General features: G+C 40.1%; 1 long non-coding RNA gene across 1 annotated transcript; it reads right to left on the bottom strand.

The window, feature by feature from the left end:
• Positions 1 to 26,323: 26,323 nt before the first annotated feature.
• On the bottom strand, positions 26,324 to 42,088 carry LOC122707016. Its single transcript, XR_006344552.1, has 3 exons — positions 41,817 to 42,088; positions 41,109 to 41,110; positions 26,324 to 26,334 (listed from the first exon to the last, which is right to left on the bottom strand). It is a non-coding gene; the product is annotated as an uncharacterized LOC122707016 (long non-coding RNA).
• Between the last annotated feature and the right edge of the window lie 30,001 nt (positions 42,089 to 72,089).

Genomic DNA, 72,089 nt, shown 5'->3' with positions numbered 1-72,089 from the left:
CTTTTGCCTTGTTCCAGCTCACCAGCATTTCCTAGAAAGAAGCTTACACACTTATGTGGAGCCCTGACTTTTGTGACCCACACAGCAGACATTTCCAAATCACTTGTGGTGATGAGATCTAATGCTTCAGTTCAGTTCAGTTCAGTTCAGTTCAATTCAGTTGCTCAGTCATGTCCAACTCTTTGCTACCTCATGGACTGTAGCCCTCCAGGCTCCACTGTCCCTGGGATTCTCCAGGCAAGAATACTTGAGTGGGTTCCCATTCCCTTCTCTAGAGGATATTCCTTATCCAGGAATTGAACCCAGGTCTCCTGCATTGTAGGCGGATTCTTTACCACCTGAGCTACCAGGGAAGCCCGATGTGTAAACAGAATAAAATCCATATATTCTTCTCCTACTGATCTTTCTTATGTCCAGACTGTAAGCCAGTGCTACTATATCCCTGGGACACCTGGACCACACAGTCAGCCATGCCAGGACCCAGCCCCACTCACCAAGGGGCCAGCAACGCCACGTGAGGCAGCCACACTGGCATACTCCACTGGCAGCCAAGTGGAATGGAGGTCAGCCCCACCTACCAGTGCACCCACAGGAACCAGTCTTGCCACAAAGGAAGAGCCCACAGAGCCCACACAAGGGGCACACCTAGAGCATATTGCTCTGGTGACCAGAGAGGGGTGTGCTTAAGACATTCCCTACATAAGCTCACTTCTCTAAAATTAGGGAATGTATCCAAACCACATGCTGAATAGAAATAAACACAGAGAGTTAGGCAAAATAAGGAGATGCAGGAATATGTTCCAAAACAAGGAATAAAACAAAACTCCAGAAGAACTGAGTGAAGTGGAAATAATCTACCCAGTAAGGAGTTCAAGGTAATGATCATGAAGATGCTCAATTAGTTACAGAAAAGAATGGATGAACAGAGTGAGACATTTAACAAAAAGTTAAAAAATATGAAGAGGAACCAGAGTTGAAGAGTACAATAACTAAACATTTTTAAAAAATACACCAGAAGGAATCAATAATAGATTAGATTACAGAGAAATGGCTCAGTGAACTGGAAGACAGATTAGTGGAAAGTACCCAAGTTGAACAGAAAAAAAGATGAAATAATTTTAAAAACTGAAGACAGTTTAAGAGACCTCTGGGAAACTATCTAACACATTAATATTCACAGTATAGGGGTCCAAGAAGAAGACAAGAGAGAGAAGGAGGCAAAGAACTTATTTGAAGAAATAGTATCTGAAAGCTTCCTCAACCTGGGGAAGGAAACATACACCTAAGAGTCAAAGGGAGTCCAAACAAAATGAACCCAAAGAGGTCAACTCCAAGACACATTATAATTAAAATGGCAAAGATTAAAGCTAAAGAGAGAATTTTAAAGGCATCAAGTGGAAAACAACTAGTTACATGCAAGAGAACCCTCATAAGATAACCAGCAGATATTTCAACAGAAACTTTGCAGTCTTTAAGGGAGTGGGACAATGTATTCAAATCACTGAAAGAAAATAACTTCCAACTAATAAAACTCTATCAGGCAAAACTATTATTCAGAGTTGAAGGAGAGATAAAAATGTTTCCCAGATAAGAGAAAGCTAAAATAGTTCATCATCACTAAACAGCATTATGAGAAATGTTAAAAGGACTTCATTAAGCTGAAAAGAAGGGGCACTAATTGATAACAAGAAAATATGTGAGAGAACAAATCTCACTGGTAAGTAAATATATAGTATAAGTAAAGGATTAATTATTATAAATCTAATAGGGAGGTTAAAACACAAAAGTAGTAAAAATATCCATGATTACAATAATTATTTAAGGAATACATAAGACATCAAGAACATTAAACATCTTTAATGTTTAATGAGTAATAACATTAATATTTATAATGAGATCAAGTTTAAGTTGTTATCAATTTAAGATTGACTCTTATAATATAGATAAGCCTCATGGTAATCAAAAAGCAAAACCCTGTATACATTTTAAAAAGATGGAGAAAAAAATATAAGCATTTCACTAAAGTCATGAAATCACAAAGAAAGAGAGAAAGAAACAGAGAGGAAATGCCGAAACAACTAGAAAACAGCTAACAAAATGGCAACGGGTAAATACTTCTCAAGAATTTCTTTAACTGTAAATGGACTAAATTCTCCAATAAAAAGATAGTAAGTAACTGAATGGACAGGAAAATAAGATCCAGACACATCCTGTCTACAAGAGACACACTTCAAATGTAAAAACACATCACAGGCTGAAAATGAAGGGACGGAAAAAGTTGCAAATGGAAACCAAAAGAAAGCTAGGGTAGCAAGACTTATATCAGACTCTTTGTGATCCTATGGTTGTAGCTCGCCAGACTCCTTTATCCACGGAATTCTCCAGACAATAATACTGCAGTGGGTAGCCATTCCCTTCTACAGTGTCAGACAAGTAGACTCTAAAACAAGAAATAATTTTTCAACTTTAGGAGATCGTTGAATGCAACCTGGATTCCCTATCTTGTGTTGAAATCTGGAATTTACTCTAGGCAGTAAGCTGGGTATCATTCAGTTCAGTTCAGTTCAGTTGCTCAGTCGTGTCCAACTCCTGGCGACCCCATGAATCGGCACACACCAGGCCTCCCTGTCCATCACCAACTCCCGGAGTTTACTCAAACCCATGTCCATCGAGTCACTGATGCCATCCAGCCATCTCATCCTCTGCCGTCCCCTTCTCCTCCTGCCCCCAATCCCTCCCAGCATCAAGGTTTTTTCAAATGAGTCAACTCTTTGCATGAGGTGGTCAAAGTACTGGAATTTCAGCTTCAGCATCAGTCCTTCCAATGAACACCCAGGACTGATCTCCTTTAGAATGGACTGGTTGGATCTCCTTGCAGTTCAAGGGACTCTCAAGAGTCTTCTCCAACACCACAGTTCAAAAGCATCAATTTTTTGGCACTCAGCTTTCTTCACAGTCCAACTCTCACATCCATACATTACCACTGGAAAAACCATAGCCTTGACCAGAGGGACCTTTGTTGGCAAAGTAATGTCTCTGCTTTTAAATATGCTATCTAGGTTGGTCATAACTTTCCTCCCAAGAAGTAAGCATCTTTTAATTTCATGGCTGCAATCACCATCTGCAGTGATTTCGGAGCCCCCCCAAAATAAAGTCTGACACTGTTTCCACTGTCTCCCTATCTATTCCCCATGAGGTGATGGGACTAGATGCCATGATCTTAGTTTTCTTAATGTTGAGCTTTAAGCCAACTTTTTCAATTTCCTCTTTCACTTTCATCAAGAGGCTTTTTAGTTCCTCTTCACTTTCTGCCATAAGGGTGGTGTCATCTGCGTATCTGAGGTTATTGATATTTCTCCCAGCAATCTTGATTCCAGCTTGTGCTTCGTCCATCCCAGCGTTTCTCATGATGTATTCTGCATATAAGTTAAATAAGCAGGGTGACAATATACAGCCTTGATGTACTCCTTTTCCTATTTGGAACCAGTCTATTGTTCCATGTCCAGTTCTAACTGTTGCTTCTTGACCTGCATACAGGTTTCTCAAGAAGCAGGTCAGGTGGTCTGGTATTCCCACCTGTGTCAGAATTTTCCACAGTTCATCATTAGCTTCTGTGTTTTTTCTTCTCTTTCAGGGATCACTCTACTGCGATGCCTGATGTCCAACATCTGAAAATCATTGTATTATATATTTTAGCTGATTCAGTTGTTTCTGACAGGAAGTTAAATATATAGGCAATATAAATATAGTTGATATATAGTACTGTGTTAGTTTGAAGTGCACAGCAATGTGTTTTAATTATAAGTGTATATATATATCAATTTTTTTTTCAGATTTTTCCCTATATAGGTTATTATAAAATGTTAAGTATAGCTCCCTGTGCTTCACAACCACTTTTTAAGAGTTTATTAGACCACAGCTTACTTGGGGATGGTCTGCATATGAAGATGATGTCATTGCGGGGTGTGCCCCAGGCCCTCCAGAAGCAGCTGAGCTCCAGACAGTCAAGGGGTGAAGGTTTCCACAGCTGCTCCACTTCCCTCACTCACCCCTCGTTGCCACCATACCCCAGACAAGGCCAGTGCTATTGACCTTGGTTTTTAGAAATTCAAGTTCTTTCCTGGGACTTCCAAGGCACACACTGAGAATACTCCCCCTTAGCCACTGATCCCTTCTGATCCAGCTCTGGATTCGTCTCTCACAGTTCCCTGGGCATTAACTCCTCTTTGTCTGGCCAACCAGGCAGAGGGGCCAACTCTTCCAGCAGCTCTCACTTTAAGGGATTTACATCCACTGTTTGTGAAAGCAGAGAGGTCTACCTCCTCATGTTTTCAGAGGGCTTATTTTCAATGGGCTGTTTCCTGCAATGGACTAAATCTACCTTCAAAACCCATGTTTCAGGTTTCTTGAAACTTTCTCAGGGTTCTTATTTTTAAATATGTCTTCCCGAGGTTCTTAATCAATATCAATATCAGCAAATAACCAGATCAATATTAGCAAAGCGTATCAGTGGGGCTACAAGCCCATTATGCTTTGATTATTTCACCGCAAACATAGTATAAGACTTACACTCATAGCATGAGTGTCAGGGATGAAAAATCTATTGGCTCTGTCTGTGGCCCTGAGTTCTGCTGCTTCCTGGTCTTCTGTATTCTTGTTTGTGCTTATTTTCCCACTTATTCTGAAATGATTGCTCCTTAATCTACAGGAAAGAGGAGAAATATTGATATATTGATAATAAACTATAGTACATCTTCTAGGCTGAAAATTGTAATTGTAGGGACAACAATCATTTTCTTGGGAAGTCTTTAAATAGAGAGAATACCTGTGAGGTAGAAAATTCTTTGTGAAATAGATAAAGAATATCAAGAGGGAAGTGTTTCAATGGCTGTTAGTCATCCTGTATAATGACAGAAAAAAAACACTGCACACTTTCTTCTCCTTCTCAAACACAGATTATAGCTGTGCTGCATTGTAGAATCTGTCAATTGCAGAAGAAGCATGATCCAAAAAATTGCAAGCTGTATATCTAAAGGTAAAATTTTTGATGAAGAAAAATAAACATTTTATGGTCTAGCCAAGATTGACCTAGTCAAGTTAAACTCCAAGGAATTGTCATTTCAAGATATTTCAGACAGAAATCTGCTTAATACTAAGAGTTTGGGGTCCTCTTTGTCCAGGGTTGCTTGAAAGATTCCATTTATGAGAAATTTGTAAAATTTCTATAGGAAATATTACATTTTCTGAAGGATTAAAAATGGTTTTTCTAATTACAGTATAGTTGATTTATACTGCTGTGATAATTTCTGCTGTACTGCAGAGTGATTCAGTTATACATACAAATATATATTCCTTTTTCATATTTTTACATTATGATTTATCACAGGATATTAAATATAGTTCCTGTGCTATACAGTAAGACGTTGCTGTTTATCCATTCTATGTATGATAGTTTGCATCTGCTAACCCCAAACTCCCAATCTATCCCACCCCTACCCTACAGCCTGCCCTGGTCACCACAAGTCTGTTCTTTATGTCTGTAAGTCTGTTTCTGTTTTGTAAACAAGTTCATTTGTGTCATAAAAAACGTTTTAAATAGAGACAGACATTGAGATTTTGCTGCTAGCAACTCAGAAATCCCAGGGCTAGGGGTTTGCAAGAAGGTAATTCTCATCTATGGGAAGCTTGAGAGAATCACAGTTTGGCTTTCCTGAAAGAGTTATTGCCTGGAAGAATGTTGGTGTTGTTCAGTCACTAGGCTGTGTCCAACTGTTTGTGACCCCATGAGCTGCAGCATGCCAGGCTTCTCTGTCCTTCACTCTCTCCCAGAGTTTACTCATACTCATGTTCATTGAGTCAATGATGCCATCCAATCATCTCATCCTCTGTCACCCACTTTTCCAGCCTTCAATCTTTCCCAGCATCAGGATATCTTCCAATGAGTTGGCTCTTCGCAGCAGGTGGCCAAAGTATTGGAGCTTCAGCATCAGTCCTTCCAGTGAATATTCAGGACTGATTTCCTTTAGGATTGATTGGTCTCATTTTCTTGCTGTCCAAGGGACTCTCAAGAGTCTTCTGCAGCACCACAATTTAAAGTGTCAAGCCTGAAAGAATAAAGTGGCTTTTTTCTTTTCATTCATCTACCTGCTTATGGTCTTTTTATATGTGGCCTTTCTGAGCCACATCTGTGTAAAGGGCCTAAGGATCAAATGCAGATAAGTGTTCAGAAAACCCCTATTAACAGAACTAACTCCCAGCACATACTTCTAGTGGAGACATCTCCACCTAAGCACAAGTAACAGCAGAACCTCCACTGTCCCCTCTGGTTTGCCAAACGTGTTATCAACAGTGATAATCTGTGAGATGTAAGGAATCTCCCAGAGAGTGGTTCACAAGAGAGGCTGAGGGAGACCCAGAATGCAGAGAGGGTTCTTTGAAAGTGGATGACAGGAGGATCTATATCTGTTTGTTCAATCAACAATCTTAGACACAACCTCTGTTTTGTCCTTTGAAACCCAGTAAACCATTTCTATTCAAATCTCCTTCTGTTTCCTCATATGTAAGAAGAAATTACATTTTCTTACTAAGTTTCCAACAGTTTCCAACTCTCATGTGTATGGATGTGAGAGCTGGACCATAAAGAATGCTGAGCACTGAAGAATTGATGCTTCTGCACTATGGTGTTGGAGAAGACTCTTGAGACTCCCTTGGACTGCAAGGAGATTCAATCAGTCCATCCTAAAGGAAATCGGTCCTGAAGATTCATTGGAGGGACTGATGCTAAAGCTGAAGCTCCAATACTTTGGCCATCTGATGTGAAGAACTGACTCACTGAAAAAGACCCCGATGCTGGGAAAGATGTAAGGCAGGAGGAGAAGGAGACAACAGAGGATGAGATTGGTTGGATGGCATCACTGACTTGAGGGACATGAGTTTGAGCAAGCTCCGGGAGATGGTGGTGGACAGGGAGGCCTGGCATGCTGCAGTCCATGGGGTCGCAAAAAGTCAGATACAACTGAACAGCTGAACTGAACTGAACTTCCAATAGACAGGGTCCAGAATGTGGAAAGGACAAGTAATGATGAAAACCAAGCTTTGGTACATTAAAATGCGTAGCCATGCAGTGACACACACTCAACTACAGGAAGTAGTTATGGAATGTTAGAACATCAGGGTTGGAGGAGCTAAGATGGCGGAGGAATAAGATGGGGAGACCACTTTCTCCCCCACAAATTCATCGAAAGATCATTTGAATGCTGAGCAAACTCCACAAAACAACTTCTGATTGATAGCAGAGGACATCACATACCCAGAAAAGCAGCCCATTGTCTTCAAAAGGAGGTAGGACAAAATATAAAAGATAAAAAGAGAGAGAATAGAGTTAGGGATGGAGATCCATCCTGGGAAGGGAGTCTTAATAGAGGAAGTTTCCAAACACCAGGAAACCCTCTCACTGGCGGGTCTGGGGGAAGTTTTCGAATCTCGGATGGCAACCTAACTGGGAGGAAAAATAAATAAAACCCACAAATTACTTGCCTAAAAACAACTCCCAGCAGAAAAGTGCCCCAGACGCTTGCATCCGCCACCAGCAAGTGGGGGCCGAAAGGTGAGAAGCGGGCGGCATTGCTTAGGGTAAGGACCGGGCCTGAAAGCTCTGAGGGCAATCTGAGTGAGCTAACGTGAGATAGTAACTTAAAGTGTGGGATAGCAAGAGACAGAGAATTAACCTGGGAAAAGCACTAAACTTAGGTACTACCCGACCATTCCCAGAACAAAGGACTGAGTGAATACCAGAGAAGAGCTAGCCTGCTGCAGACTGGCCCATCTCCCGCTGGAGGCAGGAGGCAGCGGGGAGGGGAAAGGGGCAAACTCGGCCTCAGAGATGGCAGTTCAGTTCAGTTCAGTTCAGTCGCTCAATCGTGTCCAACTCTTTGCGACCCCATGAATCGCAGCACGCCAGGCCTCCCTGTCCATCACCAACTCCCGGAGTTTACTCAAATCCATGCCCATCGAGTCAGTGATGCCATCCAGCCACCTCATCCTCTGTCGTCCCCTTCTCCTCCTGCCCCCAATCCCTCCCAACATCAGAGTCTTTTCCAATGAGTCAACTCTTCGCATGAGGTGGCCAAAGTCCTGGAGTTTCAGCTTCAGCATCAGTCCTTCCAATGAACACCCAGGACTGATCTCCTTCAGGGTGGACTGGTTGGATCTCCTTGCAGTCCAAAGAACTCTCAAGAGTCTTCTCCAACACCACAGTTCAAAAGCATCAATTTTTCGGTGCTCAGCTTTCTTCACAGTCCAACTCTCACATCCATACATGACCACTGGCAAAACCATAGCCTTGACCAGACAGACTTTTGTTGGCAAAGTAATGTCTCTGCTTTTTAATATGCTGTCTAGGTTGGTCATAACTTTCCTCCCAAGGAGTAAGCGTCTTTTAATTTCATGGCTGCAATCACCATCTGCAGTGATTTCGGAGCCCCCCAAAATAAAGTCTGACACTGTTTCCACTGTTTCCCCATTTATTTCCCATGAAGTGATGGAACCAGATGCCATGATCTTAGTTTTCTGAATGTTAAGCTTTAAGCCAACTTTTTCAATTTCCTCTTTCACTTTCATCAAGAGGCTTTTTAGTTCCTCTTCACTCTCTGCCATAAGGGTTGTGTCATCTGCCTATCTGAGGTTATTGATATTTCTTCTGGCAATCTTGATTCCAGCTTGTGCTTCTTCCAGCCCAGCGTTTCTCATGATGTACTCTGCGTAGAAGTTAAATAAGCAGGGTGACAATATACAGCCTTGACGTACTCCTTTTCCTATTTGGAACCAGTCTGCCGTTCCATGTCCAGTTCTAACTGTTGCTTCCTGACCTGCATCCAGGTTTCTCAAGAGGCAGGTCAGGTGGTCTGGTATTCCCACCTGTGTCAGAATTTTCCACAGTTTATTGTGATCCACATACTCGAAGGATCTGGCGTAGTCAATAAAGCAGAAATAGATGTTTTTCTGGAACTCTCTTGCTTTTTTGATGATCCAACAGATGTTGGCAATTTGATGTCTGGCTTCTTTGCCTTTTCTAAAACCAGCTTGAACATCTGGAAGTTCTAGGTTCATGTATTGCTGAAACCTGGGTTGGAGAATTTTGAGCATTACTTTACTAGTGTGTGAGATGAGTGCAATTGTGCAGTAGTTTGAGCATTCTTTGGGATTGCATTTCTTAGGGATTGAAATGAAAACGGACCTTTTCCAGTCCTGTGGCCACTGCTGAGTTTTCCAAATTTTCTGGCATATTGAGTGCAGCACTTTCACAGCATCATCTTTCAGGATTTGAAATAACTCAACTGGAACTCCATCACATCCCCTAGCTTTGTTCATAGTGATGCTTTCTAAGGCCCACTTGACTTCACATTCCAGGATGTCTGGCTCTAGATGAGTGGTCACACCATTGTGATTATCTGGGTAGTGAAGGTCTTCTTTGTACAGTTCTTCTGTGTATTCTTGCCACCTCTTCTTAATATCTTCTGCTTCTGTTAGGTCCATACCATTTCTGTCCTTTATCGAACCCATCTTTGCCTGAAATTTTCCCTTGATATCTCTAATTTTCTTGAAGAGCTCTCTAGTCTTTCCCATTCTGTTGTTTTCCTCTATTTCTTTGCATTGATCACTGAGAAAGGCTTTCTTATCTCTCCTGGCTATTCTTTGGTACTCTGCATTCAAATCGGAATCTTTTCTTTTCTCCTTTGCTTTTTGCTTCTCTTCTTTTTACAGCTATTTGTAAGGCCTCCTCAGACAACCATTTTGCCTTTTTGCATTTCTTTTCCATGGGGATTGTCTTGATCCATGTCTCCTGTACAATGTCACGAACCTCTGTCCATAGTTCATCAGGTCTCTGTCTATCATATCTAGTCCCTTAAATTTATTTCTCACTTCCACTGCATAGTCATAAGGGATTTGATTTAGGTCATACCTGAATGGTCTAGTGGTTTTCCCTACTTTCTTCAATTTAAGCCTGAATTTGGCAATAAGGAGTTCATGATCTGAGCCACAGTCAGCTCCTGGTCTTGTTTTTGCTGACTGTATAGAGCTCAGAGATGGCATCCCCTACCAAACAGCAAACAGGCTTCCAGTCTCTAACCAAAGACTTTCTGAGATTCTGGATGGTTGACATCTGCTGGGAAGGTCGCAGCAAGAAATCAGCTTCCCAGAAGAGACAGAAGAGACAGAAGGCGCATCTGACCAGCGCACCCAGAAACTGAGGCTGGGACCGTGGAGGGGATAAAGTGCACTGCACCTGGGGAGAGTGCTCTCATCAAGCTCCTGGTTGCCTGAGTTGCTCGGACAGGGAAGCACAAAAGGCAGGTCCAACCGAGTCTGGGCCTTTGTGCAGTACCTGAAAACCTGAACCTGAGTGGCTTAGGCCTGGCAAGTGCACGGAACTCAGGGCCCGTTCCTGGTAGAGCCACCTGGAGCCTGAGCAGTGTAGACAGGGAAAGCACACGTGCCACGAGCGGGGGCAAACCCAGTGTGACTGGAACACTGAGTGCTCCCCACACAAGCCAGTGACATTTGTCTGCAATGCCCCTCCCTCCCCACAGCACGACTGAACAAGCGAACCTAAACAAGAGACCACCTCTGCCCACTTGTGTCAGGGCAGAAATTAGACACTGAAGAGACCTGCAAACAGAAGCCAAATAAACAAAGGGAACCACTTTAGAAGTGACAGGTAACAAATTAAAATCCCTGTAGTTAACACCGACTACACTGGAAGGGGCCTATAGATATGGAGAAGTGTAAGCTGAAACAAGGAACTATCTGAAACTGAACTGAACCCACACTGCCCGCAACAGCTCCAGAGAAATTCCTAGATGTATTTTTACTATATTATTATTTTTTTTAATAAAAAATCTCTCTCTCTCTTTTTTTTTTAAGTCCTGTATTACTCCTCTATTACTCCTTAATTTTCATTTTCATAACCCACTATAACCTGGCAAAAAAAAAAAAAAAAAGGACCCTATTTTTAAAGCAAACTTCATATATATTTCTTAAATTTTTTGTGTTTTTGTTTTTTTTAAATATTGTATTGTTAAGAGTCTAACCTCTACTCTAGATTTTTAATCTTTGTTTTTCAGTATTTGATATCAATTTTGGACATTTAAGAATCCAACCTTCACTACCCATTTTTACTCAGGAGTGTGATTACTGGTTTGATCATTCTCTCCCCCTTTTGACTCTCCTTTTTCTCCCCTAAATCACCTCTATTTCCTCTCTCCCCTTCTCTTCTCAATCTAATTCTGTGAAGCTCTGTGGGTGTTCTTGGCTGTGGAGAACACAGGGAACAGAGTACTGCCTAGATCTGTTTCTCTTCTCTTGAGCCCCCCTTTTCTCCTCCTTCTCACCTCTATCTCCTTCCTCCCTCTCCTCTTCTACATGTAACTCTGTGAACCTCTCTGTGTGTCCCTCACTGTGGAGAATTCCTCTCACCATTAACCTAGAAGTTTTATTATCAGTGCTGTATGGATGGAGAAGTCTTGAGGCTACTGGAAGAATAAGACTGAAATCCAGAGGCAACAGGCTTAAGCCCCAAACCTAGAACACCAGAGAAGTCCTCACTACATGAACATTAATTAATAAGAGATCATCCAAAAGCCTTCATACCTACACTAAAACCAACCACCACCCAAGAGCCAATAAGTTCCAGAGCAAGACATACCATGCAAATTCTCCAGAAATGCAGGAACATAGCCCTGAGTGTCAATATACAGACTGCCCAAAGTCACACCAAACCCATAGACCCATCTCAAAACTCACTACTGGAGACTCCATTGCACTCCAGAGAGAAGAAATCCAGCTCCATCCACCAGAACACCGACGCAAGCTTCCCTAACCAGCAAACCTCGACAAGCTAAACGTCCAGCCCCACCCACTGGGAGGCACCTCTACAATAAAAAGGAACCACAGACTACCAGAATACAGAAAGGCCACCCCAAACACAGCAATCTAAATAAGATGAAAAAGCAGAGAAATACCCAGCAGATAAAGGAACATGAAAAATGCCCACCAAGACAAACAAAAGAGGAGGAGATAGGGAATCTACTTGAAAAAGAATTTAGAATAATGATAATAAAAATGATCCAAAATCTTGAAAACAAAATACAGCTACAGATAAATAGCCTGGAGACAAGGATTGAGAAGATGCAAGAAATGTTTAACAAGGACCTGGAATAAATAAAAAAGAGCCAATTAAAAATGAATAATGCAATAAATGAGATCAAAAACACTCTGGAGAGAACCAACAGTAGAATAACGGAGGCAGAAGATGGGATAAGTGAGGTAGAAGATAAAATGCTGGAAATAAATGAAGCAGAGAGGAAAAAAGAAAAAAGAGTTAAAAGAAATGAGGACAACCTCAGGGACCTCTAGGACAATGTGAAAGGCCCCAATATTCGAATCATAGGAGTCCCAGAAGAAGAAGACAAAAAGAAAGGCCATGAGAAAATACTAGAGGAGATAATAGCTGAAAACTCCCCAAAATGGGGAAGGAAATAGTGACACAAGTCCAAGAAACCCAGAGAGTCCTAAACAGGATAAACCCAAGGCAAAACACCTCAAGGCACATATTAATCTGATTAACAAAGGTCATACACAAAGAACAAATATTAAAAGCAGCAAGGGAAAAACAACAAATAATGCACAAGGGGATTCCCATAAGGATAACAGCTGATCTATCAATAGAAACTCTTCAGAAGGGAATGGCAGGACATACTTAAAGTAATGAAAGAGAATAACCTACAACCCAGATTACTGTACCCAGCAAGGATCTCATTCAAATATGAAGGAGAATTCAAAAGCTTCACAGACAAGCAAAAGTTGAGAGAATTCAGCACCACCAAACCAGCTCTTCAACAAATGCTAAAGGATCTTCGCTAGACAGGAAACACAGAAAGGCTGTATGAACGTGAACCCAAAACAACAAAGCAAATGGCAACGGGACCATTCTTATCAATAATTACCTTAAATGTAAATGGGTTGAATTCCCCGACCAAAAGACAAAGACTGGCTGAATGGATACAAAAGCAAGACCCCCATATATGCTGTCTACAAGAGACCCACCTTAAAACAAGGGACACATACAGACTGAAAGTGAAGGGCTGGAAAAAAGTATTTCATGCAAACGGAGACCAAAAGAAAGCAGGAGTCGCAATACTCATATCAGATAAAATAGACTTTGAAATAAAGGCTGTGAAAAGAGACAAAGAAGGACACTGCATAATAATCAAAGGATCAATCCAAGAAGAAGATATAACAATTAGAAATATATATGCAGTCAACATAGGAGCACCACAATATGTAAGGCAAATGCTGACAAGAATGAAAGGGGAAATTAACAATAACACAATAATAGTGGGAGACCCCATTCACACCTATGGATAGATCAACTAAACAGAAAATTAACAAGGAAACACAAACTTTAAATGACACAATGGTCCAGCTAGACCAAATCGATATCTATAGGACATTTCACCCCAAAACAATCAATTTCATCTTTTTCTCAAGTGCACACGGAACCTTCTCCAGAATATATCACATCCTGGGCCATGAATCCAGCCTTCGGAAATTCAAAAAAACTGAAATCACTCCAGTCATCTTTTCTGACCACAATGCAGTAAGATTAGATCTCAGTTACAGGGGGGAAGAAAAAACAATTATTAAAAACTCAAACATATGGAGGCTAAATAATATGCTTCTGAATAATCAACAAATCATAGAAGAAATAAAAAAAGAAATCAAAATATGCATAGAAACGAATGAAAATGAAAACACAACAACCCAAAACCTATGGGACACTGTAAAAGCAGTGCTAAGGGGAAGGTTCATAGCAATACAGGCTTACCTCAAGAAACAAGAGAAAAGTCAAATAAATAACCTAATGCTACACCTAAAGCAACTAGAGAAGGAAGAAATGAAGAACCCCAGGGTTAGTAGAAGGAAAGAAATCTTAAAAATTAGGGCAGAAATAAATGCAAAAGAAACTAAAGAGACCATAGCAGAAATCAGCAAAGCTAAAAGCTGGCTTTTTGAAAAGGGAAATAAAACTGACAAACTGTTAGCCAGACTCATCAAGAAACAAAGGGAGAAGAACCAAATCAACAAAATTAGAAATGAAAATGGAGAGATCACAACAGACAACACTGAAATACAAAGGATCATAAGAGACTACTACCAGCAGCTCTATGCCAATAAAATGGACAACTTGGAAGAAATGGACAAATTCTTAGAAAAATATAACTATCCAAAACAGAACCAGGAAGACATAGAAGATCTTAACAGACCCATCACAAGCAAGGAAATCGAAACTGTAATCAGAAATCTTCCAGCAAACAAAAGCCCAGGACCAGATAGCTTCACAGCTGAATTCTACCAAAAATTTAGAGAAGAGCTAACACCTATCTTACTCAAACTCTTCCAGAAAATTTCAGAAGAAGACAAACTTCCAAACTCATTCTATGAGGCCACCATCACCCTAATTCCAAAACCAGACAAAGATGCCACAAAAAAAAGAAAGCTACAGGCCAACATCACTGATGAACATAAATGCAAAAATCCTTAACAAAATTCTAGCAAACAGAATCCAGCAACATATTAAAAAGATCATACATCATGACGAAGTGGGCTTTATCCCAGGAATGCAAGGATTCTTTAATATCTGCAAATCAATCAATGCAATACACCACATTAACAAATTGAAAGATAAAAACCATATGATATCTTAATAGGTGCAGAAGAAGCCTTTGACAAAATTCAACATCCATTTATGATTTAAAAAAAAAAAAAAAAAAAAAAACATCTCCAGAAAGCAGGAATAGAAGGAACGTACCTCAACATAATAAAAGCTATATATGACAAACCCACAGCAAACATTATCCCCAATGGTGAAAAATTGAAAACATTTCCCTTAAAGTCAGGAAGAAGACAAGGGTGCCCACTCTCACTACTACTATTCAACATAGTTTTGGAAATGTTGGCCACAGCAATCAGAGCAGAAAAAGAAATAAAAGGAGTCCAGATAGGAAAAGAAGAAATAAAACTCTCACTGTTGGCAGAAGACATGATCCTCTACATAGAAAACCCTAAAGACTTTACCAGAAAATTACTAGAGCTGATCAATGAATACAGTAATGTTGCAGGATATAAAATTAACACACAGAAATCTCTTGCATTCCTATACACTAACAATGCGAAAACAGAAAGAGAAATTAAGGAAACAATTCCATCCACCATTGCAACAAAAAGAATAAAATACTTAGGAGTATATCTACCTAAAGAAACAAAAGACCTATATATAGAAAACTATAAAACACTGATAAAAGAAATCAAAGAGGACACAAACAGATGGAGAAACATACCGTGTTCATGGATTGGAAGAATCAATATTGTCAAAATGACTATACTACCCAAAGCAATCTATAGATTCAATGCAATCCCTATCAAGCTACCAATGGTATTCTTCACAGAACTAGAACAAATAATTTCACAATTGGTATGGAAATACAAAAAACCTTGAATAGCCAAAGCAATCTTGAGACAGAAGAATGGAACTCGAGGAATCAACCTGCCTGACTTCAGGCTCTACTACAAACCACAGTCATCAAGACAGTATGGTACTGGCACAAAGGTAGAAATATAGATCAATGGAACAAAATAGAAAGCCCAGAGATAAATCCACAAACCTATGGATACCTTATCTTCGACAAAGGAGACAAGGATATACAATAGAAAAAAGACAACCTCTTTACCAAGTGGTGCTGGGAAAACTGGTCAACCATTTGTAAAAGAATGAAACTAGAACACTTTCTAACACCATACACAAAAATAAACTCAAAATGGATTAAAGATCTAAATGTAAGAGCATAAACTATAAAACTCCTAGAGGAGAACATAGGCAAAACAGTATTCGGCATAAATCACAGCAGGATCCTCTATGACCCACCTCCCAGAATATTGGAAATAAAAGCAAAACTAAACAAATGGGACCTAATTAAACTTAAAAGCTTTTGCACAACAAAGGAAACTCTAAGCAAGGTGAAAAGACAGCCCTCAGATTGGGAGAAAATAATAGCAAACGAAGCAACAGACAAAGGATTAATCTCAAAAATATACAAGCAACCCCTGCAGCTCAATTCCAGAAAAATAAATGACCCAATCAAAAAATGGGCCAAAGAACTAAACAGACATTTCTCCAAAAAAGACATACAGATGGCTAACAAACACATGAAAAGGTGCTCAACATCACTCATTATCAGAGAAATGCAAATCAAAACCACAATGAGGTACCATTACACGCCAGTCAGGATGGCTGCTATCCAAAAGCCTACAAGCAATAAATGCTGGAGAGGGTGTGGAGAAAAGGGAACCCTCTTACACTGTTGGTGGGAATGCAAACTAGTACAGCCGCTATGGAAAACAGTGTGGAGATCCCTTAAAAAACTGGACACAGAACTGCCATATGACCCAGCAATCCCACTCCTGGGCATACACACTGAGGAAACCAGAACTGAAAGAGACATGTGTACCCCAATGTTTATCACAGCACTGTTTATAATAGCCAGGACATGGAAGCAACCTAGATGCCCATCAGCAGATGAATGGATAAGGATGCTGTGGTACATATACACCATGGAATATTACTCAGCCATTAAAAAGAATTCATTTGAATCAGTTCTAATGAGATGGATGAAACTGGAGCCCATTATACAGAGTGAAGTAAGCCAGAAAGATAAAGACCAATACAATATACTAACACATATATATGGAATTTAAAAAGATGGTAACGATAACCCTATATGCAAAACAGAAAAAGTGACTCAGATGTACAGAATAGACTTTTGGACTCTGTGGGAGAAGGCAAGGGTGAGATGTTCTGAGAGAATAGCATTGAAACAAGTATACTATCAAGGGTGAAAGAGATCACCAACCAGCCCAGGTTGGATGCATGAGACAAGCACTCAGGGCTGGTGCACTGGGAAGACCCAGAGGGATGGGATGGGGAGGGAGGCAGGAGGGGTGATCGGGATGGGGAACACATTTAAATGCATGGCTGATTCATGTCAATGTATGGCAAAAGCTACTACAATATTTTAAAGTAATTAGCCTCCAACTAATTAAAAAAAAAAAAAAATCAGGGTTTTCACTGCAAAGGAGGGGAAGATCACTCTTACACCTTGAAATTGGTTAGACACATCCACAGCTGCTGATGTGACAGTCATATTTGCTCCAGGTATGACAGACATGAATGGTCCAGCAAATGGTATCTTCCCAACAGCCACTGCTAAGGTCCAAAATTGCTCTTATGCACTCCTGTGATTTCAGTCACAAAATAGTTATTGCTTATTGTGCTTAGAAAATCCTCTTGAAAAAGCCACAATTCTAGGTATGTGCATAACATTGCAGAGATCTGTATTGGTGAATGCAATTTTCATGGTAAACACCTCCTCTGAAACACTGACATTTGAAAGCATGAGAAATATTACACATAATTTTTCATGCTTGTGAATTTCCACGGGTGCCATTCATTGGAGGAAACCAGTATTGGGTTCTTCGGGGCAATAACCATCTCTCACTGGCATTCTATGAGTCTCCCCCTCCATGTGACATGTGGGAAAGGCATAACAAATGTTTATTGAACCAAGTCTGAATATTGGGCAGAAATGTTCTTTCTCTTGACAAGCTTTGTTTTTGAAGCTGTTAAGAATTATCTTATGGTTTAAAAATATCCCTCTTTAGATGGCATTTGTTGTGAATTGTCCTTTACCTTGTCTGATTAGAGGCAAGGTTTAGGAGAGCCTTCAGAACAACAGAAAGGTCCATTGTAAGAGTCAGTGGAGCCCACCAAGACCACCCGACCCATGGGACAATCAATGAAATTATTCAAAATGGTAGATCTATCCTGTGAAATAAGAATTCTGTACTATTTTATATAGTTTAAAAGCTGTTGTAGTCCTTAGTATTTGACAGTGAGGTTTTGATATTGATTTCTATTTTTCTCATTGAAAAAAACAAACAAACAAACAAAAAAAAACAGAAACCAGTCAAGTGTAGCTAGGAGTGGTCTGTCTTCTGGTACCAGGCATATTGCTCTCATCTGCTTCTATAGATAATCTCTGCAAGTCCTTCACATCTTCCAGAATGTTCTCAAACTGCACTGCATGCAGCTCAGTGGGTAGATACTCCAAGTGACTTCTCTACCCATACAGCTTGGTGGTAGAGGCTTCCCAGCTTTTTCTGGATGCTCTCTGTTGGTGGGACCAAGTCCCAAGGTCCAGTTTGGGCTCACAAGCCTTTGTTTCATCAAAGACTCCAGGCTGTCAACAGCTTGGCTGCAGTGGTAAACCTGGACAAAAGGTCAGCACACCCAAAAGAGGCCAGTGTCCGTGGAGCTTTATGTCACCAGGGGCCACATTTTGACGAGCACACTTTCCTTGTCAGAGGTTCATAACCCCCTTGGCACCAGTCACTTCAGCCCACAGTTCCCCTGGGTCACAAAGGATCCCTGAGCACAAGTAAGGGGAAATAAATTCTCTGGAAAAGCAGCACCCTTCTCAGACTTGAAGAAGGTGGTTCTTGGGCAAAGCTTGGATTGTGTGTTCAGCACGGGTTCTACGGACAGGTACAGGGGGGCCTGGGCAGGTGTGGGAGAGAAGTGAATTGAGCGTGGACATGCCCACAGGTTTCTCTTGTTCCCTTCCTGCACGTAGATTATTAGTAAATGAAAGCATCTTAATTTAAAATTTTGAGTCTTTTTTGTCATATTTTGAGAGATTTTGGCAAGGAGTTAAATCTAGAAATGAGAAATTTAAGGGAAACACATTAAGTAAGATTTTTGCAGTAAAGTGACAACATTTTGGATCTTGTGACCTCAAATCCTGTATCCTGAGTGGTGACCTTAGACATCTTGGTTCTGAATTAGCCCGATATATGGATACACTGAGAAACTAAAGTCATGAGCATGTGCCATCAGAATGTGCAATAAAACAAAGCAATTCAGACCAGATTGCTAGCAATGCTGTGAGCACTAACTAGAATCCTGAAAAATGGTGGAATCCACAAAGTTCCTCAGCTCTTGGTGGGGAGACCTTCACAGACCCAGAGGTCCATTTGTCTTATGCAGCAGAGCTGAGGTAACCCAAGCAAATGGCCTTTGTATTTAGTCAACACCAGTCCATCACTGCCTGTGACACTCACTCTGTGGTGAACACCTGGGGTCCTTTCTCTGTACATTTCTGCTTATTTGTCTTGTTGGTTGTGCATGTTTAAACTCCTTGAAGGAAAAAAAAAATCCTTGAAGGAAGGAGTCAACACTTAACACCCCTTTCTAACTCATATTTAATACAGTGACTTTTGCATGCTTTTTTTTTTTTTTTACTATTTCCTCAATCTTTAAAGAGAGAATTGAAACATAGCCCTTCACATATGGAGGACTCACAATGTGACCCAACATGAAGCCATTAAAATGCAAAGACTCAGTCACTGACTTGGGGTGTGACACTGGGTATCCACCTGTGGTCTTACCTGACTCTGAGAGAGACATTTAAAAGTCAAGTTTTTATTTTGGATCTGCTTCTGAAAATGAATAAATAAATAAATAAATAAATAAATAAATAAATAAATAAATAAATAAATAAATAAATAAATAAATAAATAAAACCAACTCTTTCCTTCTGGTCTAATGGATCTGACTAAAGGATAGTTTTATGACCAAAGAAATGTATTTGATGTGAATGTCCTCTATTTTATTTGTTCTTTATTCAATTTTTCCTTTTTATCCAAATTCAGAATCATTAACTCTACTACAGAGGGCAGTGCTACAGGTCATTTGTCAAGACTTTCCAGAAAGTCTTGGAAACCTTTCTGAACAGTCAACAATGGGTGACTTTTGCTGTCCTATCTGAGATACCACTGTGATAGCCATTGTCTAAAATAAACCCAAAGTCTGAAGAAACCTGTCTGTATTCTTGGAGGAAACAAAGCTGTCCCTCACGCAGCCCTTCCTCAGACCTCAGAGTTACTAAACTCCCTTTCTTGAAAAGCCTCCTCAATATCAAACACTCCTTTAGCTCCTAACACCATTAATCAATCTTCAAGGCATATTAGTAATCAGTGTCACTGTGACCCTCATCCCCAGGTACAGATGCCACCACAGTCCCCTTTCCTTCACCACACACAGGAGGCAATGCAAGGGGGATAGTGAAGGAGGGGCTTGATATATGCAGATGTGGAAATAGAGGTCTTATAAAAAGAAAACTCCTGCAGTGCATGTTCTTGTGCCTTCCCTTTGTCACTGTGATGCTTTAGACTTTTAGAAAAGGAAAGAATGGGGACAGAAGATCTTACACTGATCAATGTCACTGGAGCCAATGTCAGGACTCCAGCTGGGACAGAGCCTCTCCAGTCTCACAGGCAGACAGGCAGACACATGCTAGCTGGGGCCAGCACCTGCCCTCAGCCCTGGGACCCCAGCACCACCAGGATAACCCTTTGGGTGCTCTGACAGTTAAGAAATCTGCCTGCAATGCGGGAGACCAGGGTTCGATGCCTGGGTTGGGAAGATCCCCTGGAGGAGGGCCTGGCAACCCACTCCAGTATTCTTGCCTGGAGGATCCCCATAGACAGAAGCCCCATGGGCTACAATCCATGGGGGTCACAAAGAGTCACACACGACTAAGTGACCAAGCATAGCACATCGGGATGATAGGTGAGTGAAGCTGTCTTTGGTAACTCTTTCGCCAGAAATTTTAAGGAAAAATGAATAGATAGGTCTACATTTTCCTTGACCTTTAATTGGTACAAAATTTTTCATGAAGATATTGGCTAATACTTAAGAGTCTTGTTGGAAAATGGACTAGAAATTGTGTGGATTAAAGACAGTTGAAGAGGTTGATGGTATGTAAGCAAAAGACGATATTAAGAGGCACATTCAAGCTGCCTTCAAGTATTTTAAAGCCTGTGTGAAAAAATCAATTAATAGATATAAAAACAGAAGTTTTCAACACTTGACACTTTATAAACTCAATTTGTGTGTATTCATTTAATTCTCTGAACAACCCTGTGAGATTCAAATGGTTATCACCTCACTTTGTAGAGGAGAAAACTGCAGTCACTTGTCCAGTTACTCGGTCAATAGCTGTTGACAATGAACTAAACATAGTTTAACACTAGAAACATCACTTTGAGTTAAAGATCAACAACAAACTTTCAATTGCACCACACTGAGTAAAAAGAAATTGTGTTTGTTTTGCCAGATGCCAGGTGGAGGAGGATGAGGAACAAGAAAGTTCTGAAAGAAAAAACCATCCAGCAATGGGATGGGCTACCGTAAGGAATGGTAAGGAAATTCCCTCCCATCACTGTCAGGAATCCATGGGGAGGTGTGTGAGTTAGCTTCCTGTCATTTCTGTAACAATGACTGCATGTCTAGTGGATATCTTTAGGTGGGTATTACTCTGGCTCCCACAGAAGAGATTTTGAACCCTTATTTTAAATGGATGAATTATTATTAACCAGTAAATGTTTTTTATTCTCTGTTTCTAAAGGCACTGATTTGTGTTTCCTGTCCACCCAAGTAAGATTTTATTTTATTAAGCTATTACTGCTTCTGCAGCACTTTTGTTACATTGGATATGTTAGGCTGCTTGGGCTGCCATAACAAAATATCACACACTGTGGGGCTCAAACAACAGAAAATTTTTCTCTCACAGTTCTGAAGGCTGAAAGTCCAAGACTGAGGTGTCTGCAGGGCTTGTGTCTGCAGAGGCCTCTCTCTCTGTCTTGCCCCTTTCCTGCTGCCTCTGACGTGGTCTACCTTCTGTGGCCCTTCAGTCACATTGGAGTAGAGACACCTTAATATCCTCATTTTAAACGAATCACTTCTCTAAAGGTCCTATCTGTAAATTCAGTCACATTCTCAGGTCCTAGGGGTTAAGACTTCAACATACAGATATGGGGCACATGATTTAGCCTGCCCCACCAACATTCTCAGTATGAAAGACAGAGGACATTTCACTAAAGATGCACACTTCATATTGAAGGCACCTCCTGGCCTGATTCCTGAGTAAACACAGAGGCAGCCTACCTGTGCCAGGGCAAACCCTCTTTACTTTCCCTCCTGGACCTTCTCTGTCTCTGCAGAAGCAAGGGTGTCTCCTCCAAGAAGGACCCTCCACTCGGAAGGCCCCACCGGCTCAGGGGTCCCTGTGATCCACCACACCACCTCTTTACCCTTCCTTCCTACCCAAGGTCCTACTTCACTTGGGAGTGCAGAAATTTTGGAGCAAAATGGAGGAAAAATGCTCCCCATCCCATCAGCTTCCTGGGCAGAAGATATTTCCACCTCTTTCCCAGTAAAATCAAATGAGTTTACCTTTTCCTTAAACTTTTTGTCCCATTTCTAGGTCTGCTTGTGTCCTTCTCTTTGACTCTCTGTCTAATACATAGAGAAAGGCTAAAATTATAGTGTTAGATTTGCCTAGACATTTTGTTTGAGAAAAAGAGCTCCTTTTATATTTCCAGTATCAGAAAAGTGTATGATCTTAGCTTTAACTTCCTCTAAAAGTGATAAGTGTTTATATAATTTGACTTTTAGTTAGTGGATCAATTTGTTTCACATGGCAAAATTTTACATTTATTACATATTTCACTAACCAATGTAATATTTACATTTACATAAAATAGAACTATCTGCACTCTCTTTGAATGTTATTTTATTCTTTGAAGACATTGGAAACCTTTCATTATCTGAGGCAGTAATATATTTTAATTGCCCTAATAATGGCATAAATTGTCTAATTATTGAATGCCAATTTACTCCCAAAGGACAGTTAAGAATATGACAAATCATGTGTTGATATGGCCTGAGACCCACCCAGCTCTGCCTCTACACTAGGGCATAAGCAGATAGTCTGTGAGAGACAGAGCTGTTGGTCAGAATTCTCACTAATTACTATCTCTGTGAGTACTCTCAAGAAGTAATACACAAAAATCATGTCCGAAAGAATCTGTTTTTTATTAATAAGACAATGGTTATATTAGAACATGCCTAAGACAATTTTGTCTAAGCACTGAAGTAACTGCTCTGTATATTTCTGTTGAAAAGGAAGGGAATAGAGTTTGCTTTATAAAGCAGGTCATAAGTTAATGATGCTAGACCCCACAGCATCATTACTGTAATTCTGAAATCTTCAAATCTTTGAAAATTCAAAACTGTGTTAAATTTGACACTGAAGTTCATAGGCTAGCAAAACCTGATCTGAACTAATGGAAAGTTATTTGCAGAGTTTATTTATTCTACTTTTGGATATTTATATATTTTACTGCAGAAACGTTAATGTGTTTGCATGGTGGTCCTAGATCCTGCTAGTGCCTATATACATGGTAAATATGCACCATATTAATTATTAGTTTCAAAGTTTCTAAATTCCAAAACATATCTGGTTGGAAGTTTTGCATAAGGTGCTGCAGACTCAGAGTTAACAATAAGGCTTTATAATATAAGACTTAGATATCTGCACAGTTACATTTGACTACTATTAACATGCTACCAATGAAGTATTCAACATAAAGAACAAATCCATAAAAAAGCTAAAGTAGTTGTGAACTATGTGCAAGAATGAGCACTACCTAACTACATTTTTGTTTCATTTTATAATGCAGCAGGGAAAATTCTGTTTGATCAATTAAAGGAAATACATATATTCATTTAATATGTGCTGAGTACATCTGCTGCTGCAAGGCAGTATGTTAGGTACTGCTGGAAAAGAAAGTTATTGGCTGCATAGACATAAGGAAAAAATTATTGCATTCCTGGAAATGTTTACATAAATCTTAAAGCTGTAACTCTTACACATATTTCTGAATCAACTTAGTTTTCCTTTACCTCAGTTTCCTTTTAGCATTAAACATGTCAATAAACCTCATTAAGGTTTTAATATTTTTACTAATGTTATTACTGTTATTGTTAAGCTTGTCTTTTATTCTATTTCCTGAAGCTTTTGTTATACTTACATAAAAACTTCAAGAACTTCTTTAGAAGTTTAAATTAAGAATTTAGCTTGAACTTGAAACTTATTGCCTCAATGTTTATCTGAATTTCTTTGATGTAACATCAGACTGAATTTGTAAAGAGAAACCTACTGCTTCTCTTTACAAATATTGCTTCTGGTAGGATCAAATGTTCAATGAAAATAGTAGTGTTTTCTCAAGGGATTTAGAAAGAACTTTTTTCCCAGGCTAGGTTGGAAAACCATGTGAAATTCAAAGGAGGAGAAGCATGTTATTTAACCTATGATCTTTTTCTTTGCACTCTTTTATAAGAGGTCATATTTTTAAGCTTACAATGTATATTTTGCTCTATTGAACATTTTCATCTAATACAATATCAAATTTCTTCAACTGTCTAAGAAATATGTTCTACTGTTTTTTGTCCAAATCATGATCCAAATGTATAACTATGGGTTGAACCTGGTGATGACCTTAACATCTCTTTTGCTTTGGTACAGCAAACCTCCCACCCTCCTTCTTTATTTGTGACACCAAGTAATAGAAAAATATTTACAAGCTACTTACCCTAAGAAAAATACTGAACCTTCTGGATTTGTCTGGTTATTCCTGTATAGTCTCTCTCAGTTTAATCCTGTGGCTCCTGTAGTTTCTACACACTGGCAGTTAGATCTGAAAGCTTGATAAATTCATACAAAACATGACTGGTTAACAGTCAATCTCTGATGTTGTGCACTTATTATTGTGTCACAATGAAAGACAAGATATCTGGTTGACCAATAGTGATGGCAAACTGACACCTGAATGAGGGTGATAACAATATAACCTTTCACTGTAGAGTTAAGTCTCCCTATTTCTTGAAACTAGTTTATGTAGGATTGTATTAGCACTATGCAAATACCCTCTTCCCCATGTGGTGCCATAATGATGATTTTTTAATTCTATGATTTCTTTCATTTCTGTCATTATTAGTTTGCTTTTTTGTATAGCATGGTGCTTTCTTCATCACAAAAGGTTATTTGTTCACCTCTTCTAAAGTGAAAGTGAAAGTCACTCAGTCATGTCTGATTCTTTGTGACCCCATGGACTACAGAGTCCATGGAATTCTCCAGGCCAGAATACTGGAGTTGGTAGCCTTTCTGTTCTCCAGGGGATCTTCCCAACCCAGGGATCGAACCCAGGTCTCCCACATTGCAGGAGGGTTCTTTACCAGCTGAACCAGGAGGGAAGCCCAAGAATACTGGAGTGGATAGCCTATCCCTTCTGCAGCAGATCTTCCTGACCCAGAAATTGAACCGGAGTCTCCTGCATTGCAGGCAGATTCTTTACCAACTAAGCTATCAGGGAAGCCCTCATCTAAAGTTACTACTAAAAAATTAAAATCAAGACATCAATTTTCAAATCAATAACATGAATTTTAATTATTTTATCTGGCATTCTCTATTCTGAGTTCCAAGAGTTCGTGTATCCCATCAATCAAATATATTCCCATCTCCTTCAACAGTATGCCTAGGTCCTCTTCTGTCTTTTAATACTACTTTGTTTTATGGAACAAGAACCCAAGTTCACTTTGAACCTTCCTATGTTCCTTCTACCACCGTTTCTCTGAAGAGCCAGTGATTTACTCATCAATAAATGAAGGAGGTTAAAGTTAGACTCTCCAAGGCTTTGGTTAAATGGCAATTTTAACTCTAAATCACTAAAAAGTTAACAGCCATTTCTGTCAATTTCTATTGATTAAAGAGACCTCAAGTTTGAAAGTCTAAACTAGCGTTAGAATAAAAACTGCCTCATTCAGAGTAATTTCTTCATATTTGTATATGGAAAATTCAGGGGAAAAAATCATTCAAGTAAATTAATTTTTTTCAGAATTACAAAAAAAAAAAAAAAAATATGCTTAGGTAAATGTTAGAGATGTAGCCAGCTTTGATTTAAGCTCAGATCCAGACTTCCTTTCACTGAGAAACTGAATTTACACTCCCACAACTACATGTTTGAGCCCATCTGTTACTAACAGCATTCCTGTAATATTTCAGCTGATTTAAAGGCAGTCAACTGGGTGATGGTACAGCCAGATGGACATGGGACATGCAAGAAGAGGAAGGGCATTTTCTACAAGAAGAAATTGAACTAGATAAACAGTTCCTTCTGTGCCACAAGCTCCTCAATCATGGAGCATCAAGAGCAAATTTGAGACATACTAAAAAAAAAAAAAAAAGTGTCATTTATCTGAAATTCAAACTTAACTAGATACCTTATATTTGATCTGGCAACTATACTGTTAAAGCCAGTCTTTCCATGGCTGGTGGGGGAGTCAAATGTTCCCCAGACACTCCCTATCAGCCTGAACGTGAGTGGCCACCTTGCTGGACACTTTGTCTTAGGTTCCTCTCCCTCACCTGCTCTGGCTCCTCTCACAGCCATTGTGCGTGCTGGGTGTGCTCTGTCGCTCAGCTGTGTCCAGCTCTTTGTGGACCCACACACTAGCTCCTCTGCCCTTGGAATTTTCCAGGCAAGAATACTGGAGTGGGTTGCCTTTTCTAACTCCATGGGATCTTCCAGACCCAGGGGACAAACCTGCTTCTCTTGCATCTCCTGAATTGGCAGGAGGATTCTTTTTACTTTTTAATTAATTACTTTACTTATTTTAATTGGAAGCTAATTACTTTACAATATTGTGGTGGTTTTTGCCATAAATTCACTTCCATGTCCTAGCTATTGTATGGACATTGGGGTACATGTGTCTCTTTCAATTCTAGTTTCCTGGGTGTATATGCCCAGCAGTGGGATTTCTGGGTCATATGGCAGTTCTATGTCCAGTTTTTAAAGGAATCTCCACACTGTTCTCTACAGTGACTGTACTAGTTTGCATACCCACCAACAGTGTAAGAGAGTTCCCTTTTCTCCACACTCTCTCCAGCATTTATTGTTTCTAGACTTTTTGATAGCAGCCATTCTAACGAGCATGAGATAGTACCTCATTGTGGTTTTGATTTGCATTTCTCTGATATTGAGTGATGTTGAGCATCTTTTCATGTGTTTGTTAGCCATCTGTATGTCTTCTTTGGAGAAATGTCTGTCTAGTTCTTTGGCCCATATTTTGATTTGGTCATTTATTTTTCTGGAATTGAGATGCATGAGCCGCTTGTATATTTTGGAGATTACTTCTTTGTCAGTTGCTTCATTTGCTATTATTGTCTCCCATTCTGAAGGCTGTCTTTTCACCTTGCATATAGTTTCCTTCATTGTGCAAAAGCTTTTAAGTTTAATTAAGTCCCGTTTGTTTACTTTTGCTTTTATTTCCAATATTCTGGGAGGTGGGTCATAGAGGATCCGGCAGGAGGATTCCTCACCCCTGGCGCCACCTGGGAAGACCATAATAGCTATTACCTGCTATGTATCCACTACTGGCCCACTGAGAGTGGATGAAACTAATTCTGAAGCGGTGAAGAGTTCTCAGTAGGTTTTTGGCATTCTAAGATAAAAGAGATTCTATTATTAATAGGTTGATAAAAGAGCAAGCAAAGGACCATATTCAAGCAAAGTAAAGAATGTTCTAGAAATTAAGGGTAGATTTGTATGTCAAGAGGTACCCTTAGAAAGACAGACATATGCATTTGAGCATGAGATCCTTACATTGGCTTACCAAGCTGCTTCAAACAATTGATGGAATCAACAGTGAAGGCTAAACACCGTTGACTGTAAAAAAGCATTATAATGACCAGGTTCTCCATCAACTAAAATCAAGAATGATAACATAGATCACCTGGATTAGGATGTTAATAAGCATTCAAGATATTTATAAGCACCAGGGCTTCCCTTGTGGGTTAGATGGTTAAGAATCCGCCTGCAATGCGGGAGACTTGGGCTCGATCCCTGGATTGGGAAGATCCCCTGGAGGAGGAGCAGGCTACCCACTCCAGTATAGCCTGGAGAATTCCATGGACAGAGGAGCCTGGCAGGCTGTAGTCAATGGGGTCACAAAGAGTCAGACAAGACTGAGCGACTTTCACTTTCACTTTCAAACATTCAGGAACCAGTACCAAAGGATATGGATGAATCAGTGAAGGATGAGGAAGAAACACGAGCCTGTATGCAGGATGGGTTCAACTGGATATTATGTCCAAATTGGATGGCACTGCCAGTTCCAGCTTCCTGGATAATGTGACTTTAGTGGAAATACTTTCATGCCATTTTGCTTATACATTTGTACAGACAAAATATGCCTTCTCAAATTTGTCTATGCCTCCTAAAAGTATTGCCTCCACAGTTCACGCCAGCCCTCTCTATCTCTGCCTGAAGAATAATTCAGAGATTTTCTCTCAGAATATTTGAAAGAAACCTAAGAACATAGTGATGGATGCTATTGTAACCATTTTTTGTTAATATGTAAGTATAATAAAGAGAGGAAAATCCTTCTGGGAATTTCTTCCCAGAGAGAAATGACTAAAGGTGACTTTAGATCTTTCCTCTATGTATCATTATGATCATCATCCTTAAAAGACTTAAAAACAAGGGAAAAGCTGATAGTTGTTTCCTCTGGAAGGCCTTAATGAAGAGGAGTAGCCTTCTTCCTATACAATGTGGATTTAGATGCCCCATGAAGCCACATTCTTTCAGTCACGGAACAATGATTCCGGATGATCAGTTGATCCACGGTGCTCTCTAGGGATGAGAGTGTGGAGGCAGATGAGGACAGTGAGTGTGTCTCAATTACTGAATTCACAGAGGACAAAGTGCTAGCAAAATGGTAGTAGCAATGTCCCCACTCAGCTTGCCTCCTTCCCTTTAGGCTCACTTTCAGAGATGGTGCCACCACTGCCTACATCACTTGCTGCCTTAGTCAGCCTAGTATAATACAGACCCCATGTTCATTTAGGAACCAAAATCCACATTTGACTTTAGCAATATCTTGAGAAGTGAATTTAAAGCCGCCTTATCCTGGAAACATAAGTAGAGATTTTTCTCCCTATATATTTTCTCCTGGTTATATTTTTGAAAACATGTAGTCCTTCTTCTAGCACTAATCAATCCCTGGTCACCCACCCCAACCATACAGGCATCCTTGAGGGCAGAATGGATCCCTATCATTTATGACTATATCCTCAGTGCAAACCAACATCATGCCTTCCCTAAAGCAAGTGCTCAATAAAATTTCCAATAAATATTGGATAAATGAATGAATGGAACTGAAAAAGAAACCTGACTTTATAAGTAAAAGAAATGGAATTACTTACTCAATATAAAAGTTCATCAAAACAATGATTCAAATGTGAATTCTCTTCAATGGAAAATATTCTGGCTAACAAACCATTTGCTTTGTAAGAAAACTTAAGAAAGATACTTTGTTCCAAGAGGCTTAAAATTCATCCATTCCATAGATGTTAAGATTGATATATCATGTAGCATGAAAAGAGAAAAATAAAGTCAACATTTTAGATGACTGCATTTGCTTCTCTAGAAAAATAAATGAATAAATCCATCTAGTGAAAGGTAGGCACTCTTCACATAATCTGTAACTGCAAAAAAACTGGCTAATGATAATAAAATTAATATATTGCTAGGATTTTTCAAATTCCCACTTGGTTGAATAAACATGTAATTCCTATTTCATGATAAAATAAAAATTATTCATGAAATAAAGAGGTAGAATTGGTATGAGTTGAAACTAGACTTTCTTCTCTTGCATTATACATGAGCAAATTGCCAAATTGCCAACTGTCTAGAGACCCATTTTTTAATATGTGGATGAGCTACTGTAGCCATGCAGATGACATCATGAGGAAACAGCCACCTGAGAGGGATAATCTTGTGTTTTCCCTGAACTTAGAGACCCACTAACAATGAGGTCAAATGATAAAGTAAATGGTATTAAAGGAAATATTTTTAAATTAATTTTCAATGAAAAAATCTTCTTTTTAAATCTTTATAATAAAATGATTGCCTCCTGCCTTTTTCATTATTTTTAATATATTAAAATATATTTTATATATACCTTAATCATTCATTCAGCCATGTTGAATCATTAACAAATAAATAAATACAAGATATGCATTTTAACATGAGACATTCCTGTGCAAGAATCTTAAGCAAATCTGTGCAAATCTGGATAAGGGCCCCAACTTTCCAGAGTCCAGGGTTTTGTATTTATGATGTGGAAATATAAATTCCTACATTATTAGGTAAGAAGCAAATAATGATACTTGCAAGTTTCTGTTGTCAGATTGGCAGCCTATGATGTATAAAGAATGTGTTATGTAATGCAGACATACACAGGAAGCACTCTCCCACCCCTCCAAGAACTCCGGGCCTTGTGGGGAAGTTATATATTAAATTATTCATAGCATCACCCTTGTGTCCAACAACCGAAATGTGTGGAAAACTATGAGATACAGTGGAAGAATTTTCCATCCCAGGTCTATTAATGTCATTTTCAAATATTTGTTTGTTTTTATTTGAAAGTTCCTCTGTAGGAAAGTGTTTGTAATTTCCTTGGAAATTAAATTCCTCTGATTCTCTTTATCTTATGAAGACGATATTTACATCTTTGAATACTGAAGTTTTTGTTAAGCACGTTGTAGAAATCCTCTCAAGGGACTTACACAATATTCAACAGCATGACTGTATAATGAACAAGTCAACCAAAAATTAAAATTTTATGGGACATTCATATCAAATGAATGTCAGGCACTATATCCTACATAAGTAAATATCTGGCCCTGATATTTCATATTTTAAGCTATATCCCTAGGGATTTAGCACTTGCATTGACAATTGATCATGATACTACAATGTATGAGTGATGCATTTGTCAAGACAGGAGATCACACTGAAGTAGCAAACAACTCAAAATCAAGATGGCTTACAAGAAATTTTCTTGCCATTCTTAGTATGCCTCTGCTCATTTCACTGTCACTTGGGCACTCACACTAACAGAAGTTTCATTGCTACCTCAACCCAGAATTCTGAGTATGCTGTGGTTGGGGAAGAGAGTGTGGAAAATTGGTCAGCAATTCTTAACTACACCCCCTGGGAAGGGATACATCTCATCAGATCACATATCATTGATCAAATCAAACCACAGGGCCAAACCTAACGTTGAGGAGTGGGAGATGCCTGGGGAGAGGGGAGTATCATGCGTAAAAGGTACCACAGATAGCTACCAAAGTCCACCTTTTAATTTACTCTCCTTTCCACATACAACTGGTTGACAATCAACTTCTGTTCACAAAAGTACGCAAAGTTCCCTTCAGTACATCATCAGGCTCTCAAGGGGACAAAGTCATGTCTTCAGTGGGTATGAGTAGAGTTCCTTTTGATCCAGAGACCAATGAACTAAAAACCTCAATTTTCTGTCCCAGGTAGCCCCCATACAGTGGTAGAACAAGGACAGAATCTCTGCTGCAAACACTCCTTTGGAGAGGTTAGATACAGTCACTGAGTCAGAGCAACTCTGAAACCCCATTAGACAGACAACAAGAGCCCCCTGAACTGTGAAGGGAGACTGTTTCTTGATTCCTCCCCTTAAGAAGAATTCTCCAGTCCACATTTCAAAAAAGACTCTCCATGTTTCCATATTTCCTGCTTTCAGCTTAAACAGCCTTCTCTTCCATTTTCTTCCTCAACCACATGTAAAGAAGTGCTGGCAAAGGGCTCCTCCAGGAGGGGGAGGAGTGAAAGGCAGGGATGTGAAGATTTCTATAGTCACATCTTGCCTAGATATTTAGGTGCCCACATTACACCTAGCACAATCTCAGCTTCCATCCCCTCATCAGAATTCAGCCAGCTTCTTGCCAGTTTGATTCCAGTGAGTACTGTATGATGGCAGCCACACCCACACTGCTTTTGAGGGGGTTTCCAAAGCTGCAATACTTTTTTGGTTTCTTGCCTCCAAGGAGAGCCTCGTTCAACTTGGTGGCAGAGACTTGGAGCTCATCTAGCTTGTGTGGCCACCACGGTCATGCTTTACCCTCTACTCAGATTTTGATCCCATTGAAAAACACAATAGGTATCATACTCTACTTCTGATCCTTTCCCTGGAGTATATTGAATGATTGAAAACTTTTAGTGGTCATTTGAAGCAGGAAGTCTTTCCTAACCTAATATTTTCCTTTTAGGGAGAGAGACAGCATCAAATCCTAACCACTAAAGCACCAGGGAGCACTTGCTTTGGGATCAAGATTATTATTGTCCACCTTAACAGGCTCTGGGTTTGGGAATGCTCCTATATTCCTTTTCACTTCTACTCTACACTAGTCAATTCTTTCTAAGTGCACCTTTATCATGTATTACCTTACCAAACAGAGCTGACAACAATCAGCAACTCTACTAATGTTATGGATATTAGTTTCTACAGCTAACCATTTAGGTACATGGAGCATTAGTTTCACTAGGTACAACTTCCTCTTAAGTTATCCCAGGTAAGGATTTCAACAAATGTTTTTCCACTGCCTGCTAAGAAGAACCCTCATTTGAAACTCCCAAGATGATTTCCTCACTGACTGCTAACCAGCTATCATGCTATGCCACAAAAATTACATTTTTATTACACTGTGCTCCTCTTCCACCTGACAATTTCTGTATTTGTCAGAATAGATTTCATAATACTATGTAACAAACAAAACCCAAGTCTCAGTGGGTTTAAGCAATAATATTTTATTTTTTATTTATGCCTCATTTCCAAAAGGTTGTGAAGGAGAAGGCCTGCTGGGAGGAAGCGTTTTACTCATCAGGGACCTAGAGTGACAGGAACTGCATCTGCTCACATCATCCTGTGATCTGGTAACGAGGCTCTGTGGTTTGCCTGTAAGGGGTAGAGGGAGGAGAATTGTGCCCTGGGATAAAAGTGCTTCCACACAGTTCCACACATTTCCTTGGCTAAAACAAGGCACAGGGACACCTCTAACTTCAGGTGTGCCTGTAGCTACCAGGAAGATAATCTTGGAAATATTGATAATATGTGCCAAAGCAGAGAAGGAAGGGGGACATCTGATAAGTTATCTGAGGGATAAAGTAGAGAGCTTGATTTTCAATCTTACTCTGCTTTGCTTTTGGAGCAGTCGATCTATAGAACTGCTTCTGAAGCACAGACCCAAGGCATCACACTGCTAATTCAACCCCACCTAATACCACTGACTACCAGCATGAGTCCTGTCAATACTGGGACATGTAGTAAGAAAGGTTCAGTTCTTGAGATTGCACATCTGAGGTGTCAGAGATGAGAGCACCCTGAACCTCCTGAGAGGCTTACCCTGCTTGGCAAATGGTTACTCTAACCACACCAGAACTATGAAACTTTGTGTGTGTGTGTTTATTCATTGTGCATGTGCAATGGGGTGGAGTGTGTTGGAAAATGACTCTGGTCTGCATGTACTGTTTGCCTTGTTAGGAACACTTATCCTATTCCTATGTTTATCTCCCCTCTCCAAAGTGACATAAACATCACTGTTTGTGGGAGACACACCATGCACATTTGAGATGAACTCTTCCCTACCAACATTTAACCTTCAACTTCCTAATGTCCACCAAGGAACTTATTTTACTGTTGGAAACATGAAATCAAGTTCTTTGTTGATTCTTGTGTAATAGCTTGTTGCTCCCTAAATGGTACATTTCAAGTAGTAAATGTCTTAATTTGAGGTTCCTGTTTCTTCAGTAGCTCAGGAAAACTTTAAAATTTTTTTCACATTAGTAGGTCTGTATTTTTTCTCCAAAGTTGGGATGTTATAGATAAACAAAATTTATGTGTATAGTAATTCATAAAAGTCTGAATCTTTGTAAAGCCAGACCATGTACCCACAAACTAGTCATTCCTATAGTTTTTTATTTTTATTTTTTAATACTATTGCTCTTCTGAGGACAAAGGAATCGCATCATTGGAACTACCCGCCTCATTTCCTGCAGGCTCCAGTGTGTCCCTGAAACAGAGATAAGAGTCAGCTGGGAAGACCTGAGGTCTTTTAGGTTAGGAAAGTAAAGGTGGGTTTGAGGAGCAGTCTGGCCAGGCCAGCCATGTAGAGTGACCTTAGTAAAAGCATACACAGGATCCAAGTTTAGGCTGAGCTTTGAGTTAGAAATGTGCGGGCAACAGAAAAGGGGTATATAGGTCCCATGAACTATGGAACAAGTTCATTGATTCATTCAGTCAGTCAGTCAACAAACATCTCATGAATACATTGGATTCTAGGCATCATTTATAGCACTGGGGCTGAAACTCTAAGAAAGACACACAAGGCTTTTCTCCCACCAACTGTACATTCTGGTGAGTGGAGGGTAACAAAGATGTGCTCAAAACTTAAGAGTAAGACTTGTGATGGGCATTTAATTATATTAATTACTTTATTTTTTGTTGAAGTATAGTTGACTTACAGTGTTGTGTTAGATTTTGGTGTACAGCAAAACGATTCAGTTACATTACATATTTTTTTTCATATCCCATTATGGTTTACTGAAAGATATTGAATATAGTTACCTGTGATATACAGTAGGACCTTATTATTTATCTATTTTATATATAATAGTTTGTATCTCCTAATTTCAAACTAATTTATCCTTCCCTTCCCCTTCAATAATCATGTTTGTTTTCCATGTCTGTGAGTCTGTTTCTGTTTTGTAAATAAGTTCATTTATGTCACATTTTAGATTCCACATGTAAGTGATATCATATAGTTTTTGACTCTCTCTGTTTGACTTACTTCACTTAATATGATAATCTCTAGGTACATTCAAGTTGCTGCAAATGGCATGATTTCATTCCTTTTTATGTGTATACAATATTCCATTGTATATGTGTACCACATGAGATGTGTATTTGAAAAGGCTAGTGGTTTTGTGTTGGTCCTTTGATGGACCGGAACCTGGTGGTCTGGAGACGACGATAAGAATGTAAGAGAGAGAAAGAGGCTGATATCCCCTGGTTTACGCGGAAAAGAGAGAGAGAGAGAGAGGGGGGGAGAGAGAGAGAGAGAGAGAGGGAGGGAGAGGGAGAGAGAGGGAGAGAGAGAGAGAGAGAGGGAGAGAGAGAGAGAGAATAGAAAGAAAGAAAGAAAGAAAGACATGAGGACCAAAGCTCTGATGGAGCAAAGGTGTTTTAATCAACATGGCATAGGCATATATACTGTAGTTATTCTCAGCAAAGATAAAGATTAAAATTCCAGACTTACAAAACATAAGACGATCCCTATCAAAGAGAGAGTTGCAAACAATCACCTTTTACCATATGACTCATAAAAAGGAAGAGGGCACTTATCACTGTAATGAGAAATGCCTGGATTCCTCAGCCCCGGGAAAGGTGTGCCTCTCCTCTTAATTCCTGAATATTCAGGAATCAATAAGGGCCAGAGGGTTCCTGACAGATCCAAAACAGCACACAGGAAGCCTTTTGTTAAATGCTTCCTGACAGTTTTGTGGAAACGTCTGAGCCCTCTTACTACCCATTACCTCTTGCCAGGTGCACGCCTGGCCCACACCTTAGCCTCCACGAGAAGGTGGCCTGCACGGCTGTGTTCTGGCAATGGACATGGGGGAATTGTGGATGTCCTTTTTAGGCTGACCTAAAGACCTTCCTGCCCACCATCTGCCTTATTCTTTCCAGTTCTGGGGGCTGAATACATATCACCCAGAGTCCTGAACGGAGGGGAGTCTGGAGATGAAAGGAACCTGAGCCTCCAAGTCAGGATGCCAAGTCCTGTCTTCTGGGGCCACAGTGGATTTTCTCTGCCATCAGAGCCATCCTCAGAAATACTGAGGGGCCCAGTGCAAAATAAAAATGTGAATACTTTGTTCAATCAGCAGGATAAAACTTTTCCTTTCTTCCATGATTTCTCAGACTGTAATGGGACTTTTAATTTGTTATTTAATGCTGCATTTCTTTGAGCTTATGAACTTTCATAGATCCCAGGGTCCCTGGGGCCCTCTCCTGCACTTGCACCAAGGCCCTCATCAGGAGAAAAGGAGCATTAGAGGTCTCCAGGTAAAGAGCCACACTGTGGTCAAGGATTATCAGCTGCACAGGAAAACAGCATCCTCATGAAGAAGTTTAACTACATGAAACTGCCATTTTTGAAGATCAAAATGAAGTGATTATCAGCATTTTCATAGGCGTTCTACCTAAAATGCCAATGGTGAAGGAAATAGTCTCTGATTTTGTATTGATTACTGCTCTAGACTGAACTATGTACTCCCCTCCAAATTCATATGCTGAAGGCCAAACCCTCACGTTACTGCACATGGAGATGGGGTCTACATGGACACAATTAAGGTTAAAGCAGATCATGAGGGTATGTCGGGAGCAGTTTCCTTATAGGAGGATACACCTGAGAGCTCTCTGTCTCCACCAAGTGAGGACACAGTGAGCAAGCAGAAGCTGTAAGTAAGGAGGAAGCCCCGCCAAGAACTGAATATCTAGCATCTTAATTTTACACCACAACCTCCAGAACCATGAGAAAGTAAATGTTTGTTGTTTAAGTCAGCTGGTCTATGGTATTCTGTTATGACACCCTGAGTGGACTAGAATAATTATTTAAATGTGCCTGTATCTCATTCTTCCCCAAGTTTCTTTTCTGCCTACTATGTGATTCTCAGAAAGCAAAAGTGATTTGTCTGAAGAGAAGTGCTGGAAATGAAGTCTGGAACATTTTCATTTCCAATTCAGCATTTTCTACAGCCTGAAGACCAGCTCCTCTCACACTCAGGTGCAAAATTCTTACAGGAACTGAGGAAGCTGGACTAGAAAAGAGGGAAGTAGGCCTAGGTAGGAATAAAGAAGACTTCTGGTTGGGAAGTTGCTGCCTCATCCCCACCTACTCGGGCCTGTTTTTTTTGTGGGGCTCTTCCCCATGTACGTGGCTGGAGTGAAGTCCTGCAGGGCCTGCCTGCTAACTAGATGCTAAACCACAAGTGAACAGGTGAGTTCAGAGGCTACTCCTCAGCAAAAGGTGTGACTGATGTAAAGACTAGACAGACCAGAGACTCTCTTGGATCCCTATATTTTGCCAGGTTAAATTCCTGGCAGCTCAATTTCTGAAGTCAGTCTGACTTTTAAGGAGGAGCTCTCACGAGGCACCTGGTGACCTGCTAGTGGATTCCGTAGAGTCCACTAGCTAGGACGGCATGACCAAGCCTGTCCCATTTCTTTCAGAGATCAGCACTGCAAGGCGGGGATGCACTCATCCTTGAAGGATGACACCCTGGAGTTGGATGGCCTGCTAGGGGTGCCTGCTTCAGGTGAATGCACTTCTTGTCCACCCAGATCTCTGTCAGCCAGAGTGGCCTCTTAATGCCCCAGGGTTCACTTAATCTTGTCTTCTTGCAACAGAAATTTTATTCAAGAAAGAAAGCTTAAGAGCTCTACAGGTATATCAGCTAAAGTATCCTTCTTGAGTAGAAGGTACTTGAGAGATGGAAATATTCAGGATTCAAATATAATTCTGCTTAACCAGTTCAATTATGACTAAGTATCTAACTCACTACTTTGTGAACTGGAATAGAAATATCTTATGATTTTTCAAAATATGTATGTATTGATATTGGTACACCCTAATTATAGTGTGCCTGGTTTTAAAGACTAAACCCTTGAAGTGCTTCTTATATATTGTATTAGTAAGCATCAGGGGCTATTATCCCATGTTAGAAACAGCATCTATTCTTTCACTTCAATCAATCATTGAATAAAATATTTCTGCCTCAAAGTTGAACAATAATGTAAAAATACAGAAAAGCAATCAAAACAAATAAAAACAAAAACATTATATTAAATGAGATAGTTCAACAGAAAAGAAAAAGAAGCAACAATGAGAGACATTCTTAAAAGCATGACAGTCACCCACAGTTTATAAAATAATATGGCAGTGGTTTAGTCAGTAAGTCGTGTCCAACTCTTGTGACCCCATATACTGTAGCCTGCCAGGCTCCTCTCTCCATGAGATTCTCCAGGCAAGAATACTGGAGTAGGTTGCCATTTCCTTCTCCAGGGGATCTTCCCAATCCAGTGATCAAACCCAGGTCTGCATTGTAGGCAGATTCTTTGCCGACTGAGCTATGAGGGAGGCCCATAAATAGTCATTCTAATTTTGGCTCCCCTTATGGATCACAGTCTTGTTGTGGGGAAGGGGCTTACATAACTCAATAAAACTATGAGCCACGCTGTGCAGAGCCACCCAAGATGGACAGGTGGCAGTGGAGAGTTCTGAAAAAATGTGATGCATAGGAGGAGGGAATGGCAAACCACTCCAGTATTCTTGCCATGAGAACTCCAGTACCAGTATGAAAAGGCAAAAAGATATGACTCCAGAAGATAAGCCCCCCAGGTTAGAAGGTGTCTAATATGTTACGGGGGAAGTTGTTGTTTTTGTTATTCAGTCACTCAGTAGTGTCCAACTCTCTGTGACCCCATGGACTGTAACATGCCAGGCTTCCCTGTCCTTCACCATCTCCCAGAGCATTCTCAAACTCATGTCCATTGAGCGGGTGATGCCATCCAGCCCTCTCATCCTCTGTCATCCCCTTCTCCTCCTATCTTCAATCTTTTCCAGCATCAGGGTCTTTTTTAATGCGTAGGCTCTTCACATCAAGTGGCCAAAATATTGGAGTTTCAGCTTCAGCATCAGTCCTTCCCATGAATATTCAGAACTGATTTCCTTTAGGAGTAACTTCTTTGATCTCCTTACAGTCCAGGGACTCTCAAGAGTCTTTTCCAGCACCACAGTTCTAAAGCATCAATTTTTTCACTTTCAGCCTTCCTTATGGCCCAACTCTTAAATCCATACATGACTACTGGAAAAACCATGGCTTTGACTAGATGAACCTTTGTTGGCAAAGTGATGTGTCTTCTTTTTAATATGCTATCTAGGCTTGTCATAGTTTTTCTTCCAATGAGCAAGTGTCTTTTAATTTCATGGCTACAGTCACCATCTGTAGTGATTTTTGAACCCCCCAAAATAAAGTCTGATACATATCCATTGTTTCCCCATCTATTTGCCATGAAGTGATGAGACTGGATGTCATGATCTTAGAGGGCAATTACTGATATCTCAAGAAAGAATGAAGAGGATGGGCCAAAGTGGAAATGGCACTTAGTTGTGCATGTGTCTGGTGATGAAAGTAAAATCTGAAGCTGTAAAGAACAATATTCCATAGGAAGCTGGAGTGTTAGGGCCATGAATCAAGGTAAACTGGACATGGTCAAGCAGGAGATGACAAGAGCGAACATCAACATTTTAGGAATCAGTGAAGTGGGAATGGATGGATGGGAATGGGTAGGTTTAGTTCACATAACCATTATATCTATTATGGTGGGCAAGAATCCCTTAGATAGCTCTCATAGTCAACCAAAAAGTTTGAAATGCAGTACTTGGGTGCAATCTCAAAAATGACAAAATGATCTCAGTTTGTTTCCAAGGCAAACCATTCAATACAACACTGATCCAGGTCTATGCCCCAATAAGTAATGCTGAAGAAGCTAAAGTTGAACAATTCGATGAAGACCTACAAGACCTTCTAGAAGTAACAACCAAGAAAGATGTCCTTTTCATCATAAGTGACTGAATGCAAAAGTAGAAAGTCAAGAGATACCTGGAATAACAGGCATGTTTGGCCTTGGAGTACAAAATGAAGCAGTGCAGAGTTTAACAGAGTTTTGCCAAGAGAATACACTGGTCATAGCAAACATCCTCTTCCAACAACACAAGAGACAACTCTACACATGGACATCATTAGATGGGCAAAACCGAAATCAGATTGATTATATTCTTTGTAGCCGAAGGAGAAGCTCTATACAGTGAGCAAAAACAAGACCCGGAGCTGACTGTGGCTCAGATCATGAACTTCTTATTGTAAAATTCAGAATTAAATTGAAGAAAGTAGGGGAAACCACAAGGCCATTCAGGTATAACCTAAATCAAATCCCTCACAATTATACAGTAGAAGTGACAAATAGACTCAAAGGATTAGATCTGATAGAGTGTCTGAAGAACTATGGATGGAGGTTCGTGACATTGTATGGGAGGCAGTGATCAAGACCATCTTCAAGAAAAAGAAATGCAAAAAGGCAAAATGGTTGTCTGAGGAGGCCTTATAAATAGCTGAGAATAGAAGAGAAGCTAAAGGCAAATGAGAGAAGGAAAGATATACCCATTTGAATGCAGTTTGAAAGAATAGCAAGGAGAGATAAGAAAGGCTTCTTCAGTGATCAATGCAAAGAAATAGAGGAAAACAATAGAATGAGAAAGACTAGAGATTTCTTCAAGAAAATTAGGGATACCAAGGGAACATTTCAGGCAAAGATGGCCAGAATAAAAAGCAGAAATGGTATGGACTTAAGAGAAGCAGAAGATATTAAGAAGAGGTGGCAATAATACACAGAATAACTGCACAAAAAAGATCTTTATGACCCAGAAAACCACGGTGGTGTGATCACTCACCTAGAACCAGACATCCTGGAGTGTAAAGTCAAGTGGGCCTTAGGAAGCATCACTACAAGCAAAACTAGTGGAGGTCATGGAATTCCAACTGAGCTATTTCAAATACTAAAAGATGATGGTGTTAAAGTGTTGCACTCAATATGCCAGCAAACTTGGAAAACTCAGTAGTGACCACAGGATTGGAAAAGGTCAGTTTTCATTCTAATCCCAAAGAAAAATGTGCAGACTACCTCACAATTGCACTCATCTCACACGCTAGCAAAGTAATGTCCAAAATTCTCCAAGCCAGGCTTCAACAGTATGTGAACTGAGAACTTCTAGATGTTCATGCTGGATTTAGAAAATGCAGAATAACCAGAGATCAGATTGCCAACATCTGTTGGATCATTGTAAAGGCAAAAGAAGTTGGTTCATTAACATAGAACTTACAGCCAACAGTCCTATAATTCATGCCTGGATGAAGCTTTTCTAGCACATATATCTTAAATGTAACACACACTGTAGCCTTCTTGTACTTATGAACACTAGACACCATGTCAGCACTGTACCCAGGGGCCATTTTAAACAGGAAGATTACCAAAAAGAGATACAACAATGAAAAAATAAAATAAAAAACATACTATAAGCTAAATAGATGATGAAAAGGACATCTGTTTGGAGTGTGAGTGCTGAAACTAGTGGGCAGAGTCAATGCCTATTCTGACCTTGGCTGAGAATGGGTACATGGGGAGACTCTGATTTTCGTTACTCTGCACATGTCCACAAATGACCATGAAAGTACTGAGGGTGTAGATTTGGGGGTGGTAAACATATTTTAGTGAGTAGGAAAGTTTGTATATAGGGGGACCTGAAAATACTGAGGACCAACTCTACATACATTAATGAACTTGCCCTTCTATATTTCCCAAAGTAGTTTGAATTTAAATCACTTCTGATACACAGATGTCATCATTGAGCACACTGAGTTTAAAGACTTTGGTATCTAGTATACATTTCTTAAAATACTAACATGTATTTGGCTGAATTTGCCTTCTCTGTTCATCCACCTCACAGGGTATGGCAGCACGTTTCTCTGTAGGCAGCTATGTTAGCTTTATTCATTTTTGCCTGTGGAGTACATATTGGTCTAAAGAATATTCATTTCTCTAATGGGAAAGGGAAAGATATGCCCAATTGAATGCAGAGTTCCAGAGAATAGCAAGAAGAGATAAGAAAACCTTCTTAAATGAGCAATGCAAAGAAATAGAGGAAAGCGATAGAATGAGAAACACTAGAAACCTCTTCAAGAAAATTGGAAATATCAAGAGAACATTTCATGCAAGGATGGGCATGATAAAGGACAGAAGTGGTAAGGACCTAAGAGAAGCAGAAGAGATTAAGAAGAGGTGGCAAGAATATACAGAAGAACTATACCAAAAATGTCTTAATGACGCAGATAACCATGACGGTGTGGTCACTCAGCCAGAGCCAAACATCCTAGAGTATGAAATCAAGTAGGCCTCAAGAAGAATTGCCACAAACAAAGCTAGGAGATGTGATGGAATTCCAGCTGGGCTATTTCAAATCCTAAAAGATGATGTTGTTAAAGTGCTGCACTCAAATTGTCAGCAAATTTGGAAAATTCAGCAGTGGCCACAGGTCAGTTTTTATTCCAGTTGCAAAGAAGGGCAATGCCTAAGAAGGTACAAACTACCATACAGTTGAGCTCATTTCATATGCTAGCAATGCTACACTCAAAATTCTTCAAACTAGGCTTTAGCAGTGTGTCAAGTGAGAACTTCCAGATATACAAGCTGATTTTAGAAAAGGTAGAGGAAAGTGAAAGTGAAAGTCACTCAGTTGTGTCCAACTCTGTGACCCCGTAGACTATACAGTCCATGGAATTCTCCAGGCCAGAATACTTTAGTGGTAGCCTTTGCCTTCTCCAGGGAATCTTCCAAATCCGAGGATCAAACCCAGGTGCAGGATCAATCTGCCACAGTGCAGGCAGATTCCTTACCAGCTGAGTCACAAGAGAAGCCTGAGAATACTGGAGTGGACAGCCTATCCCTTCTCCAGAGGATCTTCCCAACCCAGGAATCAAACCGGGGTCTCCCACATTGCAGATGGATTCTTTACCAATTGAGTCATCAGGAAGTTCAAAGGTAGAAGAACCAGAGGTCAAATTGCCAACATTTGTTGGGACATAGAGAAAGCGGTTTCAGAAAACCATCTACTTCTGCTTCATTGACTACATCAAAGTCTTTGACTGTGTGGACCACAACAAACTGGAAAATTCTTAAAGAGATGGGAATGCCACACCACCTTACCTGTTTCCTGAGAAATCTGCATGCAGCCAAGAAGCAACAATGGACTGGTTCAAAATTGGGGAAAAAGACAAGACTGTATATATATCACCCTTCTTATTTAATTTATATACAGCGCACTCTGTGTGAAATACTGGACTAGATGAATCACAGGATGGAATCAAGATTGCCAGGGGAAATATCAATTACCTCAGATATGCAGATGATACCACTTTAATGACAGGAAGTGAAGAGGAATTAAAGAGCATTTTGATGAGGGTGAAAGAGGAGAATGAAAGCGCTGGCTTAAAATTCAACATTCAAAAAATTAAGATCATGGCATCTGGTCCCATTATTTCATGCAAATAGATGTGGAAAAGTTGGAAACAGTGACAGATTTTCCTTTCTTGGGCTTCAAAATCACCATGGATGATAACTGCATCCATGAAATTAGAGACACTTGTTCCTGGGAAGGAAAGCTATAACAAACCTAGACAGTGTATTAAAAAAAATTCAGGACATCACCTTACCAACAAATGTCCTTATAGTCAACAAATAGCCTTATATGCAAACCGTAATCACAGAAAAGTAACCAAACTGATCACATGGACCACAGCCTTGTCAAACTCAATGAAGCTATGAGCCCTGACCCAAGACAGATGGATCATGGTGGAGAGTTCTGACAAAATGTGATCCACTGAAGAAGTGAAGGGCAAATCACTTCGACATTCTTGCCTTGAGAGCCCCATAAACAGTATGGAAAGGCAAAAAGATATGACACTGAAAGATGAACACCTAAGGTTGGTAGGTGCCCAATATGCTACTAGAGGATAGTGGAGAAGTAACACCAGAAAGAATGAAGAGATGGAGCCAAAGCAAAAAGAACACCCAGGTGTAGATGTGACTGGTGATGCAAGTAAAGTCTGATGTTGTAAAGAACAATACTGCATAGGAACCTGGAATGTTATGTCCATGAATCAAAGTTGGAAGTGTTCAAACAGGAGGTGGCAAGAGTGAACATTTTAGGAATCAGTGAACTAAATGGACCAAAATGGATGAATTTAATTCAGATGACTAGTATATCTATGACTATGGGCAAGAATCCCTTAGAAGAAATGGAGTATCCCTTATAGTCAACAAAAGAGTCCAAAATGCAATACTTGGGTGCAGACTTAAAAATGAAAGAACTATACAAAAGAGATCTTAATGACCCAGATAACCATGGTGGTGTGAATACTCACCTAGAGCCAGACATCTTGCAGTCTGAACTCAAGTGGGCCTTAGGAAGCATCACTACGAACAAAGCTAGTGGAGGTGATGAAATTCCAGCTAAGCTATTTCGGGTCTCAAAAGATGATGCTGTTAAAGTGCTGTACTCAAAATGCCAGAAAATTTGGAAAACTCAGCAGTGGCCACAGGACTGGAAAAGATCAGTTTTCATTCCAATCCCAAAGAAAGTCAATGTCAAAGAATGTTCAAACCACTGCACAACTGCATTCATCTCACACACTAGCAAAATAATGCTCAAAACTCTCCAAGTGAGATTTCAACAGTAGGTGAACCAAGAACTTCCAGATGTTCAAGCTGGATTTAGAAAAGGCAGAGGAACCAGTGATCAAATTGCCAACATCCATTGGATCATTGAAAAAGCAAGAGAGTTCCAGAAAAATATCTACTTCTGCTTTGTTGACTACACCGATCCTTTGACTGTGTGTGTCACAACAAATTGAGGAATATCCTTAAAGAGATGGGAATAGCAGACCACCTTACCTGCTGCCTGAAAAATCTGTATTCAGGTCAAGAAGCAACAGTAAGAACTGGACATGGAACGATGGACTGTTTCCAAATTGGAAAGGAGTACTTCAAGGTTGTATATTGTCTCCCTGCTTATTTAACTTACATGCAGAGTACATCATGTGAAATGCTGGGCTGGATGAAGCACAAGCTGGAATCAAAATTGCTCAGAGACAAATCACAAACCTCAGATATGCACATGACACCAACCTTATGGCACAAAGTGAAGAGGAACTAAGGAGCCTCTTGATGAAAGTAAAAAAGGAGAGTGAAAAAATTGGCTTAAAACTCAACATTCAGAAAAGTAAGATCATGGCATTCAGTCCCATCACTTCACGGCAAATAGATGGGGAAACAGTGGAAACAGTGAGAGACTTTATTTTGGGGGGCTCCAAAATCACTGCAGATGGTGACTGCAGCCATGAAATTAAAAGATGCTTGCCCCTTGGAAGAAAAACTATGACCAACCTAGACGGCATATTAAAAAGCAGAGGCATTACCTTGCCCACAAGAGTCCATCTAGTCAAAGCTTTTGTTTTTCCAGTAGTTATGCATGGATATGAGAGTTGGACCATAAAGAAAGTTGAGCAGTGAAGAATTGGTGCTTTTGAGCTGTGCTGTTGGAGAAGATTCTTAAGAGTCCCTTGGGCTATAAGGAGATCAAAGAAGTTACTCCTAAAGGAAATCAGTCCTGAATATTCATAGGAAGGACTGATGTTGAAGCTGAAACTCCAATACTTTGGCCACCTGATGCAAAGAACAGACTCATTGAAAATGAGCCTGATGCTGGGAAAGATTGAAGGCAGGAGGAGAAGGGGACGATACAGGACGAGATGGTTGGATGGCATCACCAACTCGGACATGATTTTGAGCAGGTTCTAGGAGTTGGTGACAGACAGGGAAGCCTGGTGTCCTGCAGTCCATGTGGTTGCAAAGGATGGACACGACTGAGCGACTGCACTGGACTGTCCTTATAGTCAAAGCTATGATTTCTACAGTAATGTACAGATGTGAGAGTTGGACCATAGTGAAGACTGAGCAGCAAAGAATAGATACTTTCAAATTGTGGTTCTGGAGAAAACGCTTGATAGTCCCTTATACTGAAAGGAGATCAAATCAGTCATTCCTAAAGGAAATCAACTGGGCCTACTCATTGGAAGGGCTGTTGCTGAAGCTGAAGCTGATGCAAAGAGCCAATTCATTGGGAAAGACCCTAGTGCTGAGAAAAATTGAAGGCAAAAGGTGAAGTGTACGGCAGAGGATGAGTTGGTCAGATAGCATCACTGACTCAATGGGCATGAATTTGAGCAAACTCTGGGAGAGAATGAAGGACATGGAATCCTGGTCCATGGGGTCACAAAGAGTCAGACCCGACTTAGTGACTGAACAATGACAAGAATAAAACTTTCTCTACACTTGCATAGACAGAAAATGATGGACAGTGAGCCAGTTAAGTAAGTACCAGAATATTAGGAATTACAGTAGATAGAAAGAGCTGATCAACCTTGATGACAACTCCTCAAAACTTGGGGGAAAGAGGAATGAGAAATGATGGATTAACCAACTATCCTAAGAGAATGGGTATTTCTGCAGAGACGATTTAGAGAGACTCTGGATTGCTAATAGTTCATACTATGAAATAAACTTTTGCAGGTCAAAAATAGGCAGTTTTATATGGCTCCAGGTAATAATTAGAATCAGATATGATAGAGCATAACAAAGCAAATGGTAGATTAATGTAAGGTTCCAGTGGCTAGCATTTGAGTGTTAACTATCCATATTGATGGCTTCCAGGGAGGTATTGAAAGCAGAGAGAGTGGGAAGAAGGAGGATCTTTGTTTTTGTATAAAATATAAACAGTCACTATTTACATACTCACTACTCTGTTGTTGAATCTGTTAGACTACAGCTCAAATTTCTGCCTCAGTGACTGAGTTGTTAGTGGGGGAGACATCTGAGGGGTGTCTGAAAACAACTTGCAGTAACTGTGTTATGATGATGGTGAACCTGCACCTTTAATAGATATCTTGACCCCAGGGGAGTGAGTTTATAAGTTGGGAAATGGATAGCATGTAACCCGATATGGTCTCCTTTATTAAAAAAAAAAAAAAACAAACTTTATATACCTACACTTGCAACCCCAGGTGAGAAGTCATCACCAACACTGAATAAGTGTCTGTTATAGTTAAAGCATCATTTTAAGGTCTTGGGAGGATACACTGAAGCCTAAGACATGACTGTACTCCTTTGAGATTTTGGATTCTGGTTGGAAACATGATATATGTTACAAAAAAGGAGACATGAATACACTTTTAAACAATTTTTAGATTAGGATATAAGGGTGGCTCGGACAGTAAATCTGCCCATGATGCAGGAGACCTGGGTTCGATCCCTGGGTTGGGAAGTTTCCCTGAAGAAGGGTATCACAACCCAATCCAGTATTCCTGCCTGAAAATTCCATGGACAGAGGAGCCTGGCAAACTACAGTCCATGGGGTCACAAAGAGTCAGACAGAACTGAGCGACTCACACACACACACATAAAGGAAATATTTATTATTGTTGTTGTTGAATATCACATTACATGAAATTCAGTCTCTTGCTGTGGACAGTGATTTCAGGGCTCATTTGCAATGGTCACAACACTGTGTGGGCTGCTCATGCATTCTGCTCCCACAAAGTCTCCAAGCTGGTGGATTAACTGGGTCTGGACATCCAAGATGTCCTTCTTACCCAGTTGGTACCCAAACCAACTAAGAATTAAAGAACAACATGTTTTTGTACAGAACAACACAAGCATTGAAGAATGTATCTAAAGCCACTGGGTGAGAGGGCTTATCAAGCTGTGTCCCAGGATGAGACACACGAATCTCCAGGCATCTTCCTCGGTGATAGAGAAGGACCGGAGTTGCTCCCTACTGGCAAGCCCACTTCACAAGGGAAAGGAGAGGACTGTCCAGTCTGAGCATCTGGATATGTTCTCCTGCAATTAAGAGTCAGAGAAGCCCTCTCTTGTAGACTAAGTAAGTGGGAATGGAGAGGAGATCACTCTGGCCTGATACAATCCACAGTGCACAAATACCAGTGTGAGCAGAGGGAGGATCCAAAAGGCATCGTGCCTAAAACCTTTGACAATTTTAATTTCTGTACACTGCAAACAGTCATAGACAGAGGGACAAAAATATAATTCAGGATCAAAATTCAAGAGGAATAAGAGGAATGCTGACTTGGACACCGTTGGCCAAACAAACCCTAAAAGTTACCAAAATAACAATCCAGAGCAGAGCTTTGAGGAATAAAATTCCACTCAGACACTTGCCCTTTAATGAAATGCAATTTCCAATTACCTCTAGGGTTCTGAGTTGTCAATATGTAATAGAACTTTGTGTTAAAATGCTAATTTTCATATATAAATTGTGGAGGTGGTGGCAGAAGAACCATGAGCTCTGTAATTGCTGCTTACAGGATAATTAAGAGATTAATATTGTGAAAGTTAATTGTAAAATTTTATTAATTAATTTTAACAGCCCAGTGATCCTTCTGGAATTGATGTCTGATGAGACTGCAGTCCCTAGAGAGGCCGTTGGAGAAAAAGCAGAGTTGGCCTGAAGCTTCCCTGTCCACAGAAGTGCCCTGTTGGGTCTGAATACTGATTCAGGACTCACAGGAAGGGTACAGTATATCTATGTAAATGCCATGGATTCTTGGGCTCCTCGGGCAGGGATGAAGATGGATAAAAATCAGCTTCTCTCAAAGTGGGCTGGTGGCAAGAAAATGTTTTTAAGGCCCAAAAGGTAAGCTACTTTGTAAACCTTATTAGGCTTATGTTATACAAGTAGTAATTTCTTTAGCAAAATCATGATGATCTCTCCTAAATATAAGATTTGATAATATATCTACTATCCAGATTACTCTAAGAATGTCTTCTGGTCCATTTCTAATATAATTTGGAGCTCTATGGTACAGAGAATCAGTTTAATGCTGAAACTCAATGCCTGTCACAGGTCACAAGCCCAGGGTCTGTCTGGATGATTCAAAGCATTCCCATTGTGGTAAAATCAGTGATCTGTCTTACTCCCAGAAACTCAGAAATTAATAAAATATGGGCTTTGTTTGAGGTTTTTTTCTTCCAGATTAAGAAATATCTTTAATTTTTCATTTTTTAAATGAAGAGATATCTGTTAGCAAGAAAAATGTTTGAGACATCACTAGGGAGGAAAAAAAAATGTATTAATATGAAGCAGTGCTTCAGTCCTGGCTATCATATATCACATAAACATAGTATCTGAGAGAAGCAAATTTCAGATATAATAATCCAGTCATTTAACTGAGCCCATGTGTTAAAGTGAGAGTCTTGAGGGTAAGGTTCTGGAAAAAGATGAACTTTTCCCCACTTTCCCCCACAAATAGGAACTGAGATTGGTCTGCTGGTGGTCCCCAGGACCACCTCACATTTAGTGATTTGCTCAAAAGATTCACAGAACTCGAAAGGATTCATTATACTCAGTCATTGTTTATTACTGTAAAAGGACACAGATTAAAGTCATTCAGGAGGAAAGGTGAGGTCCATAAAGAAAGTAAGCTTCCAGTTGTCCTGAAAGGTGCATAACCTCCCCCAAAAATGATGGGTTACCACTCATGCAAAGTGTCACCAGCCAGGGATGCCCACACAAGCCTTGGTGTCCAGCACTTGCACTGGGGTCAGTCACATAGTCAGGTAGCAACCATAAGAATGCATCAGATACTGAGTGTCCAGCAGAAGGGTCACACTAATACAGACTTGCCACCCACGTCAGCCACACAGACGCTCTCATCAGTCCCCAGAGGGGACACCAGGAGCCAGCCTTCCTTGGCAGTGTGAGCCTGCTGAATTCACCCCTATTGCAGAATTACTCAACCTCCTTGGGACTCAGTTTCCTTCCTGGGAAAACTTGACTAATAAAAATACTCATGTTAAGGGTTATTATGAGGGTGAAATATACATAATGTGCTAAGAACAGTTCCTAACCCCATAACAAGAATTCCATGTTATCATTTTTTTAAATTTAATATTAAAAATTATACCAGGTACTTTCACATATGAAAAGATGGAGTACATATGCATTCTTATTTTCTTTCCACTAAATACAACTAGAAACATGGACATATATGTGAAACAATCATAAAAACAAACTGGAAAGAAAAGGTATACTGGTCAGGGAACGAGAGACTCAAGGACAATATGGTAGTGAATTCTCTGGGCTTTCTTTTTGCCTCATACATTCTAGACTTGTAGCTGAAAAAAAGCTAAAGAGTCAGAAATCCCAACAGGAGTAGAACAATAGCAAAAAAGCTCAAATAAAGGCTGCTTTATCTAGCCAAGGAACTAGAAAGGGGTAGCCTAGTAGGACAGAAAACATTTAGGCAATAACCACTATACTACAGCCAACCTCTGCAGGCCCATATCCACCCAGGACACCAAAGGCCAACTGGGGACCCTAAACCTGCAACATCACAGGCTATAATGGGTGTCCAGCCCCATTCTGGGGTGGTGTCAGAGAAGTCTGATAAGGAATTAGGATGTTCATCTTTGATATGCAGTAATGATCCCCCATTTCACATAATGTCAGTGGAGACCATATAAGGAGGCAGGACTTCCTGGCCAACATGTTGGTATGAAGCACCTCTCTGCTTCCAACTGGGGTGGGGTCAGAGGAAGCCTGGTGGACAGCCAGAACTTTCGGCAGTTCCCAGTGGTAGAGAACACACTATACATGGAGACCACATGGGTAGCGGCAGTGAAGGCACTCTGGTGCATTCCAGGCATGGTGACATCCACAGAGGTCTATTGGCAAGCTGCAACTCCCACTCAACCCACTCATAACAAGGAGGCACTCCTTCCCTCAAGTGTTAATGAAGGATGATGAGGGGAAAGAGAAGCTGAAAAAAGAAACTCAAAAAACGGCTAGAAATATCCTAAATTCTGTAAAATCCATAAATGTGGAGATACATGAGTCTGTACAAACTACAACTAGGGTAAATCCAAAATAATCTACAGAAAGATCCATCATGGTCAAACCTGTTACATACTTATGCAGGAAAACCACTTTGAATGACAGCGGAATCCTCTTGAAAAAATTATGGAGGCCAGGAGGAAGTGGTAAAACATTGTTTTGTGTTAACCTATAATTTTATATTCAGAAAAGATGACAGTTTCCCAAAAATCCTCATCCCAAAGTGAATAAAAAACTTGTATTTTTTCTTCCCCATCTGAATCAAAGTCCCCATTTCCTGCCCCAGGCTTCATCTCTTGCTAGAATTAGTGACAATACAAACATTTAGACACTGTAGAAGGAAGCAGCTATTAGTAACAGTGGCACATTTACTCAAGCTCTGTGGCCCCCACATGGAGGTCACAGAGCAATATGACATTGGAACATTTCCCAAAGTCAGAGATGACTTTCAATCTTTTTGTTGTGTAAAATTGTGCTATATGTAATTTATTGGGTTGGCTAAAAAATTCAATTGAATTTATCCATAGCATTTTATAGAAAACCCAAACAAACTTTTTGGCCAACCCAATATATGGTATTGATTTTCTTTTGCAAAAAAAACCCTTCAAAAAATCTTTTATTTATACCATATTTTACTTCTCACTTTCTTACATATATACTTTCAAAATATAGCATGTATATTGAGAAAATCTTAAATATCTGGACTAGTCTACACTGGAGAGTTGTGCTAGCCAACACTAGCCATATATAGCCATTTAAATTTAAAAGTAAAATCAAATTCTCCTCCTCCATTGCACTAGGTACATTTCAAGTGAAATGTTCAATGTGGCTAGTATCTCTAGTATTGGCATTTTAGATACAGAACATTTCCATCATCAAAGAAGTCCTGTTAACGGCACTAGTTCAGCTGTTATTTTTATTTTGGGGGCATATTTCTCTTCTTGTGAAACATGTAGAACTGTTTTACATGAACAGTGAACTGTGTAATTATGTGTTGCAAATGTATTTTCAAGTTATCACATAGAACAAATCCAGTTTTGCTTCAACATCCTGCATCTTTTCTTAATTTCTAAGTCTCTTTGTCAGAAAGTTCATCTGTCCATAGGAAATATTAGGTGCCCGGAAGGTGAAGATCATTGTACTTTAAGGAAGAAATCAAAATAAAGCCTTAGAAAAGTTATAATATCAAGTATAGATTTGACTAAAATATCCCTACCCCAGTGCTCACGCACATGTGCACACACACACAAACACACACACACACACACACACACACACACACAAATAACATTGATCACAATTCAAGGTCCCCAAAGTCAGCTATGTACTTTGTTTAACTGATAATAATATTGAATTGCAAGGTTTGCATGTTTCTCTTCTTGCTGTTAAATGCTTTCATATTGTCCTCATGCAATTAAGAACTGGCTACTATATTTAGCATAAAAATTTAATTGAAAAATTGTATATAGCTCTCTAAACAGGTATACTTGGAATGAAATTATCAAGATTAATTTAAATAATTAATTGCAGCTATTTCTACTATGTTAAGACATCTTTTGCCCAAGTGACAAAATAAAATACTCATGTAAAGATGGTGATATTGGGTTATGGCATCAAGTGTAGGCCTAGAGTAAGAAAATAGTCCCAAATTCAGGAAACTCTTGGGTAGATAGTAGTATGTGACTCGTTTATAAACAGGAAATCTTTTAAACAATTGAAGCTATAGAATCAAGTCTAAAAATGTACTACATCCTTAACAGGAAATGAAGAGGCCATGCTGACCGACACTTCCCATTCAGTACTGTACCAGGGTACCAACACTCACCTCCAGTAAAGGTATTATCCATGACTTAAAGTAGTTGGCTCTGTGATGCCCAAGTTTTCATGTGCTTATGAATCAACCACAGAGCTTGTTAAAATTCCGATGCCTGAGCTCTATCCTAAAGATACTGATTAATTGAGTCAGGGTTGGATCAAAGAATCTGCATTTTGAAAAATGCTCCATGTCATTGGATGCAAATATTCCATGAACCACTCTATAGAAAGCATGAACCAAAGGTTATTTTCCTTCATAGACTGGCTAATCTAAATTTTAAACTATTTCTTACAATGTGTAAGAACATGAGTCAGGGAATCATGCATCCTGGGTTAAAATCTTACATCTCTATTTAGTCTTACTAACCTTGGATAAATTGCTTACTGCTTTCAATAGTGTATTTATCCTCAATGTTGTTGTAATTACTCTTGTCACCACCACCTTTACGAACCTTACATGTGGCAGAAGAATGTCTTCTGGGCAGCTGTGTGGCATCCTGTTGGATTAACAGCCCAATCCAATAATCACCACAGTCACAGAATTATTTATTCTTTTCTATAGCTTTAGAATCGTTATTCTTTTCTCTTTTGCTCTTTCTTCCCATTCTGTCTTTCTCCCTCCCTCCCTTCCTTTCTTTCTCCCATCTGTCCTGATAGTTAGAATCTGATGCTCATTGTTAAGATTATAATTTATCCCATAGTTTGTAAATATCATGTATATGTATCTTTTAAATTGAAATCAGAAGTTTTATTTATGAAGCTTTTCAAGTGTACACATTCTAACTGTGGGTCATTGAACTAGGGTCATTTTACGGACACACATTTTAAAGATTTGTCAAAATTGACATTACCGTCTTCTGCTCGCAGCAGTGACCTGCCTGGTTATCCCACAAACGGAAAGTTACTCTAAGCTCCTGACTGCAGCTCACAGACACTGTAGTCACAGACCACCTTAGGAGAGCATCTTTTAATGCATTTTTAAGCACTGTATCTATAAGATTAGTTTTTATTCAAGTTGTATACTATGAAATTGATATGTTTTTTGTTTATTGAAAAATATTTTCACCTTATTTTTGCTTTGTCCAAAGGTAATGTTTTTAATTTGCACATGGGTTGATGTGCCAGAATATTGAGTAATTCAATTAAACCTCATCCCGGGTAATTTCCAGTAGAACAAATGGAAGAGAGATATGATATAAATAGCAATGCCTGCTTGATGCTCTTTTCATTCTCTTTTAGTTGATATCAGGATATAACAGCAAAGTTCTAATCTGTCAAAGCTACATAGCATGGTAGGTTCTTCATGTGCATATATTGTGTCAATATTCTACCAGAATAATATTAAAGAAGAAACACTCAGAACCCATGTCCTGATCCAAAGGATGATCTAGTGACCTGATCTGATCTATTGACCTGATCTAATGACCAACTGAAAATCAATAAAGTTTCCTATATTTTCATTAATTGTATTTACATTCATTTGTTTAGTATTTCATTTCTTTATTCAAAAATTTGATTGTTTTCTGTGCCACTTAAACATAACTGAAACAAAAACCTGACTTCTTGGATGTTCACAGTCCAGTCCACGAGAGAAGCTACTGGACTTAAATGAGATGTAGCATGAAGCCCAGAGTACAATATGGATCTCAGATGTCCAGATACTCCACTTATCAGGCTAGGCACTTTGGCACGACTAGGTCTTTGCTCAGCAGGCGCTCAGCTCCTGCTGGCCCCTTTCTGGGCTTCTGGGATAGATGGGTTTAAACTTGTTCTGTGACAACTAATGAATACATGCCCTTCACTCTGTGGTCTCCCTTGGTCCATTCTCTTTAATCAGACTTTTCACACTGCCCAGAACTTTTCTCCAGACAAAATCAATCACTCCCTTCTCTGAGCTCCCTAAACACTCAGAATATACCCCTCTTTTTTTAAAAAAGAATTAATTTATGTTATAGTTGATTTACAATGTTGTATTAGTTTTAGGTATACAGCAAAATGATTCAGCTATGTATAACACATATCTATTCTTTTTCAAATTCTTTTCCCATTTAGGTTATTACAGAACATTGAATAGAGTTCCTGGTGCTTTACAGCAGGTTCTTGTTTACTTATTTTACATATAGGTGTGTGTGTGTGTTAACCCCAAACTCCTAATTTACCCCCCGCTCCAATTTTCCATTTTGGTAACACATTCAGAAAACTAAGACCATGGCATCCGGTCCCATCATTTCATGGTAAATAGATGGGGAAACAGTGGAAACAGTGGCTGACTTTATTTTGGGGGGCTCCAAAATCACTGCAGATGGTGATTGCAGCATGAAATTAAAAGACGCTTACTCCTTGGAAGGAAAGTTATGACCAACCTAGACAGCATATTAAAAAGCAGAGACATTACTTTGTCAACAGAGGTCCATCTAGTCAAGGCTATGGTTTTTCCAGTGGTCATGTATGGATGTGAGAGTTGGACTGTGAAGAAAGCTGAGCGGCAAAGAATTGACGCTTTTGAACTGCGGTGTTGGAGAAGACTCTTGAGAGTCCCTTGGACTACAAGGAGATCCAACCAGTCCATCCTAAAGGAGATCAGTCCTGGGTGTTCATTGTAAGGACTGATGCTGAAGCTGAAACTCCAATACTTTGGCCACCTGAGGCGAAGAGCTGACTCATTTGAAAAGACCCTGATGCTGGGAAAGATTGAGGGCAGGAGGAGAAGGGGACGACAGAGGATGAGATGGTCGGATGGCATCACTGACTCAATGGACATGGGTTTGGGTGGACTGTGGGAGTTGGTGATGGACAGGGAGGCCTGGCGTGCTGTGGTTCATGGGGTCACAAAGAGTCAGACACAACTGAGTGACTGAACTGGACTGAACTGAACTGAAGTTTGTTTTCTATGTCTGCGTCTATTTCATTTGCATCACATTTTTAGATTTCACATATAAGTGATATCATATGGTATTTGTCTTTCTCTCATACATAAAAGAGAATGAAATGTTGCCATATATGGACATATATGGACCTAGAGATGATCACATTAACTGAAGTAAATCAGACAGAGAGAGTCTTAAGAGCAGCCATCGCATTTTATTACAACTGTGGTTTATGTTTGCTTCCTATTAGAAGAAAACCTCCTGGAAAAAAAGAGACCAGCCATGCCATGTCCTTGCAACATTTCTAGGTCCTCACGAAGCGTCTTAACCTGTCCTGACTCGAGCAGGAGGACAGGCCTCCACCACGGTTGCTGTGCACCCTCCCTGTCTGCCTCATTGCCTCCTGCCTCTTTGTCTTTCTAAGTGATGCAGGGAGATTTTGCAACAAGAAATAATAACAGGTAGCCCTCTTGTGGATGAGCATGAGATGAACCCCAATTCCTATTTTTGTGAGAAATAAGTAAGCCTTCTTAATAAGACACAGCAAAAACATTTTTCCTGCCACCACCCTGGGGCTGTCCTGCCTTTGTGTCTCAGCACTGACCCTCGCAGGAAATTAGGACATCGTCCATGAGGCCTGCCTCTGTTAGCTTGGTGGGTGTCTGAGTTTTCAGGCAAATGGAATGTTTTGGTTGCAAAGGAGTTTTTTCTGTATTTTGGCGAGGAAACTCTCCATGGCTATGCTTCTGACAAAGCAGGGATTGTGGTGATGAGTAATAACTTCAGACTGTTAATCAATGCGATGCACAAAGTCCAACTGTTTCTCAAACCCAGCCCCAGTCAGAGCTTTGTGTTATAAATCATCTGAGATTAAACTGAATGAAACACCAAATTTAAGCAGAGAACCCAATCTTCTGGACCAAACTGTCCCTAAAATACAGCATGAAAGTCCCATCTCTGATGCTCCAGGCTCATCTCTTACTCTTAAAGGTTATTTATAATACAATTCAAGAAACAATATGCTTTTTTTTGTTGTTGTTGTTACCTTTAAGTCCTCCCTCTCTTTCCTCTTTGGAATAGCTCATTTTTTATGTCATGGGGAAAAGAATGGTTAGAAAAAACTAAATTTTAACTTACAGATTCTGAGCATGTTGTGGTGTGAGAAGGAAATCACTTCACATTTTGAGCAGTAAAATGAATCTGAAGTCTGTTGCACATGTGATTGTCTCCTAGGAGACCCACACGTAAATCATCACCATGGAGACCACTTGGGCCCTCACTGCTCAAAATCAGAAACATGGATAATCAGCAGGGATTTGTTTGGGGGAGGAAAGATTATTACTACTAGCCACATCTTACAAACCATGGCAGAATTGTGTGCCAGAGGTGAGCTCTCAGCTATAGCCCCTGCAATTGTGCTCTGGCAGTGGGAACAGGAAATCTCCTGGGCTACACTCTTAAAACACCTCTAGAGCCTGAGAGTAGATGGACCCAGCCTCAGAAACACAGAAGCACCAGGGGAGTAAGATGGCAGCCAGCCATCCCAAGGGAAAACCAGGTTTTGGGAAGATGTCCGCCCAGAAGCAACCCTTACTTTGTGGCCCTACCCCATGCAGCACCATGTGGGGGCTGGCTAAGCAAAAAAAAAAAAAAAAAAAAAAAAACACCAAAAAAACACGTGCCTTTCTGTTCTTCATCTAGTTTTCCTGAAACTCATTTTTTACCGTAATCACAACAAAAATCAACAATTCTAGTAATCATATTCACACACAAGGGCTTCTCTGGTGGATCAGCTGTAAGGAATCTGCCTGCAATGCAGGAGCCACAGGAGATGTGGGTTCAATCCCTGGATTGGGAAGATCCCCTGGAGAAGGAAATGGCAACCCACCACAGTATTTTTGCCTGGAGAGTCCCATGGACAGAGGAGCCTGATGGGCTACATCCCATGGAGTCGCAAAGAGACAGACATGACTGAGTGACTAACACTTTCACTTTTTTTTTCACATGCAGACTTGCAGCCCAGGATTGCAGTCAATGGTGGTTGTTGCTGTTGTTAGAAAGCCATGAGGGACAGAACGCAGCTCCTCTTCTGTAGTGCTTTCCAGACTTCACGGCCACTCCTGCCCACCACCAGCCACCTGGGCTTCTGTGGGATTCCTGAGTACCATGCCCACTTACTCAGATCCAACGTCTCCTGGGTTAGTTGGGCACATAACGGCTTCTCCAGCTGGCCCAGAAGCTCCTTGTGGCAAATGTCTGTGTGATTTACCTCCAAGTACCTCGTTTTCATCCATTCACCCATTCAATATCAGTTTATCAAGCACCTGAGCACCAGTTGTTGACGACATGGAGGCTGCTGGGAGGCAGCCCAGTGAAAAAGTGAAGGGTCCACAGGGCCAGATGGGCTGCATGGAGAAAGCACTTGCTCGGAGGGAGAATGCCCAGAGCAGAACACTGCTGCAAGTCCTAGTTGGGGAGAGCTGCCCCAATGGACAGCAGAAGTTTAGCCCTCTGAACGGACAAGAAAAACAAAGCAAAGCTGTTAGTGTCAGGGAAAAGTGAGTACAAAAGCCTAGGCAGACAAATGGGTAGGGGTTGTTCTAGAAACTGAAGACAGGTACACGCCGTGGAGGTTGGTATGTGCAATGTGGGTGGATCCAGATCCTAAGACTCCTGAGGAGCTGTGACCCCATCTAGGTGAGAAGCAGGCCAGCAAATGATGCTCAACAGGACTGTTAGCTGCCAAGACATTCACCAGAACTTTTTTGAAGAGGTTGGAAGTAGGCAGGAATGGAACCCATTCTGAATAGGGGACCATGGTTTGACCGTGGTTGTGCCACATTGCGAGGGTTTCTTGCCTCATGTGGCTGTAATAAGGCCTGTCAGGGCCAGGAGGGGATGGTTAGAACTCAGGAGGGAATGGCATTACAGCACCAACTGCCTAAGTTTCTGGCTTCAGGGCTATATCTGAAATGGGGAAAGAACAGGACAGAGGAGTCACCCTGCAAGTCTGCTCTTTAACAGGAGCCCCTTGGCCCCCAGGGAGGATGCAGGGAATCAGTCAAAGGCTGCTGGAGACTCCGGTCTGTGCCATCTGTCCATACCTCCTCTGCCCACCTTGACTGCTGGAGAAATAGCACTGTTATGAAACCAATCTTGGGTCTGCTTGCAGGACAGTAAAGCTGATCTGCTGACCCTGGGTTGTGGTGAAGAAAACTGTGGTGTTTGTTGTAGGAGCCAAGTGAGGAGTCCAGGCAGCTAGGGCTTCAAAGACCTGAACTTCCCAATGGCATTCAGGGAAAGGTTTTAAAATGCAGATAAGGAAGAAGGGTTGTGGGGTGTGTGGTTAGTTAGTGACATTCTTCTGACTTGTTGGTGGTGAGGTAGTCAGGAGTCAACATCATCAACCTTCTGTTTCAACCAGCTTGGGGATCTATGTGCTTGTGGGCAGCAAGCAGTTAACTTCTTCCACTTGGTGGGGGTTTCAGTATCCACAAAACAGTGCAAAGAATATGACTCAGAATATTACCTATAGACACTGAGGAGGAACTAAAAGTCTTTGAGTTTGTTTAATGGCTTAAGTATTATTTATCTTGTTTGCTTGGCTGTTTTCCTTTCTCTCTGAATTTTCTCACTTCTCTGATTAAGTTTACTCTTTGGAACTTGGGGAAGACCTAGGAGGCTAAAGTTTTTCTATAGACAAGAGGTAGGTGGAGGATGTGTGGGAGGGGAATTTGTTTTGAGAAATCCTCATGGGGTCCTGCTCAGTTATAGCGTCGCCTCCTGCATGTACCATAGTGCAAAATGAGGCATAACAGAGGTGTGTTTCCCAAAGAGGGCTCCTCTTGTCTGTGCCTGGGAGGTGACCTCAGGGGAGAAGTGGCTTTTATAACCAAATAATCTCAAGGTCATTTGGCAGAATTCTATACACATCTGATGTCCACCTCTTGGGGATGTACACTGAACTAGAAGAGCAGAGACACAGGAAGCCCTCAGTCAAAGATCTTTCCCCAACTTTCTTTATTCAGAATTTCTCAGATGCATTTGACTATGGGGTCAACTTTTTTTATTACATAACAACATATTAGTAGTCCATACATTGCCTCCTAGGTAATTCCATTAAAGATTTTCTAGAGGAACTTAGATATATAAAGGGTTATTGAAGGCACACAACAGAGAGCAAAAAACAGAATCACTGAAAAAAAAGTGAGGAAGGAAGGAAAAGAATGAATGCTTATATAAAATACATATAAACAGATCCACAGAAAATATGCATTTATTCTTACAATATTTGTGAGGTTGGCAGGGCAAGAATTATCATGTGCTGTTTACAGGAGGATGTGAAAGCTCAAGAAAGAACTGGTTTGTCTCAGGTGAAGTTTCTAGTGATAGAAAATGACCCTTGAATCTGATTCTAATCCCAAAGCTCTTCCACAATAGCAGACTGCTTCCACACATGACTGAAGTACATAAGGATCTCTTAGAAAATTGTCAGAAATAGCACTGAGCATGTCCCTTGAACAACCTGGAGAGTAACTCCATCAATAAAATGGTATCCTGCACAGATCAAGCGTGCTGTGTGCATGAAGAATGTCTCATACATTCATCTGGGGCCCTGGTCACCAAGTGAAGCCAAAGTATGTGTAAGATTCAACTTAAACCACTAGAAGTCATCATTACAGTTCTCAAAGGCAACCAGAACAGAGTTTATCATTAGCAGGATCTTTGCTTTTAGGAAGACCTGTATTGATTTTTGTCTATACCATTTAAGTTCATATTAGAAGGACTGCTGGCTCAGACAAATTTATATTTATTCATGCATCTTTTGTAGACCAACAGGGATGAAGTATCCCCAACCACATCTGGCTATTAGGATGGCTAAGAAAACAGCTGGTAACCAGATATCACTTGCCATCCATCTGTTGTTGGAATGGAACATCTAATGAAAGATTGCACTATGGTAAAATAACCCATAATCTATAATACTTGAAATTCAAAGAGAGCTCAAGGTTAGAAAAGAACTCATCAAGCAACTAACCAAGCTATTTTGATGTTCGTGAACACAGACTTTAAATAGAAATGAGTAAACAAAATCAGATAACAATAAATGCAATAAAAGAAAAGTCCCACTTAAATCCAAGGACTAACATCATGTTTTCAGAGACTGAGGCACACGATCTACATTTCAGAACGGATATTAAAACAATAGAAATTATATTTTCAGACAAATATTCTATGTCCTTGGTTTCAAACAGCCACACTCCACCTGCCTTGTTGACTGTTGAATTTTACTCCTCTAAATATATCCCTGGCTCATTCTTCTCCTATATTATCCTTTAACCTATCAGTTTAACATTTTCTATCTCTTCTAACTTCCAGATGCTCAAACTCAATTTAGAAAAGCCAGAGAAACCAGAGATCAAATTGCCAACATCCACTGGATCATCAAAAAAGCAAGAGAGTTCCAAAAAACATCTAATTCTACTTTATTGAATATGCCAAAGCCTTTGACTATATGGATCACAACAAACTGTGGAAAATTATGAAAGAGATGGGAATACCAGACCACCTTACCTGCCTCCTGAGAAATCTGTATGCAGGTCAAGAAGCAACAGTTAGAACCGAACATGGGAAAAAAAAAAAAAACAAAAAAACACACTTGTTCTAAATCAGGAAAGGAGTACGACAAGGCAGTATACTGTCACCTTGCTTATTTAACTTATATGTAGAGTACATCAGTCCATCCTAAAGGAGATCAGTCCTGGGTGTTCATTGGGAAGACTGATGCTGAAGCTGAAACTCCAGTACTTTGGACACCTCATGCGAAGAGCTGACTCATTGGAAAAAGCCCTGATGCTGGGAGGGATTGGGGGCAGGAGGAGAAGGGGATGACAGAGGATGAGATGGTTGGATGGCATCACTGACTCAATGGACATGGGTTTGAGTAAGCTCCAGGAGCTGGTGATGGACAGGGAGGCCTGGCGTGCTGCGATACATGGGGTCGCAAAGAGGCGGATACGACTGAGTGACTGAACTGAACTGAACTGAACTGAACTGAACTAAGAGTACATTATGCGAAAAGCCAGGCTGGTGAAGCACAAGCAGGAATCTAGATTGCCAGGAGAGATATCAATAACCTCAAATACACAGATGACACCACACATGGACATCACCAGATGGTCAACACCAAAATCAGACTGATTATATTCTTTGCAGCCAAAGATGGAGAAGCTCTATACAGTCAGCAAAAATAAGACCAGGAGCTGACTGTGGCTCAGATCATGAACTCCTTATTGCCAAATTCAGACTTAAACTGAAGAAAGTAGGGAAAACCACTAGACCATTCAGGTATGACCTAAATCAAGTCCCTTATAAATATACAGTGGAAGTGAGAAACAGATTTAAGGGACTAGATCTGATAGACAGAGACCTGATGAACTATGGACAGAGGTTCATGACATTGTACAGGAGACAGGGATTAAGACCATCCCCATGGAAAAGAAATGCAAAAGGCAAAATGGTTGTCTGCGGAGGCCTTACAAATAGCTGTGAAAAGAAGAGAAGTGAAAAGCAAAGGAGAAAAGGAAAGATATTCCCATTTGAATGCAGAGTTCCAGAGAATAGCAAGGAGGGATAAGAAAGCCTTCCTCAGAAATCAATACAGAGAAATAGAGGCAAACAACAGAATGGGAAAGACTAGAGATATCTTCAAGAAAATTAGAGTTACCAAGGGAATATTTCAGGCAAAGATGGGTTCAATAAAGGACAGAAATGGTATGGACCTAACAGAAGCAGAAGATATTAAGAAGAGGTGGCAAGAATACACAGAAGAACTATACAAAAAGATCTTCACAACCCAAATAATCATGATGGTGTGATAACTCACCTAGAGCTAGATATCCTGGAATGTGCAGTCAAGTGGGTCTTAGAAAGCATCACTATGAACAAAGCTAGTGGATGTGATGGAATTCCAGTTAAGCTACTTCAAATCCTGAAAGATGATGCTGTGAAAGTGCTGCACTCAATATGCCAGCAAATTTGGAAAACTCAGCAGTGGTCACAGGACTAGAAAAGGTCCATTTTAATTCCAATCCCAAAGAAAGGCAATCCCCAAAAATGCTCAAACTACCACCTGACCTGCCTCTTGAGAAACCTATATGCAGGTCAGGAAGCAACAGTTACAACTGCACATGGAACAACAGACTGGTTCCAAATAGGAAAAGGAGTATGTCAAGGCTGTATATTGTCACCCTGCTTATTTAACTTATACGCAGAGTACACCATGAGAAACGCTGGGCTAGATGAAGCACAAGCTGGAATCAAGATTGCCAAGAGAAATATCAATAACCTCAGATATGCAGATGGCACCACCCAAATGGCAGAAAGCAAAGAAGAACTAAAGAGCCTCTTGATGAAAGCGGAGAGTGAAAAAGTTGGCTTAAAGCTCAACATTCAGAAAACTAAGATCACGGCATCTGGTCCCATCACTTCATGGGAAATAGATGGGGAAACAGTGGAAACAGTGTCAGACTTTATTTTGGGGGGCTCCAAGATCACTGCAGATGGTGACTGCAGCCATAAATTAAAAGATGCTTACTCCTTGGAAGGAAAGTTATGACCAACCTAGATAGCATGTTAAAAAGCAGAGACATTACTTTGCCAACAAAGGTCTGTCTAGTCAAGGCTATGGTTTTTTCCAGTAGTCATGTATGGATGTGAGAGCTGGACCATAAAGAAAGCTGAGCGCCAAATAATTGATGCTTTCGAACTGTGGTGTTGGAGAAGACTCTTTAGAGTCCCTTGGACTACAAGGAGATCCAACCAGTCCATCCTAAGGGAGATAAGTCCTGGGTGTTCATTGTAAGGACTGATGCTGAAGCTGAAACTGCAATACTTTGGCCACCTAATGTGAAGATCTGACTCATTGGAAAAGACCCTGATCCTGGGAAAGATTGAAGGTGGGAGGAAAAGGGGATGACAGGGGATGAGATGGTTGAAAGGCATCACCAAAGCGATGGACATGAGTTTGAGCAAGCTCCAGGAGTTGGTGATGGACAGGGAAGCCTGGCATGCTGCAGTCCATGGGGTTGCAAAGAGTCAGACATAACTGAGCAACTAAAGTGAACTGAACTGAACTGATCTTTTCTAACTTTTTATTACTGTTGGAGACTTTTTAGTGTCAAAGCCTCTACATCAGTTTCTCTTAATCTGCATTTTGTCTACCTGCTTTGTAATAACATTTGTTTCATTCACTTTTTGTGCCTAGAATTCTTTCTGATTATTCACTTACTTCTGAAATTACCCTTATACTATTTAGAAATTTGGTACGTTTAGTCCTTCAAAGCATCTTCTCTCTCATTTCTTCCTCTGGCATTCACAGATAACCAATTTTAAATGGTCCTACATACACGAGTGCCTTCTCTAAAAATTACTTTCAGCCCCTGTCAAAGGTATATATACAATGGGTGTTGCTATATCTGAAACACATTCAGATGGGAAAATACATCCATAAGATAAGAGAAGCTATATGAACGTGAGCTGATATAAGAATGAAGTCCAACCTGAGAGAAATTGAGCACAGTTGAAAGAATCCACAGTTCTGAGCTTCCAGGAGCTCACTGAGGTGTACAGGACTCAGTCTGAGTGTACTGATGGGAAACAGGGAGACTCTACTGAGTAGAAAGACACACCACGCCCTCAGAGACAGTGCTTGGTCATGGGGTGCATTACATATCATGGCAGATGTGGAGAAAGAGACAGGGAGTAGTAGGTAAGTTGAAAGATCATGTTTTGCCTGTTCTCTGAGCAAGCAGTGGAGTAGGTGGCTGAATTTTCCTAACAGAGAAGAAAAATCTCACCTTGCTACTCATTTAACTCTCCCTGCTTCACTATTCCCTATAGTGGATTGTTTTTCCAGAATCCACCATTAAACTGTTAAGCACAACCACTACAACTATCGAGCTAACATTTTCTGCACCATAAGCTTCATGTGAAAATCTTTGACCTACAAGTATTTGGCATTTGTCTAAGTGAATAATGTGAATAATCTCTCAGACTCATCAGAAAAAATGATGGGGAGAGTTATGATGAAAATACTGCATCAAAAGGAGTTTTCAGAAGAAAAGAGAAAATTTCAGATACCTCTTCAGGTGGTGAGTGCCAAATAATAATGGTCTGATTTAAATAAATATAGTCATCAGATAATCAAGTGGAATATCCACATCCTATACAAAAGGAATTTATGAAAAGCACTTCCTCAATTATTTCCTATCACATGTGCCAGTGTTCACCTGGCATATAAACCTTGTCTCATTTATGGCGGTGGGTACTACTGAATGCCTTTCACATCTCTCATTCTGTCATTGCCATAGTAACTAAAGTACTTTAATGACAGCAAGCACAGGAAGACTAAAATAAAGTATTGAAAGTAAAAGGGATAAAGTATTATTAGGTTGAATGAATCGCAGGCTAAAAATATGCTTATGTGAAGAGCTATTGATTTTATTAATACAGATCTGAAGTGCCAAATTCATTCTTTAGCTGCCTATCAATACTACCAATGTTGAATTAAGATGCCATTTATGTTTTTTCTTGAGAATCCACCTCTGCAAATTAAAAGCTGTCTTTATTTATTTTTTCAAATGAAGCAATGACAGACAAGGACTGCATCTTTCACTTGGTCCCTATTTATTTTCCACACAGGCTTAAAATGAAATCAAACGTAACTCTAACATGGTTGTACAATCAGATTTATCTGTCTAGTGGGGCATTTGGGGTTTGGGGTTTGGAGTTTGGGGGCATTTTTGAATGAGGAAATGGAAGTAAAAATAGTTTCAGCAAGGTAATAGCATAAGATGTGTCAAAGGAGTAAAAAATGAGCAGCCTGAATGGGAATAATGTAAGGAAGAATATATAAGGAGGAGAAGACTGTGGAAAAGGAGAATGTGATGGAGAGAAGGCCCCAGGGACTTTTTATCATGTTCACCTCAACCAGCTCAGATGTTGCCTACTGACAACCTGGACATGGCAGTGACTTTACAAGAAGCTCCCAGGAGGCTCAGAAAGTGGCAAGGCAGCCTTCAGGTTCCCTGCATGTCATACATACAATCCCATGATTAAATCAGGCAGCTCTACAAGTTTTGTTAACTTCAAACCCTGTACTTAAAGGACTGCAAGACATGAGACTTGACAGAGAGGTTCCATTCCCACTTTCTCATTCCTGAGCTGATTATGGAAAAAGTCTTAGTTTTGAAATGATAAAGAAGGAACCAAGGAATAGTCAACCTTATGCATCATTCCTCCTGCCATCATTACCAGAATCTCTAACTATGTAATGGTAGCAACTATTATGTATTGAACATTAAGCTATGCTGGGAACAAGACCAAGTCTTCCTAAGCACTGAGTTATTTTCAGAATGACCATGAGATGGAAGTATACTTTTTATTTTCAAATGAAGAACCCAGACAGACCCAGGTCTGTCTGGGTTCTTATCACTGTGCCCAATGCAAATCCATGTCCTAGATTTTCAGTTTCCTGTGGCCTAGAGTAACATGACACAGTGGAGAGTGCTTATGGATAGAAAATCCACTGCCTGCCAAGCCCTGAACATGATATTGACTACCTCTGAGATTATTTTCATCTAGAAATGGGAGGCATTATAATATCTGCCTAGTTGAGTACATTGCAACAAGGCTTACATGAAATATTGTTTGTAAAAGCCCTGGCCCCACTGAGCCTGGCTCAGCAAAGGCTCCTTTCCTCTGAGTTTTATAGAGACAGTCTCCCCTCTGCCTCCTGGTCATAGAACCCTACTGCAGATTCAAATAACATATGCTGAAAATCCCTCCTCTGGCCCCAGTTGACTCTCATCTGACACCTTCCCAAATCCACACCACTCTCATGGCAATTAATCTGGATGTGCCCACTATAGGTAGTACTGACTTTGATCATTTGGTTAAGGTGGTGGCTTGTTGATCCCCCAATGTTAATAGTACATTCTCCCACTCAGAATTTGTAAAAATATGAAGGGATAATACTTTGTCACCATTAGATACATTGCTGTCCCCAAATCTTTCACATAACAATTTCAGCATGCATTGATAATTCTTACCAGAACTAGTCATTACATTTGGATTTGCAAAATGATGATTTTCACATTCTGTTATTCTTTCTGCATTTATTAGGTAACCTTCTTTTATAAAGAAGAGCTTTCCTTTTCTCTCTCTCTCTTTTTTTTTTTGGAATATGATTTCTGAATTAATGAATTTGTATTTAATGTATTTTTAGTTGTTATGGCTGTCCTATTATCTCAATGGATAAACTATATCTATATCTGTGTCTATCTATGCAATAGAATATTGTGCAGCCTTAGAAAGAGGAAATTCTGACACATGCTACAACATGGATGTAGCTTGAGGACATTATGCCAAGTGATGTAAGCCAATCACAAAAGCACAAATACTGTATGATTCTACTTATATGAGGCAGCTCAAGCAGTCACATTTATAGAGGCATAAGGTAGAATGCTGGATGGCTGCAGGAGCTGGGGGCAGAGAGAAATGGGGAGTTTTCATTTAATGGGCACAGAGTTTTAGTTTGGGAAGATGAAGAGTTCTGGAAATGGATGCCAGAGGCAATTGCACAACAATGTGAATATACTCAATGCCATTGAATTACACTTTAAGATAGTTAGCATAGTAAGTTTTATATTATATGTGTTTTACCATAATTTTTGAAAATAAGAAAAAATAAAATTTATCAAAACCATAGTATCATGGAACAACCATTTATTGTGCCCACTGACTGTGTGGGTCAGGAATTTGAGCAGAGCAGTGCATCTGAACACAGGGATGGCTCACCTCATTTGAAGGTCTGGGTCATCATTCACATGTCTGATTGTTGATCCTGGCTCTTAACTGGGGGCTTTAGGTCCTCTCAGCAAGATCCTCTTCACGGGATTTCTCTGCATGGCAGGTTTTGGTTTCCTCGCTGCCGGAGTTTGTCAAGCTAGAGTAAACTGGTGTTTTATTTTCACTAGACAAAGTTAACAGCAAGCTCCGAGCTCTGCTGGAGTAAAGAGATAAAACAACCACATCTATTACTCCTGAGGTCAAGGAAACTTCCCCAAATGCAGATATGCAGGAAGGCTCCTCAGGGGTCAAAAAAGGAAGGGGCATTATCTCATAATATCTGTGGTCATACTCCTTTAGCCTCTGCACTGGGATCCATCTTGGCAAGAAGATGCACACACAGATTGGGAGGGTCCCAAGGTAGGTCACATGTGACAAAAGAAGTGCGATAATTGGCAAGAGGAGAGCAAAGATCCAGAAGAAGGGCCCTATGTAAGTGAACTAAATCACCTCTCTGGTGCATTCCTCATTCAGAGAGGCCCACGGTACTCTCCAGGTGTGTATTTCTGCCTTCCTTCTGTCTTAAATAAATAAACTCTTCCTTGGTGTTGTGCTGTGTCTCTAATAATAAACTTGGTCTGTTTTTGCAGTTTTTGCCTCCTTGGAACATTCTTGTTACAACAGGGGCAAGGGCCAGGACAACTTTGTTTCTCGCCATTAGCCCCTGGTAGTCTAGCATCTAGGACTCCTGGTTTTCATCCAGGCTACTCAGGTTCAGTTCTTGGACAGGAAAATAAGATACTGCTTCAAGCAACTGCTTGTTGCTGTCCCACTTGACAGCATCAAGCATAAGCATTAGGAGAGAAAGAGAAAAGCAGGAAGACACTTTATATAACCTAGCCTCAGAAACCACGTAGTCTGCTATGTTTGCATTCTCTGTAGGTTAGAGTAGTCACAATCACGGATCTACATTCAGAAAAGAACCACAGACCCTTCTCAGTAGGACTTTAAGCCACATTGTAATAAGAGTCTAGAACATATATAAGCACTCACAGACACACACATGCATGCACACACATAGCTGAAATGAAAAATATTATTTGCTAGCCATAAGATGTGACTGTCAATTACATTAATTATTCTCTTTGTTGCTCAAAGTGTCCCAAACTCTGCAGTGTGAGTCCTTTCAAACCTATGCCCATATTATTCTGATAACACTGTGGGAGTCTTTGTGTTCCACCTTGATTTCCAGCTCAACACAATATCTCAGACTGGTTTTATTCTTTTTCTGGCCCAACCATGACTCAGCATTTCTCAAAAGAGAACTAGTTATTTTATGTGGAAAATCTAGGTACTGTGCATTTTTATTGCTACTGAGGTGTCATTGCTTCTGCCCTTTCAACGGACAGAACTAGGAACTTTTTTTTAAAACATGAATTCATATTTCCAATTAAAATTTAATATCACAAAGTTTTCCTTACCTTCTTTGTTTTATTTTAAATGTTAGATTAAAATGTTGATTAAAATTTAAATTATAACACCAATATTATTATTAATAATAAAACTCTGATCTTTAAAATTTATTTTTAGCTTCCATTGTCTTTAAATACAGCCTGACAAGTACATTTAATCAATCAGAGGAGTTTATTAAGGATTACTTAACACAATATTTTCCCTACAACTTTATGTTATCTATCAATTTGATATAAATTTAGATTTATTTGTTACTGTTAGTGCTCAATATTAGGTTTTTTTTTTTTTGTCTCTGATTTAAGTTATTGGAGACTTTATACATATCTATGGATGAGTACATGTATATAAATACACACACACATAGCTCAAAAGTTAAAATTGTCTAAAAGATTTCTCAGAGATGTCTTCCTCCCGACTCTATCGCCTTTACTCCTTTGTCTGCCACACCCTATAGACATGTTCTTTGGTTTCTCCCTATTTTTTTTCTTATGAAATAATAAGCCCACACACTTCACCTTTTTACACTTTGATTTGACCTGGAAGATTGCACTGAGATGGCAGCATCACAAATGGAGGGTGCTGGTCACAAGTCACACTATGTGAAGGAAAGCTACATGGCTCAAAGTAGCCCAGCGTTAAGACTCCCCTTCAGGTCCTCCCCACCATTCTACACAGAATAAAGAACTTTCTCCCTCAGAGAAAGGAATGGACATTAAGATTGATTACAAAAGGCTCCCAGCCGATCCTAGTCTCTGGCCCGTCTCAGGAATTCTTTGCCCCAGTTGTTGAAAGCTAACTAATCAAAAATAATCATGAGGAAATACACCCCCCCTCAAAAGGATGTATCCCCTCATATTTATTTTCTATATACACCTACTCTCTTCTTGACTTAGCGCAGCAGCCCACTAATCTGACTGCTGCCCCTTCTGGCCTCATTAAAGGAGATCTGTTCCTGTAAAACGCCAGTCTCGCTCTTTCTCTGAACCTCGCCTTATTTAACTCCCTTGCCCTACACTATGGAGAAGCCCTTCGGCCGGACAGGACTTTGCATGAGCTTCACATTCAAGTTGTGTTGTGCTCTGATGGGAGATCTCAGAGTTTGTTACTGCATTGTAACTCGTCTTATTCTGACACCTTTTCAATCCCCACCACCACAGAGGTTACATTATATGGGAGCATCCCTTACACAGCACTTAGCGCAGCCTGTGCTCCAGCCCATTCATTCACATCAGGAAATCCCTCACGGCTTCTTTTCTAGACTATTGAAGTTGGTTTCTAGTAAATCTTTTCTTTTAATTTAATTTTTATTTTATATTGGAGTGTAGTTGATCTAACAAGACTTGATTCCTATTCTTCTACATATTGACCTAATCTAAACACTACCTCTAGTTCCCCAAACATAAGGACAGTGAGAATCTTTCTTCTTTTCTGAAACCATTTGCTTGGTATTACTGCAATAAAAAGGGCAAATCTGACTCCACATTAGATCTTATCCTTTAACTTTAACCCTTGGGCTCTATTGCTTGTGCTTAGTCTCACTGGATGTGCACCTTTTGTAAAAGAATGCTGCCTATAGCCTGAAATATACAGGGCAGCCTAGTCTTAATGATCTGAGCTTTAAGAATCATTTAGAGACAAAATGTTGCAAAACATAGTATAACACTGGTCTTGTTGGAGGTTTAAAATAACATCATGACCTGACCTACCTGGACAGCTGCAAAAACAAATTCCCCTAACAAGAAGCTTGCAACTACTAACCACACCCCTCCCTCATCTGGTCTTTAAGAGTGCTTTGTGAAACCCTTCCGAGCTTTTGAGACACAAGCCACCTGTTTCCCTGCATGGCAGTGCAATGAGCCTTTCTACTCCAAGTGCCAACATTTCAGTTTGTTTGGTCTAACTACGCATTAGGCACATGAACATGCATTCAGTAACATTATTCCTCTCTACCATCTACCTCTCCAAATTCTTGCCATCCACCCATCCTCTTGCCTCTCACATTCACTCATTGAACAGGTTATCTCTTGGTCCACCATCTTCTTTTCCATCCACAGGTATGGAACCATCATCTTGGACACCTTCACTAGTTTCATGGATGAGCCCCCAAACATACCTTCTTTCTTCCTTGAATTCCATATCCTAATGACTTTTAGTTCTCCCCCATTATCCATTTCCTTATAAGGAAGAACTATAAATCACAATTTAAATTTTGAATTATCATACAATTAAGCCAAGTATTTACTGGTGTCTTATATAATCAGTGAGATGTATACTGTCTAAACTCTCACTCAGTGTATGCATAAATTCCTTATGTGGATTCGAACAACATGACAGGCTGAAAATGTTTCAGTTATTCTTTATAATTATCTGATAGCATCTAAAAAGTGCTGACCTTGAAAATATGATTTGTTGATTTATTCAGAGCAACTACTTAAGAGTATTGACTGAGGTTGGGTGTATGCAAGCTTGAAGACTGCTGCTTCCACAGTGCTAAATTACTCTGCAGCAAATAAGGATAAAATTTGCAAAGGAAGAGGGGCAATCTGGAAAGGAAGAAGTAGGGGGGCTTATGGGTTGAACACTGAAGCAGGAAAGAAAGGCTGAGTGGACATAGCCACTAGGCCACAAAAATAAAGAATCTTGGAGAGGAAGGACATTACCTAAGGTGTCCTACTGTAAAAGATAGAACTACCCTGCAGAGTGACCCTGCAATCCCACTCCCAGGCATACGTTTGGAGAAAAGCATGATCTAAAAGGATACATGAACCTCAATGTTCATTGAAGCACTGTTTACAATAACCAAGACATGGAAGTAATCTAAATGTCCATAGACAGAGGAATGGATAAAGAAGATGTAGTACATATATACAACAGAATATTGCTTAACCCTTAAAAAGAATGAAATAATGCCATTGGGATTGTCATACTGCGTGAAGTAAGTCAGACAGAGAATAAATATCATATGATATCCCTTATATGTGGAATCTAAAAAGAAATGATACAAATGAGTATATTTACAAAAAAGAAAGAGACTCACAGACTTCTAGATTGAACTAGATTGAACAGGGGGAAGGATGGAGAAAAAGGGTTGTTAGAGAGTTTGGGATAGCATGTGCACACTGCTATATTTAAATGGTTAAGCAACAAGGACCTACTATATAGCACATGGAACTCTGCTCAGTGTTAGGTGGCAGCCTGGGTGAGAGGGGAGTATGGGGGAGACTACATACATATATAGTACAGCTGAGTCCCTTTGCAGTTCACCTGAAACTATCACAACATTGTTCGTTAATTGGCTATACCCCCAATACAAAAGGATCTCTTTAAGAAAATTGGAGATACCAAGGGAGAATTTCGTGCAAAAATAGGCACAATAAAGGACAAAAATGGCAAAGATCTAAGGCAAGTAGAAGAGATTAAGAAGAGGTGGCAGGAATACATACAACAATTATACAAAAAAGCTCTTAATGACCCAGATAAACACAATGGTGTGGTCACTCACCTAGAGCCAGACATCCTGGAGTGTGAAGTCAAATGGGCCTTAGGAAGCATC

The sequence above is a fragment of the Cervus elaphus genome, chromosome 13, assembly GCF_910594005.1.
Source record: "Cervus elaphus chromosome 13, mCerEla1.1, whole genome shotgun sequence".
NCBI classification, from domain to species: domain Eukaryota; kingdom Metazoa; phylum Chordata; class Mammalia; order Artiodactyla; family Cervidae; genus Cervus; species Cervus elaphus.
Note: the sequence above shows the minus strand (reverse complement) of the source record. Positions and strands in the feature narration are given on the sequence as shown.